The sequence below is a fragment of the Primulina tabacum genome, chromosome 17 (genome assembly GCF_025594145.1).
Source record: "Primulina tabacum isolate GXHZ01 chromosome 17, ASM2559414v2, whole genome shotgun sequence".
NCBI lineage: Eukaryota > Viridiplantae > Streptophyta > Magnoliopsida > Lamiales > Gesneriaceae > Primulina > Primulina tabacum.
The window spans coordinates 27379731-27451819 of NC_134566.1; the positions used below are offsets into that span (position 1 = coordinate 27379731).

The following is a 72089-nucleotide window of genomic DNA, read 5'->3' on the forward strand; positions in this document are numbered from 1 at the left end:
CACAAATGACTATGCATTAAGGGTCATATAATACCAAACATAACATCGTGTTCACAAACCCCAGAATCAATTCATATCATATCAGGGTATCCAAGGAATATAGCTCAACGTGCATGTCCTGTATGCCACATAAACTCAACAAATAAGGCATATAGACATGTATTCTAAATTCAATCATTCAAACATATATCATATAATACAGATACATGTCGTATGTTACTCGATCGCAACATACCTCAATTCTTCGTTTCCAATTGATGTAGCTTGAAGATTTCAGTATAGAAACTCTATTACATCAATAACATATTCACTTCAATCAATAACATCATTCAAAATCAACAATATAAGTTTCAAATATCTTTGAAACTTTGAAATTTCATATCAAATTGAAATCATAACATAATTCAATTACGACTTCAAAACATAGTTTCTTGTCGGTTATTCTACCGCATATATAATCAGAATTAATAAATCTTCAATCTCAATCCAACGATTAAAATTCTCTAATTATAATAAACTAAGAATAATTCAGAATAACATCACTATATCATCTCTTCTTTGTTAAAACCATACACTATTCAACCATCTTCAATTTCTGTATGATTTAACAATTTATCGAATTTATTACAAAAATCGATGAATTTCAAACGTCGCCAAAAATATAAAATTTATACCTCAAATCGAAGACATCGTGTCAACGATCCCAGAACTGAAGTCGGTTCATCGATTGGATAAACCGATAAGTCGCAAGACCGAAAAGAAAAATCGAAAACCCTCAAGTTAATTTTTTTAAATATTATATTATATTATATTAATAAAATAATATAATATATACTATTTAACACTTTAATACCGGTATATCCCTTTGGACCAGTGAAACGATCAAATTTTCCAAAATTCAAAACATGAAAGTTTTAGCACTACATATGAGCTTTCCAACGAAATTGGTATCATTTCATTTGGACTAATACTTATACAATTATGCTAAAAACCATAACATGTATCAATAATTACTATTTTGCCCTTAAAATTAATTCATTATTTTTCAACTTATTTACAAAATACTATCAAAATAAATTGAATATTTTTCAACTTATTTACAAAAATGTAATCAAAACTATTTTAAAAGTTATTGAACTATTGTTTATTCTCGGGGTCTCACAATCTCCCTCATATATATGATTTAAATTTGAAAGTCTAATTGTAGAAAAATAAAATATATTTACTATATCAAATAAACAATTGTGTAAAAAAAATTGTTCAAAATAAATTTTAAATTATGAAATTTATTATATAAATATATAAAAAATATTTTTTTAGATATACAATATATAAAATGTAGACAATATTTATCAATTATATTTTTTAAAAAAAATTAAAATTTTCAAGTCAACACGGGTTGACCCGAATCCAACCCAACCCGATCATTTTTTCGGGTCAGCTATCGGATCCAATCCAATCTGACCCGAACCGAAAACATCAAGCCCAAATCTAATTTTTTCGGGTTGAATTGTGTCGGGTTGGTGGGTCGTATCTGATTTTGACACTCTTACTAATGAGCTTCTAATTAAAAATAAAGAGACTAAAAGATTTTAGGCCCAATAAGCAATAAAATAATCACATTAAGCCCAATAACGCTGCCGAAAAATATTTTGTTTAGGTATATTTTTGAAAATATTGTCTGAACTCTGAAAAAGTCCTCTGACTTGCTAAATTTTGCATACCGGTTTAAATATGACACGATGAGTAAATAACCTACAAAAACTTATTTTCGAAAATCACGCTTATTTACATCATATATTAAATAATTAAAAATAATTATTTAATAAAAATATTTTTCCTTAATTATTCACGGTCTCTGTTCTTCGTTCGAGCGTGAAAATACTACTAAAAACCTTTATGCATGAAACTTTAATAAACCAATAATTAAAACCACATATTCATGTCTCAATCATGCATTTAATTCATTAAAAATAAATTAATTAAAATAGATAAGAAATTTGATAATTTGCATGCATGTGATTCACGTGAACCTTCAAATATTTGAGACATTACATTTTCCTTCCCCCTTTTTATTTCCTTATTGTGATATGCGAACAACTAACTTCACCACCTAAAACATTTATAGTATATGTATATAAAGATTTTAAAAAAATTACGATAATATTAAATTGTAGCAAAATTGACAAAATCATTCCATAAATAGATCTGTTTTGGGTAGACTTGTCAAATTGGGTCAGGTCCGTCAGGCTGGATCGCCCCGCTTTAAAAATTGAGCGAGTTGGGTTGATAAAATAGCAGTCCGTTTGGAGGCAGGCCAAATAGGCTGAGCCCATTTGGGTTGCGGACCAAGACGGGTCGGGCCTAAATGGGGGTGGCTGGCCCGCTAAATTAGGATAAAATTTTATATTTTTAAGTTTTAATATTAAAATTCTGCTATTTATATGCTAGTTTTTTTATCAATTTAAACCAGGTTTAGAAATTATTTATATGCTAGTTAAGTACCAGTCATGTTCCCTTTATATACACATGCATCCGTACTCTATTCCAGATTTTTTTTAAGAATTAAGTTATTTAAATATGTTTATAATCAATCATATTGCTTAATTTATTAGTTTCATGTGTATCTATGCATCTTTTCACACGATTTATTTTCTATAATAAAAATAAAATAATAACTAAATCAATATGATATATTTTTCAAGTAATTTTTTGCAAATTGCGATTGCACATTAATTTTTTAAAACATAAATAAGTTGTTTCATGAAATATAATTTAATTGTCATAATAATAATTATTATTATTAATTTAGATTTAAAAAATAATTTATTAAGATGTTTTGGATATTTCAACAAAACTTACGTGTTTCTTCTCATAAAAGATACTTCTTTTATATATTTTAAATGTAATGATATACTAAATAAGCGGGTTGGTCCGTCTAACCCGCGGCCCAAGGTGGGTTGGGCTGGGTTGGCCATTTAGAGGCGCCTCGCCAGCCCGTTTTGACATGTCTAGTTTTGGGATCTTGGTTATCGGATGTAACAAATTATTTCTTTACCATTAGTCATTTAGAGATTTTCTTAAATAGGCTTAACACAATTACTATAATCAATTTTAGTCTTCAGTTAAATTAATTTACCAAAACAATCTTTTTATCATATCAAATCACAAAGATATCCTCTATCTTTTAATTCCTATGTACCATCAATTTATTCATCTCAAACTCTTTATTTAATTATCTCATCAATTCCGTGTGTATAGAGGCGTCCGTGAAACACATCAATCCTATTTCTTTAAACAAGTATGAATTTCTTTTATCCACTTAATTTTTACTCAAAAAAATTGATTTTTTGTTGATATTATTGTGTGTAGGTATATGGGTTATGGAAAACTCATTCTGTTACCAATTCTGTTTATGTCAAATCATTAGAATATATTGTCTAGAATTGATTGCTCTAATTTTGATTTTTTAAATATTTGACTTGATTATTTTCATGATTTTTTTGATAATTTGTAGGTTTAATTTTTTTTAATCATGAATATTATGAAAGAATCGAGTTAGAAAAATTGGAATTCTTCAGTTTCTTTTTATGGGAAGAGTTTTTCCGAGGAGTGGTTATGAGTCGGTGGGATGGTGGCGGAGTGAGTGGCGACGGAAGAGGGGTGTGGCTGGATTTGTGTTTAGGGGTACCCGGCTGAGACTCCCACATAAATGGCACATCATTAAGTAACCAGGTAAATTTGATATGAGATATAAAAAAATCAAAATAAAAAAATTTGATTCATAATCTGTGGTCAAATGTGTGGTGAGTCATTACTATTGGCTCGGTATGACATTGACTTGTTACTCCAGATATATAAAATATGTATAGATTAAACATTGATAGAATGAAGTGATATTTATCAACAAAAAATAACATTGGAGTACGTGACGGGGGTGGATTTATTTTTTTTTCTTTTTTTTGAGGAGTATAAAAATGTGATTTATGTATAAAAATGTGATTTATTTATTTTTTTGAGGAGTATAAAGATGTGATTTATGTGTTATTGTATAATGTTTTCACAAAATTGTGCAGGTATGGATTCAGTCAAAAGACTCGTTATTTCTTATTTTGGAAAATTTACAAAAAATGCGACTGATAGTTGGGTTTGGAATGGAAAAGATACAAAGTCTTTGCTGCTAACAACTACAATTTCATCCACAGAGTTGTACTATAAGGTTCAAGATTTTCTGAATGTTAATTGTTTGACTCATATTATCATGATGCAATTTGTTGTCTCGGGTATGATACATGTTCCAATTTCTCCTGTTGAAATCTTATCTGATGATGATCTACAATGGTTTATTTCTATTCATGAACAAGTTTCTCTTGTATATCTCTTGAAGAAAGAACATCAATTGATTTAACTCCAGATGTTGAAACAATTATTGTTGGTAATCATTCTTCTCCTTGTGTTAATGATACATTACAAAATTCTGGAATTGAAAATGTTGTGCAATGTTTGGATGTTTAAGGAAGAGGGGCGTCAAATCGGATATTGATCAATTTGTTGTATTACAACAGAATTATGATGAATTAGAAGATGGAGATATTAACAGTGGCAGTGCAGACAATTATTTTACTGGTTATGTAATTGTTTCAGATGCCCACCAAAATGTCATTTCTGCTTCTGTACCGAATTCAAGAAAAGAAAAAGACATTGATGATTTATTTCATAATAGCAGTGAGAATGAAGCACACGTGTTTGTACCAATGGCAATGAATGAGAACATTGTTGGAACTTCATCAAGTCGCTCAAAAAAGTATAGAAGATCAGAGAAAGTGGGGTCATCTGAATCATTTGATGATGAATCTGATGTTCAAGTTGATTAGTTGTTTCGAAACAAAAGAGTTACAATCAAAGTTACACATGCTTGTCTTGAGGAAGAAATTTGAATTCAAAGTTAAAAATCTAACAAGTCTATCATTTCAGTTGTATGTGTTGATAGTAACTGCAAATGGAGTATGTGGGCAACAAAACTAGAAGATTCAGACTACTTTCAGGTTTGTAAATATACATTTAAGCATACATGTTCATTGGATTTCCGGCATAATGGACATAGGCAAGCAAGTAGTTGGGCAATCGGTCAGCACATCAAGTCGAGATTGCAAGATCTTAACCAATCGTATAAGCCATCTACCATAATTGGTGATATACGTAGAGAATTTGGTATAAACTTGAGTTATCGAAATGCATGGAAGGCCAAAGAGCGTGCACTTGAGCTTATTAGGGGGTCACCTGAAGACGGTTATGGCAATTTGGCATCATATTGTTACATCTTGGAGAAGAATAATCCTGGAACAACTACTTATATTCAAACAGATAAAGGTAACCATTTTTTGTACTTTTTCTTGTCTTTAGGACCAAGTATACGTGGATTCCATTCTTCCATGAGACCGGGTTATATGTGTGGATGGTACTTTTCTGAAATGTAAATACAAAGGGACATTGATAGTTGCAACATGTCAAGATGCCAATGGACAAATTTATCCAATTGCTTGGGGAATTGTGGATTCTGAGAATGATTCATCATGGTCGTGGTTTATGTCAAAATTGAAATAACAAATTGGTGACTCCAACCGATTGGTATTTTTATCCAATCGACACAAGAGTATTACTAAAGCAATCAGAGTGATATTTCCACCATCTCATCATGGCTATTGAATTTGGCACATGGAGCAGAATATTAAGGTAAAATTTCATACAAAGGTCTCATACTTTTGTTCAAATCTACAACAGAAGTTTACCGAATGTCTGAGTTTGAAAATTACATGACAGAAATATACACAAAGAATGAGAAACTTGGAAAATATTTGGAGGATGCAGATTATGATTCTTAGTCACGAGTTCATTTTAAAGGAACCGCTATAATATTATGACATCAAATAATGAAGTCTATGAATTCTTTGTTAAAATCTCAAAGGGATTATCCGATCACTGCGTTGATTGAACACATACGATCAGTTATGCAAAAATGGTTTTATGAGCGTAGTGTAGAAGCAGAAGCATGCACGGCACAATTGACTCCAAAGCTTCAAGAAATCTTATGCAAGACACTTGATGCTTCTTCAATTCTCATAGTGAATTTTATAGCAGCACACGAGTTTCAGGTTGGTTTGGATAAGACTAACATGGATGTTGTGAATATTGCACAACTTACACTGTTTGTTAGACTTAACTTAATTGTGGCGATAAGAATCAAAACCAGCAGGCTGTTAGTTAAAATCAATAGGCAATATAAAAGCAGGACTAACCAGAAGCAGAACCAAGTCTGAAATTAGAGTAACTTAACTTCTTCTGTGCTATTAAATGTTGCCGTTACTTTATCAAGTACGAGTATTTATTGCACCATTAATGCTATACGAAGTTATTTATTACGCTTTACCAGTTTTAGTATGAAACCAGACTGATTGCTCTGAAGCCCTTTTGCAGGACCCTTTTCAGGCAATAAAGCTGATTTCATCAGAAGTCAAAGAAGCCGTTTTGATTATAGACGTTGGATTTAAGTTATCTATATATATGGATCAAAACCATTTTGAAGAACAACGATGATCACTTTATCTATCCAATGCTACATTGAGCAACCGCGAATCAATCATCATCTTCTAAGCTCAAAATTGCAGAAAAGCAGTACATGCTTCATATTATATCTGATCTTTGGAGATCATTTTGTACTGTTATTTCTTCATCTCTTCAAGCAAAACACTTTACTATATTTCGTAGAAGAGTCTGTAAACTGAAAAAGAGTATTTTTCAGAACCTTGTTATATTGAATCATATTGTGTTGAGTTATTAAGAGTTTCAGTAGGCAAAATATAAGCCCTGCTGAAGTGGGTGTGTACAAGTGTTGTACTGTAAAATCCAAAGTCTTTTAGTAATACCTTCTGGAAACAGAAGAAGGGGAGACGTAGAAGATTTTATCTTCGAACTTCCAGAAACAACTACTATTCTATTACCTATTGCTGTTACTGTTTTTTTCACCCTACTCCATTGGATTGTTTCCGCACTTATTATTGTGATCTGCTGGACGTAATCTTGAACAAGAACAGCTACAATCTTTAACAGGATTCTAGCACCCTTTGCAAAAATCTATCAGTAAAGGAAAGAGTTTATTCACCCCTCTCTAAACTCTACATCGATCCCCAACAAGTGGTATCAGAGCAGATTTCTCTTGTTCCGAAAAGTTGCAATAGTTATGGCACATTTTAGCAAGGTTCCCATGTTCTCGAAGGAAGATTTTGATGACTGAAAGATCCGGATGCAAGCTCATCTTGCAGCCCAAGATGATGACATGTGGTATGTCATCATAGACGGCCCATTAAAAATCTTAAAGTCAAATACAGCTATTGCTGTTACTGAAGGTGCACCACAAATGGTTGAAAAACCAAGAAACGAATGGACTGGCGAAGATAAAAAGAAAGCTAATCTCGACAACGTCGCGAAGGATATTCTTTATAAAACTCTTGATAAGAACACCTTCAGTAAAATCAAGATGTGTTCTACCGCGAAAGAAATCTGGGAAAAACTCATTCAAATATGTGAAGAAAATGAGCAGACAAAAGAAAACAAACTGTCTGTAGCAATGCAGAAGTTTGAAAATCTGAAAATGAAGGCTGGTGAAACTTTAAATGAGTTTGATGAACGTTTTAGCAGCCTGGTTAATGAACTAGCAGCTCTTGATAAAGAGCATAGCAAAATTCACAAATCTGCCAACCAAGGCTCTTGCTGCTACTGCTGCTACTACTTCTACTACTACTGCTGCTGTAGTCATCCCACAAGTAGTCCCTGCTACCTTCATTGAGAGTACTTCTGAAAAGACTGCTGAAAAGAAAAGCAATGATGATATGTCTCTCTTTGTGAAAAAGTTCTCCGGGTTCATGAAGAATAATCACCGAGCTTACAAAAATCCTAATCGGAACTTCAAGAAGGATTCACCACCTGGTGATATGGCGTGCTTCAACTGTGCAAAGATTGGTCACTTTATTGCTGACTGTCCAAAGCCCAAGAAAGATGATCAGAAGAAGAAAGAATACAAAAGGAATGACAAGAAGTTCAGAAGAGACCGCAAAGCGATGATTGCTGAAAAAAGCAAGTCTAAATGGGCGGATTCCAGTTCTGAGTCATCTGACTCAGAAAGTCATTCCAGTGAAAGTGATGCATAATAGATAAAATGTCTTATGGCGGATGTTGAACCAAAATCGACATCTGAAGAGGTATTTGACTTTGACTCTGATTAATTTACACGAACTGATTTGATTAAAGCACTGCATGACATGTTGGAAGAGTACTCGAGACTTTCTATATCATTTGAGGAAGTTAAGACTGAAAATCAAAACTTAAAAGATCAAGTCAGTAAGTTCACTTGTTTACAAGAGAATAGCTGCAATGATTTAAAAGTTGAGATAAGTAAGTTGAGAACTGAGAATGAAAGAGTAAATGCAGATTACCAGACAATGAGATCTGAAAAATCAGAAGATGTCTGTTCTGGTAAATGCATGGAATAAGTCGTCTGTTTCATTATAAAAGATGCAAAAATTGCAGAAGCAATCCGGAGATAGGAGTGGTCTCAGATTCAGCAATAATGAAAGCACTTCTGAAACCAGTACTCAGCCAGAACTGGATACAAGCAAAGCAAAATACATTCGTTTTGTTAAATCCAGTGTGGTATATGAACCAAAAGCACAAAGCTGTTCAGGTTGAAAGAAATGTAAATCAGACGAACAAAAGAAAGCATTATGGTCTAGGGCTATGTTGAACCTAAGGAGAAAGTTCACCAGAATGATGGATCCAGTAGAGGATTCAACTCAGGAGGACAACCTCCTATGAAGATTAAAAACTACTAGTACTATAATTCTAGACATGTTCAGAAGAGATACATGCCAGACAACACAAACAGAAGGGAAAAACAACATCCCAATATGCATACTGTTAGAAATAACAGATCCTCTGCTGCACACACCTCTATGGATACCCAAAGTACAAAATCACCGAAAATTGTAAAGTGTGGGTTCCTAAGGGACTAATAAGGCTTGGACCCAAGTAGATTGGATACCAGATACTAAAATTTGTGTTTGCAAGGAACAGGTGAAGAAAGCTAGAGTAAGCAGCTCCACATGGTATCTGGACAGTGGATGTTCCAGACACATGACTGGACAGAAAAACCTGCTATCAGAAGTAATGAGTTGTACTGGACCAAAGATAATTTTTGGGGACAACTCAAAAGATAAAACCGTGGGTAAGGGTAAGATTATCCATGGTAACATAACTATCAATGATGTACTACTGGTTGAGAATCTCTGTTATAATTTGATTAGCATTAGTCAACTGTGTGATAATGGTTATTCTGTAGCTTTTCATAAGCACATATGCACAGTTAAAGATTCTGCTGAGTCTACTGTATTAACTGGAAAGAGGGAGGGCAACACCTACAAAGTCTCATGGAACTTAGATCATGCTACTATTCCTACATGTTTAGTTGCTTCTCTTACTGATAAGCATTGGCTCTGGCACAAGAGATTGAATCACCTGAATTTCAAATCAATCAATAATCTCAAGAAGCAGAACATAGTTGATGGTTTGCTTGATATTAATTTCGTTAAGAATCATGTCTGTTCTGCATGTCAGCTTGGGAAATAGATCAGATCCAGCTTCAAGAACAAAGGTAGTAAATCTACTTCTAGGTGTTTGGAATTACTACATATGGACTTATTTGGTCCAATCCCTATCATGAGCTTAGGGGGAATAAAATACACCCTTGTTGTTATTGATGATTTTTCTAGATTCACTTGGGTAATATTTCAAAATTCTTGATCAAGCTTCTGAAAAAATTCTTGGTCCAGTAACATCCTGATCAAGCTTCTGAAAAAGATTCAAAATGAAAAATAGTCTTCTATTATTAAAATCAGAAGTGATCGGGGTATTGAGTTCACTAACAAAATTCTTGAGTTGTACTTAGATGAACAGAGCATTCATCATGAATATTCAGCTGCCAGAACGCCTCAACAGAACGAAGTAGCTGAGAGGAGAAACATAACTCTTAAAGAAGCTGCTAGAACAATGATAGCAGGTGCATATATCTCTCAGCGCTTCTGGGCAGAAGCAATCAACAATGCATGTTACACACAAAACAGAACAATGATGAAAGGATCGGCTAGAAGGTGGAAAGTGTTTAGAAGAAGAGGTTGAATAAACACTTGCGTATTTTGTATTCTTTTCGAATATTGAGTTCAGTTTCATGACAAACTGATTCTCGGTATCTCGTCAGTCGATAGCAATCAGTTTAACTGAGAAAAATAGTTGCGGAAGTAAACTGACTGATAAATAGAATAGCTAACTGAAATAACTGAAATGAAAGTGAACACGGTTTGTTTCTGGAAGTTCGGAGAATGGAATAACTCCTACGTCACCCCTTCTATCATGAAGATATGATTTCCACTAAAAGACTTTGATCGAATACAAGAGTTGTATTGACCCACTTCAGTTTGGACTTAACACTGCCAAAACTGAAACTCTTAGTACACAAAAACTCTTACAGTGCGTGACTGAAATTTAAACACGACTGAATGAATCTAACAAAGATTTCAAAGTGCTAACAAGCTTGTAAATATAGCCTTGATTGCTACTGATATATCTGATAAGAGTGAGCTTTCGATATCTGAATACAAGTTGAGATTTTAGCAGAGTAACAGCAAGGTTGAATAGAATAGTAGTTCGTATATTATGTTCTCAGCTTCCCTCTTCAGCTATTTATAGGCTTCCCTCTCAACGGTAATATTAAATAGCGTTTGAATCCATATATTCGTTGATTGCCACGTCATTATTCTCTGACATTCGTACACTGCACTCTGAAATGCGGCGTTCCACTACTAGTTGCAGTATGTTGTACTATTTGTCGGTTGTCGTTCTCAACTGGTGACGTGTACAACTGAGAGATCAGCTGAAGGATAATAGCTTGAATGTTCTCGGCTGAATATGTATAGGTTTACGACTGATCAGTCAGTTGAGTGCTAATTCAGTTGCCTAAATCAGTTGCGATGGTATCAGTTGCCTTTAATATTAAGCACATTAATCATCAGTTAGGCAAATGATAGTCGATTTGCGAAGCCTGATAACTTGATCAGTTAGTCCAATAAATTCGATGATTAGTTTGTCAAATCACTTGAAATTTAGTTTCCAACAATTTCTCCCTTTTTGGTGACTGAAAAAACTTGGAATTTAATAAACTGATCAGCTGAAGTAAAATCCTTGTAGATAAAATAATTTTTCTAGTGTACAGATTCGTACAAAGAAAACAAATAAGCTTCAACTAATAATAGTTGTCTCTTCAGTTAAATCCTCTCTTTGAATCCTCTCTTATTCTTTCATCAATCTAGCTGCTTCCCCCCTTTTTGTCAATCACGTCGACTTTGAGAGATAAAATTTTAACATCAGCTGCAATGTCTTTGACGGCAGTCAACACAGTGGTTTGCAGCAAATCGATTTTCTTTGAAACAGATGTCTCCATAGATTCTACTCGCTTCGCTGATTAAGTCTTGAGTAAGTGAGAAACTTTCAGCTAAGCCTCTGTTCTTTTTAAGCTCGTCGATCACAAAAGAGATGGAGGTCACTGCTGTTTGAATAGATTTCAGTTTTTCTGAGGTAAATTCACTGGAGGAGTTCAGCTTTAGAGAGTGAGCAAGCTGAGTACTTTGAATCTCCTTTATTTCTTGCATTATTTTTGACATATTGAGCTGAATGTCCTGAATCACTTCAAGGACTAAGTCCATGTCAGAAGATGGACGAGGAGATTCAGACGGCCCTGGTTCTTGTTCCTTGGTAGATTGATCAAATATTACCAAAGTCCGGTCAGAAATCTCTGTTTCAGCATGCAACAATTCTTGCAGATTCTGTGGAGGAGAAGAGATAGTAGGAGAATCCACCAAAGAAGATGGTTCTTCAGTTTGCATGTGTTCAGTCAAAGCTGAAGTCAGTTGAGCCTCTTTTGGAGGACTAGGAACTGCTTGTTCAGTTGCAACCTCCAACTGAACTGGTTCAGAAAGTACTTCAAAATTAGCCATCTCGGCTTGTTCTTCAGTGGCAGCAGTGTGAACATCTGCTGGTTCTTCAGTTATAGCTACATCTTCATCTGTTCTGACTGATGCAAGCAGAATGTCATTCGAAACTGACTCGATGACTTCATCTAAATTTGCCGATGTCAGTTCAGCTTCAGAGTGAAGCTGAGGATTATCAGTAGGAGGTACAGACACTTGTGATTGTGGAGCATCAGAGGTTGAAGGAACAGTTGCTTGTTGAGATGAAGGAATATCGTCCTTAGGAGACTCTTGAACTGAATCTTCAGTTGAGAAATCTTGAGTGGTTGCTGGGATGATAAACTCTTGATCCATCTCCCAGTATTTGATATCAGTTTTCAGGCTGATGAGATCAGTTTCCATTTGAGCATACACTGTTTTATCATTGAATGCGAGAGGACTGGTTGGATCAAAGTTTGTCCGTAGCTTAGCAACCAACTGCTGTAGTTTCTGTACTTTCATAAGATCGAAGAAATACTTCTTCCTTTCAAGAACTTGAGTAACTGTAGATTCCTTCACTGTCTTCATCACCACTTTTTCCAGATGAATAAACCTCCTCAGGTTTAGATTGCTTCTGAAGTTCTTTGGCAAAAACATGAGTCCTGAATTTGACCCATTCATCATAGATTTTAAGCTTGTCTGCTGCAAATTCATTAATCTCCTGCCAAATGAGATCAATGTGTGTCTGAATAGCATTCGTGGGTCTGGGCTCTTCCTGTATCTTGCCTTTGACCTTTGGTTCAGTCAGGATATGTGGAATGCTTAATCCTAAGGTGGTTGCATCGATACCTTCTCTGATCACGACGCCTTTCGGTCGGGCAAAAGGTAAATGATTATATGCAGAGATTTTGATCAGTGGAGCCGTAACTCCAATAAGCTTTTCCTTGTCACTAGATTCAGTGACTTTCTGCTGAGGTAGAATCTTGGAAAGGGGTAACTGGTCCTCAGTTGAGGATTCAGTTGGGATAGCTTTCAATGGAATAGCCTCGATTGGCTGTTGAGCGTCGGTTTGCTTCAATCTATCAGTTGGGACAGATGCCAATATTGCTACTGGCTTTGTTTTCTAACTCCTTTGTTTCTTGGTAACCATTTGAAAGGGTGTTTTCTCAGAATCTGATTTACTGACAATCAGTTTTCACTTGATTGTTTTCACTTGAGCCATAGTTCTTCCCTTCTTGACTGACTTGGGAGCATCCTGCTGTATCCCAATCTCCTTTTTGATCTTAACAAACTGGTCAGGAGAGATGTCCAGTTTAGTTTTGAGTTGTTGAACATTCTTGGCGTGAAATACTTTGAATTTCGATGATCTCTCTGAATCATCAGCCACTAATCATTTGACTTTTATCAAATAGCTCAGTTGCACGGCGAATCCTTTGGACTGCTTGGAGGATTGAAACATGTTCGTCAAGATGTGGAAGATAAGGTGCTTCCAGTTCATCCTTTGACCAGCCATAATAACAGTGATGGCTTGAAATTTCTCCAACGTTAGTGCAGCAAATGATCCTGCTTTAGCTAATAGCCCCTAGACTACAATATCAGCTAACAACTGAACTTCATGCTTCAGTTCCTTCTTTGAATCGGAAACTTTGATTTTCCGTCCATCAGTAGAGAGAAGAGTTTGTATCTCTTCAATATCAGATGCCTTAACTTCAGCAAGGTTGTCCAGCCCATCAGAAGGCAATAAGAACATTTCTCCAAATGATTCTTCAGAAATGATCAATGACTGGCCGTTGACAGTGGTGATGATGCATCCATCAGAATTGATATTTCCATTAGAGTAGAAATCCTGAAGTTCCTTTTGGTAGATCTCCTGTGAAGGTTGCCCCAAAAATGTCCTCAGTCCAGCTGATTCTAGCTTCAGAAAAACGTTCTTGACATCGGCTTCTCCGATGGATAGAATTGATTCAAAATTGACAGCCATAGCATTCAACATGTGAGCGGGAATTTGATTGGCCATTGAAACTGAATGATTTCCTGTGAAAAAGAAAGCTTGAATTTGCTTTTGCTCTGAAAATTTTAGGTGCTTAAGGAAGAATAACTGAAACTGAGCGGGCAAAGTACTTATGTACGTGACTGTTCAAATTATTGGACACGTGTTAGTCTAGTAAATTTGAATAAAAAACATGTGTACGTGTGGTAAAAACGAGTGTTGAAAAAACATGGATTAAAAGGGTCAACATTACAATCTGTCACTTGATGAGAGATAGCATTTAATGCTTGGATAATCAGTCATGTCACTTAATGTGGAATAAAAAATGGTTAATTTGTTAACTTATGTGAGAAGATTAGTGAAATAATCAGCTGAACGATCAGTTGTAAAACTGTGTCTTTTCAGTTGAAGATTTACTAACTGCTGGCTTCTCAGTTAACCTCTTAAACCAATATTCCCCCTAAATAAATACATATAAAGATTACGAGAATATAAGCAAGACGAATTGAATGAAATCTTATGCTTAGAAGGTTAAGCGTCTGTTGTAATGCCGTTGTGCCTTACAGTTTCCTTGACCCTGGGCTATAAATAAGAGTAACTTGGTTAGTTTTACTCATATCAGCAAATAACATTTAAAAGCTAAAATGCCAGATGCAGGTAGCTCAAAGACTCCAGATATGGCCAAGGCGTTTATGAACTCAGCTCTGGAGGGAAGGAAAACTGCTATGGAAGATGAAGTCTTCCACCAAATCCTTCGATACTGGGAGGAGCTTCAAGGGCTCCAGTTCCTCTACTGAGTGTGCAGAGGCTACCACCCCCGATCTGTTGGCAAAAATAAGGAAATATCGAGAATACTTGCACGTTGCTGATACGGCGGACATCTTTGAAGATGCATATGTCTACCAGCTAATGCTCCGGAAGGAACGGAGGATCCTAGAGCATATAGCTGACTCAGATAGCTTCCTGAAGACTTCCACAGGAGAGTTAACCCGTTGGTTGACCAAGTGGAGGTCTTTTGTTGAGGAAGAGTACTTTGATGTAATCCGTAATAATTTCTTTAGATGAATGAAATGTTTGTCAGTTTATCTTTGTCTTTTATTTTCCTGCAAAGATTAATCTCAGTAGTTGATGAATAACTCACGAACTGAACATAATAAATGACAAATAACAAACTGTCATCAGTTAGAAAGTAAGAACTGATATATAACACAAGTTAATTGACAACTGACATATTAGCAATAAAACTGGTTAAGATAAATCAATTAATCCAAGTATATTGCGAAAGTGAGAAAACTTAGTCTCAGGCAACGATTTGGTGAAGATGTCAGCTACTTGTTGTTCGGTTGAGACATATTCCAGTCTTATGTCCTTCTTCAAGGCATGATCTCTGATGAAGTGATGCATGACATCTATGTGCTTGGTCCTAGAGTGAAGAACTGGATTGTAGGTGATAGCAATCATGCTTGTGTTGTCACAAAATATGGGCGATTCTCTTGCGATGACTCCATAGTCTCTCGGTTGTTGCTGAATCCAGAGCAATTGAGCACAGCAACTTCCAGCAGCAAGATATTCTGCTTCAGTTGTGAAAGTAGCAATGGATGTCTGCTTCTTGCTGAACCAAGAGATCAGTATGTCTCCTAGAAACTGACATGATCCACTTGTGCTTTTCCGATCAAGCTTACACGCTGCATAATCTACATCTGAATAGCCAACTAGATTGACAGAGAAGTCTTTAGAATACCATAACCCAACATTCTGAATGCCTTTTAAATATTTTAAAATATGTTTGGCAACTGAAAAATGTGATTGCTTAGGGTTTGCTTGAAATCTGGCACACATACAGACAACAAATACAATATCAGGGCGACTAGCAGTTAGGTATAATAATGAACCTATTAAACCTCTGTGAACTGTCGCCTCGACTGATATTCCCCCTTGATCAGTGTCTAGTTAACTGATGAGCTCATGGAGAGTACTTGCAGCTGAACACGATTCCATGCCAAATTTCTTCAGCAACTCCTTTGTGTATTTAGTTTGACTGATAAACGTTCCTGTCTCCAGTTGCTTCACTTGCAGTCCAAGGAAAAATGTCAGGTCACCCATCATGCTCATTTCAAATTTATCTTGCATCAACTTAGCAAACTTCTCGCATAATTTGGGGTTAGTTGACCCAAATATAATGTCATCAATATAAATTTGAACGAGTAAAATATGATCATTCTTTGAAAATTTGAACAATGTCTTATCAACTGACCCAACAGAAAAATCGTGATCAGTTAGAAATTTTGAAAGAGTTTCATACCAAGCTCTTGGAGCTTGTTTAAGACCATATAAGGCTTTGTTCAAATGGTAGACATGATCAGGAAAAAGGTGATTGATGAAACCTGGAGGTTGTTCAACGTAGACTTCCTCTTGCAATTGACCATTTAGGAAAGCACTCTTTACATCCATCTGGTAGACTTTGAAATCCTTGAATGAAGCATATGCAAGGAATATTCTTATAGCTTCCAGTCTTGCAACTGGTGCATATGTTTCATCATAGTCAATTCCTTCTTCTTGCCTATATCCTTGTGCTACTAGTCTCGCCTTGTTGCGCACAACTGAACCATCTTCGTTCAGTTTATTCCTGTACACCCATTTTGTACCTATAACAGTTTTTGAAATTGGTCTTGGAACTAGGTTCCAGACATTGTTATGTGGAAACTGATTCAGCTCCTCTTGCATTGCGTTTGTCCAGTTTGGATCAGCAAGAGCTTCATCAGTTTTCTTCGGTTCCAATTGCGATACGAAAGCTGAATGAATAAATAAGTTGAGCATCTGATTTCTAGTTCTCACCGGATCAGATGGGTTACCTATTACCAGTTCTGGAGGATGTGATTTCTTTCATCTGTATTCAGCATTTGTTGTATCCAAGTCAGCAACTGCTTCAGTTTGCAACTGGGTGTTTTCTTCAGTTTCAGTTGCCGTTGCATCAGTTGGTAGTTGAATATCCTCAATAGGCTCTGCCAACTGGTTATCAGGAACAGCTTCCTATTCAACTGATTGATCCACAATTTCAGGTTCTATTGTTTGAAAGATGTTTCGATTGATGTGTTTTTCTTCTTCATGATCATCGTCCAACTGATATCTGTAAATCTATCCACTAGCTCAACTGGATCAGTTGGCTTGTTAGTTAGTACAGTTTCATCAAAAACAATATATATAGACTCTTCAACATTTAGTGTGCTCTTGTTAAATACTCTATATGCTTTACAGACAGATGAATATCCCAAGAATATTCCCTCTGCAGATTTAGCTTCAAAGGCTTTTAAATGATTTTTTCCATTGTCAAGAATAAAACATCTACAGCCGAATATTTTGAAGTAGGAAACCACACTTTTTCGTCCATGCCAAATCTCATAAGGTGTTTTCAAATGATTTTTATTAATCATTGATCTGTTCTGAGTGTAACACGCAGTGTTTACTTCCTCTTCCCAAAACCTTTGAGAAATGCCAGAATCAGCAAGCATTGTTCTAGCAGCTTCTTTGAGGGTTCGATTTCTCCTTTCAGCTACACCATTTTGCTGAGGAGTTCTAGTTGCTGAGAGCTCGTGCTTAATTCCAACATTTTCTAAAAAATTTGAAAGAATTTGATTATTGAATTCAGTTCCTCGATCGGATTTGATTCTATCAATTCCAACTGATTTCTCATTTAATAGTCTTTTGAAAAGCTTAATCAGTTGTGCAGCAGTTTGGTCTTTGGATTTTAAAAAAATGACCCAAATAAATCTTGAAAAATCATCCACAAACACCAAGGTGTATTTCATTCCCCTTAAGCTCATGACTGGTATTGGACCAAATAAATCCATATGTAACAGCTCTAAGCATCGGGAAGAAGATTTACTGCCCTTGTTTTTAAAAGAAGATTTTAACTTGTTTACCAAACTGACATGCTGAACAAATTTTATCTTTGGTAAAATCCATTTTGAGCAAACCAGTGACAAGATCGTGATTACTACTCAGATATGCAATGGATTTAAAGTTCAGGTGGTTTAATCTCTTATGCCACAACCAGTTTTTAGAAGATTTTGAAGTAATAAAACATACTGGTGCATAAGGTTGATCATTCCAACTGACTTTGTAAGTGTTTCCACACCGTTTGCCAGTTAGGATGACCTCATCAGTTGAGTCTTTGACTGAACACGAATGTTTGTCAAACTGAACTGAGAATCCATTATAGCATAACTGACTAATGCTAATCAGATTATACTTGAGATTCTCAACTAATAAAACATCATTAATGATAAAATTACCATGGATAAGCTTACCCTTACCCACAGTTTTACCTTCGGAATTATCTCTGAAACTGATGTTTGGTCCAATGTACTTGATCAGTTGAGATAACAAGTTTGCATCTCCTGTCATGTGTCGTGAGCATCCACTATCCAAGTACCATATTGATTTCTTGCTTGTACCAATTACCTGCAATCACACACAAGATATAATTTTGGTACCCTTAGTTATTTGGGTCCTACATTGATTAGTACTTTAGGAATCCAGACTTGGATCAGTCTAACTGACTGTCCAGTTGTTGTATTCCAGATGGTCTTTCTCGATTTGTGTGTGGTAGGTGTGTAGTGTGCAGATGAGACAACATGTGATTTAGCTTTGTTCAACTGATTGTTCAGCCGATATCTTTTCTGAACTGGCTTGTTTTATAGTAATTGAAGTAGCCATTTGAATAATTCCTGCTGAATCTTTTTGATGACTGACTGCGTGAGTCAGTTAAAACCTTTGGGCTATAACCAATACCATATCTTCTAGCCTTGTTCGTACTTTCAGTAGGCTGTTCAACCAGTTTACTTGGCTCAGGTTGTTCTTGTACCATGACTGATTTGACAAAATGAATGTATTTCCCTTTGACCATATTCAGTTTTGGTTGAGTATCATTGGAAGACATTTCATCTTGGTTACTGAACCCTAAACCAGTTTTATCAGTAACTGATTTCCGAGAGTTCTGTATATCAGTTAATGCAGCAGATGATTTGTTCCAAGCCTGAATAAGCTCCGTTTGCTTTGAATTTTCAAGCATCAACTTCTGAATTATTGATTGATTCCTGCTTCTTTCAGCATTGAGCTCAGCAATCTCCCTTTTTAGACTCAACTCATCAACTGATTCATCAGTTTTAGTTTTATTGTCTATGGGATCAGTTTGATTTGCTCTGGCCTTTTCAAAAAATAAGGCAAGCTTTTGGTACTCATTAACCATGTCATGAAGAGTTAAAATAAGTTCTTCTCTAGTAAAATCAGTTGAGATGAAGTCAAATACATGTTGAATGCTTGACTCCACTTCCGTATCATCAGCCATTAGACACTTCACTTCCTCTTCACCATCACTGGAACTGCATGAGGTTTCTGGCTCTGACTCTTCGCTTGTCAGTTTCTGCCCATTTAGATTTACTCTCTTCAGCTAAGAGTACCTCATGCTTCTTCCTGTAGGACTTCTTATCATCCTTGGGTCTCCTCTTGTGCTCATATGACTTCTTCTTTCTTTCAGTCGAGCCTTGACTGTCCTTCTTGGGTTTGGTACAGTCAGCAATGAAGTGACCGGGTTTGCCACAGTTGTAGCAAGCATTTGATTCCTATTTAGAATTGTTTCTCTGATAACGCTTCTGGTAGTTCCCTTGATTCTTCCTCGTGAACCTTCCAAATTTCTTGATGAACAATGACATAGCGTCATTGCTTAGTTGATCAGCAACCTTCTCGACTGAACCAGTTGGTTCTGTTCTTACAGCAGCTAGGCAGTTGTGGCTGCTGGAGTGGATGGTTCTCCTTCTCGAGTTTGCAGCTCAAACTCATAGGCCTTCAGATCAGCAAATAGGTCATGAAGCTCAACCTTGTTTAGATCCTTGGATTCCCTCATTGCCATGGTCTTTACGTCCCACTCCTTGGGAAGACCTCTGATCACTTTTAAGGCAACTTCTTTGTTGGTATACACTTTTTCAAGTGCATTAAGTTCATTGATGATACAGCTGACTCTTTCATCATACTCATGCATCGATTCTCCAGCTCTCATCTTTATGTTGTCAAACTTCTGAACAGCAACAGAAAGTTTATTCTCTTTGGTTTGTTCGTTTCCTTCACAAAGCTGGATCAGCTTTCCCCAAATCTCTTTAGCTGTCTTGCACATTTTGATCTTGCTGAAAATTATTTTATCCAGCATTTTGTACAGTATATCATTGCCACATTATCCAAATTTGCTTTTCTTTTGTCCTCGGCAGTCCATTCATCTCTGGGCTTTTCAATTCTGTGAGGTGCCCCATCGGTGATTGCAACTGATGTGTTGGCTTTCAGAATCTTCATTGGTCCGTCAGTGATGACGTACCACATATCATCGTCTTGTGCAGCTAAGTGATTCTGCATCCTGATTTTCCAATCATCGAAGTCTTCTCTGGAAAACATTGGGATCTTGTTGAAGGATGCCATGATAATTAGTTTGAGTAGAAATATTCTGAGACGAGATACAACCGCTCTGATACCACTAGAAAAGATCGGCTAGAAGGTGGAAAGTGTTTAGAAGGGGGGTTGAATAAACACTTGCGTATTTTGTATTCTTTTCGAATATTGAGTTCAATTTCGTGACAAACTGATTCTCGGTATCTCGTCAATCGATAGCAATAAGTTTAACTGAGAAAAACAGTTGCGGAAGTAAACTGACTGATAGATAGAATAACTAACTGAAAGTAATAACTGAAATGAAAGTGAACACGGTTTGTTTCTGGATGTTCGGAGGATGGAATAACTCCTACGTCACCCTTCTATCACGAAGATAGAATTTCCACTAAAAGACTTTGATCGAATACAAGAGTTGTATTGACCCACTTCAGTTTGGACTTAACACTGCCAAAACTGAAACTCTTAGTACATAAAAACTTTTACAGTGCGTGACTGAAATTTAAACACGACTGAATGAATCTAACAAAGATTTCAAAGTGCTAACAAGCTCGTAAATATAGCCTTGATTGCTACTGATATATCTGATAAGAGTGAGCTTTCGATATCTGAATACGAGTTGAGATTTTAGCAGCGTAACAGCAAGGTTGAATAGAATAGTAGTTCGTATATTATGTTCTCAGCTGCCCTCTTCAGCTATTTATAGGCTTCCCTCTCAACGGTAATATTAAATAGTGTTTGAATCCATATATCCGTTGATTCCCACGTCATTATTCTCTGAAATTCGTACACTGCACTCTGAAATACGGCGTTCCACTACTAGTTGCAGTCTGTTGTACTATTTGTCGGTTGTCGTTCTCAACTGGTGATGTGTACAACTGAGAGATCAGCTGAAGGATAATAGCTTGAATGTTCTCGGCTGAATATGTATAGGTTTACGACTGATCAGTCAGTTGACTGCTCATTCAGTTGTGTAAATCAGTTGCGATAAATCAGTTGCGATGGTATCAGCTGCCTTTAATATTAAGCACATTAATCATCAGTTAGGCAAATGATAGTCGATTTGCGAAGCCTAGTAACTTGATCAGTTAGTCCAATAAATTCGATGCTTAGTTTATCAAATGACTGAAATTTAGTTTCCAACAAATGATCAACAAAAGGCATAATCAGACTCCATATGAGATATGGAAAAGAAGTAAGCCTAATGTATCTTATTTCCATGTGTTTGGTTGCAAATGCTTTGTGCTCAACAACGGTAAAAACTATTTATCTGCATTTGATTCAAAATCAGATGCTGGACTTTTTCTCGGTTATTCAGCAGTAAGCAAAGCTTTCATTATCTTCGACAATAGAACTCTCAATGTTGAAGAATCTGTTCATATTGTCTTCGACGAAGACAGCAGTGCTCCTGAAATTTTTAATATGTCAAATTTGAGTAACAGGTTAGATAGGATTCATTTGGAACCAGATAGTGAAGAAGATATAGAACCAAGTATGAAAGACGTTCAAAATCCAGAACCAGACATTCCAATAGTGGAACCAGATGTACAGACATTAGATTTACCAGTACCAACAGCAGACACTCCAGAATCTGCTACTGGTTCAGCTTAGATCAATCCAAATATATCAAACAAAAAAAATTCCCTTTAAACCCTTTTATTTGGAGAAAATCACATCCTCCATCTTTGGTTATTGGAAATCCAGCAGCACCTCTGAGAACCAGAAGGCAAATGATTAATGAATATATGCATGCTGCTTTTATTTCTCAGGATGAACCAAAAAAAATTGAAGAAACTCTTCTGGATCCAAGTTGGATTGAAGCTATGCAAGAAGAAATGAATCAATTCAAAAGGAACGAAGTTTGGTTTTTAGTATCTAGACCATCTCACCAAGATGTTATTGGAACCCGGTGGGTATTTAGAAAAAAACTAAATGAAGAAGGAACTGTGATTAGAAATAAAGCAAGATTGGTGGCTCAAGGTTTCAAACAAGAGGAAGGAATCGACTATGATGAAACTTTTGCACCAGTAGCAAGGCTCGAAGCTATCAGAATATTTTTGGCCTTTGCTGCTTTTAAGAATTTCAAAGTCTATCAAATAGATGTGAAGAGTGCCTTCCTAAATGGTCTACTACAAGAAGAGATCTACGTCGAACAACCTCCAGGTTTTATTGATCATTTTTCACTTCATCATGTATTCAAATTACACAAAGCTCTGTACGGTTTAAAACAGGCACCTAGAGCGTGGTATGACACTATGTCACAATTTCTTATCAATCATGATTTTACAATTGGCACAGTAGACAAGACTTTGTTCACTTTAGTCAAGAATAAGCATATTCTATTGGTACAAATTTATGTTGATGACATTATTTTTGGGTCAACTAACCACAAACTGTGTGCAAAGTTTGCTAAATTGATGCAGAATCAGTTTGAAATGAGCATGATGGGAGAATTAACATTCTTCCTAGGACTCCAGATCAAGCAACTTGATACTGGAATTTTTATAAATCAAGCTAAGTGTACCAAGGAGCTACTGAAAAAGTTTGGCAAAGCATGCTTCCATTCCAATGAGCTCATCTACCAAACTTGATAAAGATGAAAGTGGAATTTCAGTAGAGGTAACTCAGTATCGTGGTCTTATTGGCTCACTATTGTATCTTAGTGCCAGTAGACCTGATATCTTATTTGTTGTTTGCATTTGTGCAAGATTTCAATCTAACCCCAAGCAATCTCATTATATTGTTGCTAAACGTATTCTGAAGTACTTAAAGGGAACTCAAAATGTCGGCTTATGGTATCCCAATGATTCATCTTTCAATCTTATTGGATATTCAGATGCTGATTATGCAGATTGCAAACTAGACAGGAAAAGCACAAGTGGTTTTTGTCAATTCCTTGGTGATAGGCTGATCTCCTGGTTTAGTAAAAAGCAGACTTCGGTAGCTACATCTACTGCAGAAGCAGAATACCTCGCTGCCGGAAGTTGCTGCTCTCAAATATTATGGATGCAGCAACAACTTAAAGACTATGGAGTTCATGTCTCTGAATCACCTATCTTCTGTGACAATACCAGTGCCATTGCAATTACGCAAAATCCAGTACTTCATTCCAGAACAAATCACATCGACATCAGACATCATTTTATAAGAGATCATGTGCAGAAGAAGGACATTTGTCTGGAATACGTTTCTACTGATTTACAAGCAGCAGACATCTTTACAAAACCTCAGCCTGAAAATAAGTTTTGTTATTTTCGTAATATACTCGGTTTAATTGATTTAACTTGATTTTATTGATGTTATCATTTGATTGAATGTTATCAATTTATTACACTAACATTGTTTTATTTGCAGAAAAGTAAAGGAACAACATGTCACAACCATTGTTATTTTATTTAGAATGTAATCGAAACCAGGTTACACTGTCTAATTCATTTCCTACGGAGTCTTGCCACTCGGAAATCCAGTTACTCAACTCATGACTCCTAATCCTTTTAAAGAATTCTGCACTGGAAATCTTTCAAGCAGATGTCATTCCTTCCAAATCATCATCTGGAGCAAAACTCTATCAGTAGCAAGCTCAGAAATCTGATCAACCTCAAACTCCCGTTTGTACTTCCTGACTCTTGCTCTTTGAGCAGTAGTAGAAGCCAAATCATTCTGATACACATTCTGCAGCTCCTGCACTTTGAACCATACAGACATGACCTTTATCCAAACATACTCCTCAATGGTCCTCTTTAAAGTTTCCAGATGAGGAAGTGTCTCTGGTGTTACCAGGACATGAGTGCTGCTTCAGGCATCCGAATTGCTTGAATCCGACATATCGATTTATTGTTTCCTTAACAATTGGTGTTATCTTATTTATAGACAGGTTGCATTTAATGGTGAAGAAGTTGAAGAGTCTCAGGTCAACCGAACTGTTCTACTGATTTACAGAGACTGAGTGTTTCTTATCCATTATCTATTTATTCAGTCAATAAAAACAGTAGATAAACAAGATATGACAAAATAAGATTTTTCATTCATAAAACCAGAAGCATTACAGTGAGTTTATCTATTATATTTGTTGATATCAGCAGCTTGAAGTACTTCATGCAAAGTACTTCAGCAGAAACCTATCTAAGGACTGCTGGGAACCCCTCTCCTTGAATGATTGTGATTGTGGGAGAAGTAATTCCACAGCCTCGTCCTAATAATTTTGAACAATCTTACTGATTGTTCATGTTATAAACTGAGGATTTTCTTCTCAGCCCTCATATCTTGAAAAAGGATGTCTTCAAACATCTTCTTACGAGACGCTGGAAGTTGCTTCTGGAAATCCTCTGCTGATTCAAACTCTGGAGAAGACTCCGAGAGATCACTTGAACTGCTCATTTGTTTTGATTTGATGAAAAGTTTAAATGACTTAGTTTGTGAACTTGCAGGCATTTTTATAGATTCTCGGGAAGCTAAAGAGACGGCTGTCTGACTACTCGTATACCAAGAATCATTTGTCACTTCCCTCAGATTGTGTATCTTCGCATTTATTAGTTGCATGAATTTAGGGGGGACATGATCGTTTTTCAGACTGTCACTTTTATACCTTGTCAAAAGCAGAAAGGATGTTTGTCTTTTCAATTAAACAAGTGTCTACTGGTTTTTGTATTAATCCGCTGGAAATATTTCAGCATCTTATGACTTCCAGTAGATATTATCATAAAACGACAAACCCTCTTCTGGTCTTTTTCAATAACCAACTGGACAGCCCGCTCTTTTTATTACCTTTCAAATTTTGAAATCATTAGTATCTCTCTGACACGCTCTGCATAACTTTTCAAATACTCAACCGTAAACATATTGACACGTGTCCTTGTGTTTACATTGATGGCTGTACATTCTCTTTTGAATATTAACCGCTCTTTTCAGTTCTTTTCATTTTTTACGTTTCCAGAATCTTACTCTCTAGCTACTGCTTTTTTCTCGAAATCTTGATTACATAATCTACTTCGAAGTTCTCTCATTTACAGGCGAAGAAATGGCTGGAGCTTACATTCTCAATGCTTATCAAGTCAACTTTGCATCAGTACTTACCATCAAGGATGAAGAACTTGTTCAGATGTTCAAAGCTGTTGAGAAATCAGGACTCAGAAAGTTTCTGGAAGCACCTGCTATTATCTATAAGACCTCACTTTTGGAATTCTTCGCCAAAGCAATTGTTCAAGATGGAAATATTGTTTATTCCCAGGGGGACGCATCTATTTCCATTGATGCTACACTACTTGGTTCAACTTTCTTTCTTCCAATCTCAGGCACCTCTGATTTGTCAGGACTTACGAAGGAAGAAATGTCCATTGCCCTCTCTACCTTCTCAGCTTTTGGAGAGGAACTCTCTCCCTCTTGTTTCAAGAAGCTTCTGAAAATGGAGTACCAAGTACTCACTGATATTGTGGCGAAGGCACTTCTTGTGAAAGCCGGTACTTTTGATCTTTTAACCAAGTAACAGGTTCATGTGATGGTAGCAATCATGAGAGAAATGATCTCACCGAAGAATACTGGTTTTGCTGTTCAAATTAGCCAGATGTTGAAGGATGCTGGTTTTCCGTTCACCACTGAACAAGATGCTTCTTTTGTGACTATGGCCGATGCTGATAACGTGCTTGCTCTACGGCCTAAGCCAACTGTGGCTGAATTTGGTTCATTGAAAAATGAGATTGGGGATGCTCAAGCCGAAGGCCAAGCTACTCAGAAGAAAATCAAAAGAAAAAGAGTAATTGTTTTGACTGATTCAGAGAAGACTGTATCTGAAGAATCGGCTGCACCTGATAAAGATTCTATTCCAGTAGAACTCTGAGCAAGAAGAAGCCCAGAACTACCATCCGCATCAAGAAACCAGCAGTCATTGCTGATTTGGATATTGTCCCGTTGAGACAAGTATTTCCAGCTGTCATCCCATCCAAACCCAAGTCTATTTCGGAACCAGTAGTCACTCTTGTTGTTTCACAACCAACTGCTGCCCCCTCTGTCATCGCACCAGTAGATGCTATTGTTCCATCAACATCAACTTCAGTGTCTACTCTCAGACCTGCTACTGGAGTTTTTTTTTGAGATTCATTAGCCGGATCCTCCACTACTCGGTCCGTGCTGCCTACTCCTACTGGAAAAGGAAAAGGGAAGTTGTTTGAAGAACCCCAATTTCAACACACCAAAAACACAGTGCAAACTGGCATTGAGCTCCACCTTCAGGAAATTGAAAAATCTTCCAAGGAAAATATGTTATTCTTTGATGAATGGCTGAAGATGAGAGTTTTTCACCCTCTCACTTACTTACGAACTGAAAACGTATTGACACATATGATGAAGCATGAGAAGAAAGTTTTTGCTACTGCAAAAACCAAAAATGTCATGAGGCAATGAATCGCAGAAACTACATCCTTGATCAATTGAAGCAGAAGGAGATGGACTCTGTGTTGAAAACCCTAAAGTCTAATTTTGATCCAATGAGTCCTACTGCTCCTCATGATCAGGATGTTATCAAGCTTATCGCTGATCAATTGAATTTGTTGATTGAACAGATTCACACTCAAGAGCAGGCTTTTGCTAAGCCTCTTTCATACAGGTTAGGCATGGTTCCTGAACTTTTGCAGATACAGCCAGTTGAGGAGAGGACCACAGCTCCCATAAAAGCAAAGGTCTCAAGTACTCCTGCATTACCAGAACTGTCTACTCGATCATCGTCTTTGATCTCTGTTCAAGAGCTGGCCTCGGTGGATGAGGTCATTCAGTCCATTGTTCCTACTGTTGCTCCACCAAAATCAAATCGGGATGTGGTACTCTCAGAAACTTCACCCGAATCCCAACCCATGGAAGCATCAGATTATAACCCATTACCAAATCTTGAAAAATTTTCTGCTGAACATCAAGCAGAAATGACAGCTCTACTGCATAGGTCATCTGAACTCATCCCTTCGGAGCAACCACTGGAAACCACTGAAAATGTTGACCACGACGAGAATGTTGCTTCTAAAAAAATCAATGTTCTTGAAGAAACTTATACTGCTCCATCTGCTGCTGAGGAAAATATTGCAGTACATCCTCTCTCTACTGCTCCAGAAGAAAGCTCTGCTGAACCTGGTCCTTCAACTGCTCTGCTGGACGCGATCCCTTCTACTGCTCCACCATAGCTTACAACCTCTACTGCATTGGTTGTGTCTATCTCTGACTCTGCTGCTCATATTGCCCATGTTGCCGAAATCAAGCAGTGTATGCTCACCAGAACTCCATCTCCGGAACCAGAAATCTTTAATATGAAATTTGAGATAGAAGCTTTGCAAAGAAATCTCAACAATCTATCAGAGATAGTAAAGCGAATATCTCGTGAACTTTCCGCAGAAGTGAGTGGCTCAACGTTTTTCCGAGATCGTATCTCTAAAGAGATATTTCGCACGGCGGAATCTGTAAACAAAATGCATGCTGAGACCACTGTTTTTAGACATGCTGTTTCCAAAAGCCAAAGTGCTATCATGCTCAGACAAACTGACATTCTCCAACGACTCTCTGACCATGATGATGTTATTCGTTCAGTCTCTACTATAATGGAGTTAATGGATGCCAAGATTGAGTCTCAATCTCAATCTCTTAATACTCTAAATGAACGAGTATCTCAACGTGCACCATATCTGGAGATGCTCAACAATGGAATTATGACTCTCTCTGGGCGTATGGACTACTTAATTGCTCGAGTCATGGTCGTTGATGCTAAAAAGGAGGAAGGAACAGAACCAGAAGGAAGACAAGAAGAAGATAGAAGAACTGGAGACATGGCCGAATCCTCTGCCAGAAGAGATCTAAATGCTGATGCTCATAATGATGAAATTATTTTCAGGGACATTGGCACTGATAACTAAATTTGCTGTTGTTTAAATTTCTTAATTTATTTTGTTGTTTTATATTGCCATTATCTATCTCTGCTAACGTCCATGTTTTCGGCATCACCACAAAGGGGAAAATTATTAGACTTAACTTAATTGTGGCGATAAGAATCAAAACGAGCAGGCTGTTAGTTAAAATCAGTAGGCAATATAAAAGCAGGACTAACCAGAAGCAGAACCAAGTCTGGAATTAGAGTAACTTACGTCTTCTGTGCTATTAAATGTTACCATTACTTTATCGAGTACGAGTATTTATTGCACCATTAATGCTATACGAAGTTATTTATTACACTTTACCAGTTTTAGTATGAAACCAGACTGATTGCTCTGAAGCCCTTTTACAGGACCCTTTTCAGGCAATTAAGTTGATTTCATCAGAAGTCAAAGAAGCCGTTTTGATTATAGACGTTGGATTTAAGTTATCTATATATATGGATCAAAACCATTTTGAAGAACAACGCAGATCACTTTATCTATCCAATGCTATATTGAGCAACAGCGAATCAATCATCTTCTTCTAAGCTCAAAATTGCAGAAAAGCAGTACACGCTTCATATTATATCTGATCTTTGGAGATCATTTTGTACTGCTATTTCTTCATATCTTCAAGCAAAACACTTACTATATTTCGTATAAGAGTCTGTAAACTGGAAGAGAGTCTTTTCCAGAATCTTGTTATATTGAATCATATTGTGTTGAGTTACTAAGAGTTTCATTAGGCAAAAGATAAGCCCTGCTGAAGTGGGTGTGTACAAGTGTTGTACTGTAAAATCCAAAGTCTTTTAGTGATACCTTCTGGAAACAGAAGAAGGGGAGACGTAGAAGATTTTATCTTCGAACTTCCAGAAACAACTATTGTTCTATTACCTACTGGTGTTACTGTTTTTCACCCTACTCTATCGGATTGTTTCCGCACTTATTATTGTGATCTGTTGGACGTAATCTTGAATAAGAACAGCTACAATCTTTAACAGGATTCTAGCACCCTTTGCAAAAATCTATCAGTAAAGGAAAGAGTTTATTCACCCCCCCTCTAAACTCTACATCGATCCCTCAACAATGTTCATGTAAGAAATTTGACATATTAGAAATTCCATGTAGACACGCCCTTGTTGCTTCAATTTCAAGAGGGATTTCAATTTATAGTTTGTGCTTTGAATATTATAGAACTACATGTTGGAGAATCTCCTATGATGAGCCAATTCATCAATGTAGATAACCAAATAGATTGGTTGATTCCAGAAGAAGTTCAAAGAAGGGTTATTCTACCTCCATGTGTGAGGAGATCATGTGGAAGACCACGAACAAGAAGGATACGATCCATAGGTGAAATATCTCGTATGCGTCATTGCTCTACATGTGGTTCCATTGGACATATTAAGAAAAATTGCAAAAAATCTGCTCCGATTTTGACTTGACTTGATTATGTTTAGAATTTTTTTCAAATGGGATTATTGCTTCTCTAGGATTTGGTTTGTTTTTATTTGATTTTCACAATTTCTCGAATAATCTTATGAATTCCATGCATATGAACATAAAGTGGTGATAATTTGAGATAAATCTTTTTCCGGGTTGCATTTTTTATGCATTTTATTTTTTGAATGTTTGTTGTGCACAATCATAAACTGTTAGCATGGAATAAGGTAGAGACTTAATTGAGACTATCGAATTTTTTATTTATATTTGTGTAAACTCACATTGATGTAATTATTATGTTTCATAACTATGGTGATTGATGATTTTGTTTATATTATTTAGTCATAATTAAAATATTATAATCTTGGTGGTTTCGTATGCACTAATTCAAACTAACAATTCATAATTTTATTAAAATATGTTTATTGATATAAGTAATTAATATTAAAAAATTAATATATTATAAATTAAATAAAACAGAACAAATATTAAATCAACTTTTTTAAAAAATAATAGATAATTAAATAAATGAATCATGAAAATGAAACATGTGTGGTCATAGAAAAAGAGTATTTTATGAATTTTAAATTACACAAGACATAATGCAAATTATGTAATAAAGAATGCCATTTTTAAAATCGAGAATAGCTTTTTCGGGTTTTCCCACTAAATCAGCAACGACAATTCTTCGAGTGACCTATATATAGTGTTATTAAACAGATTCCATCGACGTAGCCCAATCTAATAAAAAGGGGCTGAAGCATTAAATCAATTCCAGCACACAACCATTGATCCTTGTCCAGAAACTTTGATAATATAGACCTCCAATTATGCTAATAATAATTAGTTTGCGACTTTAATTATGCATGTAGAATCAATGTGTTTAATTAATAGAGGTTTTAAAGTTGGATTAGTGTTCAACGCTCACTTTACAGTGCATTAAATCCCTCCAAAAAACAAAAAAACACAATAATGAGACCGTACAAATACGTAACGCGTGCTGCATGGAGTCGGGAACTAATTACTATTATTCTATGTAAAGTCGTTTTAGTTTTAATATGCATTAAAAATCACGTCGTTAAATCGCAATGACCAAGGGTGAGCGAAACTTTGGTCATACTAACATAATTTCTCGAATTAAATTAATGTAAGAATTTTGATTCGGTTTACCCATTTTAAAAAAAAAACAAACAAAATTACACTGCAATAATTATTATGACAAAAATTTGTGTGAGACGGTCTCACGGGTCGTATTTTGCGAGACAGATATCTTATTTGGGTCATCCATGAAAAAGTATTACTTTTTATGCTAAGAATATTACTTTTTATTGTGAATATCAGTAGGGTTGACTCTTCTCACAAATAATGATTCGTGACATCATCTCACAAGATACTTACTCAATTATTATTTGTTCTAAACGGATTTCAACTTTTTATGCGAGTTTTATTATATTCATTTGGTTTTGAACTAGGTTTTTACCTTTGGTAATTAATAATTGATATCAAAATACCTTATAAAAAAATACCTCATTATTTTATTTAATAAAATTACCTTACAGTTTGGCTTTTCTAATGTTTTCTATTTTTTTAAAATGTCGATTAGTTCAGCTACGGACTAAAATAACATATCTTTAATTCAACCGGTTTAATTTTTTTGGTTTTGATAAAAAAAAATTCGAAAAAAATTCGATTAATCAAATTTTAGATAATTCGGTTCGATTAATATAATAAGGTTGTGTGTTCCCTTCGCCTCCAATCTTATGGCCACAAGTCGCCAATATGGACTCCCCTATTATTTAGCATCTTTTTTCCTTTTTATAAAATAGTTAATTTATATAGAACAATTTCAGTCTCAAATTTAATTATTAATAAAACAAACTATATAATTATTTTATTGAGAAAAACTTATGTAAGACAGTCTTATGGATCGTATTTTGTGAGACGGATTTCTTATTTGGATCATCCATGAAAAATTATTATTTTTTATACTAATAATATAACTTTTTATTCTGAACATCGATATGCTTGACACGTCTCACAGATAAAGATTCGTGAGACCATCTCACAAGAGACCTATCCTATTTTATTTCAATCCTAACAAATAACTTTCAATTCAAATCGGTTCAGTTAGTTCTAAAACCGAAATTGTCAATTTTAAAACAAAAATAATAAGAATGAAAATTCCACGTTGGATGAAAAGAGAGATTGAAAATTAAATTAATTTAATTAATTAATGTGAAATAGAATAGATCGCCAAGTTCAATATCGCCTTGCATTGATTCTAACGATACGTGTGCTTTACTGTCTTCTCTGCCCACCGAATGCCATTTAATTCTTCACCTCTCCACTTTTCCCTCTTCTTCATTCCCCTCCGCTGCGGCATTTCTTCGCATTCCCATTTCTCTCTTCGATCCTATTCCATCTCCCCTTCTTCTAGATTTGTGTATATGGCTCCGTTTCTCGAAACCCAGAAGCCACTTCTCGACGGGGAGAGTGATCACTATGCCGCCGGAGCTGGGAGTCAAACGCCGCCGGTGCTTTCCATGGTCACGGTTGTTGGAAGTGGAAATTGGGGGAGTGTCGCCGCCAAGCTCATTGCGTCCAACACCCTCAAGCTTAATTCATTTCACGGTTTCCCTTTCTTTTCTTCTTTTTTTTTTCCATCTATAAATGGAATAAAATTAGTCGTCGATTTGTTTTCAAGTTTTTGTGAATTGATTCTGGGGGGGTGTATGCAGAGGAAGTGAGGATGTGGGTGTTTGAGGAAGTACTGCCAACAGGTGAAAAGCTCTCTGAAGTTATTAATCGAACCAATGTAATGTATTGCTTGTTCTTTGACCTTTACTACATTTGATTTTATGAGAAATTTAGTCATATTGTTCCTTCTTTTACAGGAGAATGTTAAATATCTTCCAGGCATAAAGCTTGGCAAAAATGTTGTTGCAGATCCTGATATTGAAAATGCCGGTACGCAAATCTTGATTGGTTAGTGTCATAAGTTCTAAAAAGAAAACGTGAATGAATCCCTGTGTTTATTTTGAAATTGGTCAGTGAGGAATGCCAACATGTTAGTATTTGTGACACCCCACCAATTCATGGAGGGGATATGTAAAAAGCTAATAGGAAAGATAAGGGACGACGCTGAAGCAATCTCTCTGATCAAAGGAATGGAGGTGAAGAAGGAAGGTCCATGCATGATTTCTGCACTCATCTCCGAACAACTTGGAATTAATTGCTGTGTTCTTATGGGAGCAAATATTGCCAATGAGGTCATTTGGCCAGCCAGTCTCTTATGCTTAGCACAGCTATTTTTTTTTCTTTTTTGACAACAGAGATCGTTGTGTGTGCAGATTGCGGTGGAGAAATTTAGTGAGGCGACAGTGGGATATAGAAAGGATAAAGAGAGTGCAGAGAAATGGGTGCAACTGTTCAACACCTCGTACTTCATGGTCTCAGCGGTTAGTGATATTACTCCAGAATTGTTTGATTCGATTGTATATTGAGTTATCATGTAGCCATACGCGATCTTATATCGAAATAAAAGTAGGTCCAAGACGTGGAAGGAGTTGAACTATGTGGAACACTGAAAAATGTTGTGGCTATTGCTGCAGGTATATTCTGCTACTTCAAACTTTCTTGATTTTTAGTTGTTTTATGGCGTTGTAACTGATGGAGGGTCGATTGTTATTGAATTCGTGAAATAGGTTTCGTGGATGGGTTGGAGATGGGAAATAATACGAAGGTGGAAAGAACCGTTAATTTTCTGTGCTTAATTTCTTGGTTAGTTCCTATGATATTATACATCACTTTAAAAAATTTCTACTATGATGATTTACTAGGCTGCAATAATGAGAATTGGTTTGAGAGAAATGAAGGCATTTTCGAAGTTGCTTTTCCCTTCTGTTAAAGATAGTACATTCTTCGAAAGCTGCGGCGTTGCAGATTTAATCACAACATGCTGTAAGTTTGCTCTTGTGGACTTCTTTTTGATGAAGTTCTAGTTTCACCTTTTGGAGTTGTGCGAAGACAAAGAATTCAATAGTCTTGCGTGTTTTAATTGGCAGTGGGAGGAAGAAACAGGAAATGTGCAGAGGCTTTTGCTAGGAATGATGGGAAGAGATCCTTCGATGAGCTTGAAGCAGAGATGTTACAGGGCCAGAAATTACAGGTAACACCCGGCTAACAAATAAAATGTGTTAAAATACATTAAGGTGGTGTTTGGATACGATGAATGATATAATTTTTCCCGAGGGATCGTTATATCAAAGCTAAAACTTCTTATAATGGTTCTTTTCTGCTTGCCTATCTTATGTTATCCTATTCAATTTATGCAGGGTGTATCAACTGCAAAAGAGGTTTATGAAGTTTTGAATCATCGGGGATGGTTAGAGCTTTTCCCTCTGTTCTCGACTGTGCACAAGATTTGCATTGGCCAACTCCCACCATCAGCCATAGTCGAGTTCTGTGAGCACAAACCCAATTTTTCCATTGTTGGAGCCTCTGCTCAATTTTTCTGATCTTTTTGCATTAACAAATTTTACACCACATACTCGAATTTATAGTACTAAATTTTGCTCTTTAACTAGTATCACACTTGCAAACTTTAGCTTCGTTGTAGCACATGGCAGAGAACAATATTGAAATATACTCCAAGTTATGGATCCAAATCTATAGTCGATTTTACAGAGTAAATCTTTTAGATAACGTAGATTTCATTCTTTCCATTGCACCATCTCGACTACTTTCCAATTGCAACATCTCGAGTCTGCAGCTAGATTTTCTAATACGTTCCAACAAAATCCTAGGACACAGTTTAGCAGATACTTTCTATCCATTTTTAGGCCTTGATATTCGAACTATAGGGGGTATATATCCAAGAGTTCACTACGCAAAATTCCAGTGGGTTAAAAAGAAAACTATTATAATAGGATATTTGTAATGAAGTCCAGTTATTACACGATATACCCACAAATAACAGATCATAAACCAGGGAATCAACAAGACAAGATAGATCACCCCAAAACACATTTTTCTATACCCCTTCATTACCATATTCAATGCATAAATTTTAAAAAAGTCGAGAAAAATTTACCCAGCACGTATTCTATCCAACGTGTCTACACTCTTCCGAGCTCTTTCCACTTGATGTTCAAGACTTTTCCGTCCCTTCTCAATGCAGTCAACGCTTCTCCGCGACCTTTCCAACTTTTCAAATGCCCTTAATTTATCGAGCTTGTCACCATTGTTTGAATGAGTTTTCAATCTCTCGGGTTTTTCTGTACTGTGTCTGGGCTTTTCTCTCCTGTCAGTGCTCTTTCTTGGAACATCAAATAAATCTGTACTCTTTCTAGATGGCTCAAACTGGTCTGTGCTTTTTCTAGTACTGATTCTGTGTGAAGTTGACCTCTCCACCGTTGCCACAAACTTCTTCAAATGTCTGATGTACTCTGGGTAGAGTTCTAAATCACAGTGATTTCCTCCTTTAATCCATAAGGGTTCGTATTTCTCCTTACACAGTTCCCAGAGCTGCTTACCATGTGAAAAATCAACTACTTCATCCGCGGTTCCCTGCACACGCAATATTGGTTAAATCATGTGAACTAGCAAGCTAATAATGCCTCTGGTGTTAAATTAAAAGTTGCGATTGATGAAAATGTAGCACTTACATGAATAACAAGAACAGGACAATTAACGAGAGGGATTTTATCAATGTTCTGCAATATGACAAAGCAACAAATATTGAGTAGAGATATTAACACACAAATTTTTCATCCAAGAGATTATTAAAGACTGAATACAAAGAGAGAGACTGTACCTTGTAGATGTCAAACCAGTAAGTGCGCTTAACAGGATACATGACTCTCACTCCTGAGAGTATAGGACTATGCAGCACAACAGCTCTTAACCTAGGCAACCGAGCTGCAAGTTCCAAAGTTGGTCCGCTTCCAACAGATTGACCATATAGAATAACATCTTCCTGTTTAGTTCCATAGCTCTCCTCAAGACACTTAAACACCGCGTCAATATCTCCATAAGTATTCTGCTCACTGGGCTACAAACATGATAACCACACTGTAGATTTTATTCTAGAGGTTCGGCAAGTAAACTACATCGTATGATCCCAAAACTGAAAAAAAGTTGAATGACGTAAAACACACCTTCCCAGATGACTGGCCATATCCAGAGTAATCATACCTGAACAAATTAAAGAAGCATCACAAATATAATCTGTTTTCAGCTTAAAAAACAGCTTTTTCATGAAATCTTATTTATGAAAACATAAAGGATGGGGACGGTTCAGGAGTATGTCTCTCAAATGTAACGAATGTTAACAAGCAGCCACAATATTTCACACTCGCAACATGATGAAGAAAATACTTGAAGCATGTGATAAATGATAATGTTTCAAGGATTTGCTTTCGAGCAGGCTCGTCATGGCAATCCAATAAAAATGCAAACTGAGGTCGATTTGGTTGCCAGAATCTTTAATATCATCAAAGACGACAACTAACTATGAAAATGGAACTATAGTCAAATCTATGGATGAAATGTCATCAAATAGTGGACCACTTGAGCTTTCAAGCAATTGCACCGTAATAATTAAACGCACAACCAATTATGGTCTTTCCATCAGCTAGACATACAGATCATTTTCCAGAAACACAATATTTAGATTTCCCAATCAAACTAGGCCCGCCTAACTGAAAATTGACTCATTTTAATACCAATTCAGTTTCATACAACTTCGCTAAAAACCAATGAAGCTGAGTAGTTAATCAACAAAATTCAAAGATCAATTAACTATCAAGCCAATTAATGTCTCCAACCCTCTTCCAGCTTTCAAATAGATGCAGCAATTGTATATTAAATAACACCAATAAGGTCGCCAACCTCCATCAACTAAAATTGAACAGGGAAACTGTGTTGCACATGTTTAGAGGTTACTTTCACCAATCACCAACTAATAAAAATTGACACAACACCTTCTTCCTCCGTCTCTCTCTTCATTTAACAGATATTCAAAATTGCAAGCAAATAGCTCTTCAACAAATTGCATGTGCTGCAGACAATCATTTGATTTTTATCATATCTATGTTAATTAGTGCATTTCTCGATTAAGTGCATCATATCTATATTTTACCATCCAATCTTTAATCAGCCTGCCTCATCACAGTTGATATCGGCAGTAAAATTCAACCTTCGATCAAAAACGTCATTCAGCTCCGAGAAATTTTGGAGAGCTTATTCTATAGTTCGCAATCGCAAATCAAATGCAGTCGATTCTAACATGACATAATCAGAAACCCCACGAAAAAATGATCTACCGTCACAGATACTTTTCTTACTACCACAGTGACCAAACTACGATAAATCCAAATGCCAATTCGAAATATAGCTGATACCACTTCATAAACATAGAAAAATAACATGAACGAACAAAATCCAAAGCTTCACAACCATGATAGCAATCGCAAGCCCAAAGGAAAAGCATAGCAGCAACAAAATTAGAGAATCTCAAAATTACCCGATCAAATTGACACGCAAGTGAATACTGAGCTCAATAAAAAGTTCATACATCTGCCCCAGATCAGCGGCATTGCCATGGGAGTAGAGAAGCGTAGAACTAGCCATCGGATACCTCACGTAAACGGCCACAATCTCCGTACCGCGCCGCGTAGGCAGCCTCATTATCTCCACGTTTTCCCGGTGTGGAAACGGGCTCAACAGCAGCAGACCCGTCCCTTCATCGTTCACCACCTTGTAAGACGGCGGATTGGGAGGAAAGAAAGCGAATTTTGCTGCCATTGAAGACGTCATCCCACCCATGATCGATTATCCCACTTCACAGAAACCCTCCGTCCCAGACTTGGGTTTCTTTCTGTTTGATGAGCTCCAGCTGACACGTAACAGCTACCGCAGACAGCGAGATGAAGAGGGTGTCTCAGAATACCGTTGCAATAGAAGTAAAGTGAAAGGGAGTGAAGGTAGGAAAAGTGTAGATGGAGAAATCAAACAATAATGGAAGTGGGGAAGCCGAAAGGGGAAAGTATGCCCATGTGGAGAGAGGGAAAAACTTTCCTGGCGTTGACGCCTGGAACATGTTTGTATTATTGTCCATACGAGAATCGAAAAGGACGCGAGTGGGCGCGCGCAAAACTTCCCCGGTTTCCTTCTTTCTCCCTGTTCTTATTTTCTTTGTGGGTTTGGTTGCCGCTGTGCCCCACTTTTCAAATATTTATTCCATAATATTTTCATTTGACCAAAATTACATAATTCCAGGGTTATTTCCGGAATAAAAGCAATCAACTTTTGAATTAGGTAATATTTTCATGGTATTTAATTTAAATAAAATAAAAAGACTGGTTTGAAATTGAAATTTGGGTGAATCCATTTACGAGATATTCCCCTAAGTTAGAGTGGAGGAATTGCGCTGTGCCGGTTTCCTAGGTTTGAGAATGAATATCTTTAGAAGTGGATTTATTTACATGAGATGTTATTGAGTTGAATTCGATTTCGTTCAGTCTCCAAGTCAATCTTATATCGTGCATCATTCTCGGTAAAACGTAATCCTCTTGTAAGCTTAGATTTTGTGGTCAAATTCAAATCGCTTGGGCGAATAAAGAAAGGGAGGAGGGGGAATCGTGTGTCCCACCATTAGATTTTCCTTTCTCATCATCTTTAGCATGTATGATTGAGAAAAGGCATGTTCAGATGCTAAGCTTCAACAACATTATTCCATACAAAGTAAAAGTAAACCAAAGCAGGCAAGAGGCATGTGCAAAGGAAAGGACCCAATTTTCCGGTGTCCGTGTCCGTTATGATGATGGCTCGTGCTAATTGGATCGATTAGGAATAATTTGGTGAAAGAGTAGGTATCAAGGGATCTAGCCAGCTCTCACTAAAAGTCATACCTCCATTATATAACAAACAAATGTCAACAAAGTTTCTTACTTTATTTGTTATTTTAAATGGTTGGTTCCCTTTGTTTTATTGTTCTGAGAAGTTATCTGTATCAAATAAGTGGGTCAAAATGAAAATAAATCCTTTTCTCTGTTTCTTATTCACAACGGTGTCATGATCCTCTGATGGATCAGCATCATGTCTAAGCGAAAGATCGAATGGTTCTTCTCAACGCAATTATAGAGCATATCACCTCTTGAATAGACATTTCAGTTTCCAAAATTTGCCAACCAAAGCTTCATAATTTATCAAACCAGGCATGTTCAAGCTGGTCTGGCAAAATAGGTAAGGTTCATACTTTCATACAAAAAAGAGAGCTAAAAAAGAAAATAAAATTAAATAAAACCAAAGGAAACAATTGAGACGTGATAAAGCTTTACCATCAGCTCCATATTTTGCTTTCATCATTAAGTTTATTTAGGCAAATGATACATTCCAGGAATATGATACAACAGGCTGGAAAACAATTGTAAAAGACAGTAATAATGCGCAGTTAAAGCAAAGCACATACCATTTAAAAGAAGCCATTAAAAAATTGTGATACAGCCCATTTATCTTACTTGTCCACACATATTTTCAACTGGGCATATTTCTTTGGAGCCCCCATCAGCCAACTAGGTTGTATCAGGCATAAGTTTTAAGGAAAATACCAGAAAGAATTGCACAATCATCACATCATCCTGTTCTTGAATTATTTCACCCTCCATAAAACAAATGGAACTGGGATACGCTCGAGACATCTATATTTGAAAATTTGGATTAAATAAACCATAAAGACTATATGAAGCACACATTATTCTGATAATGAATTCTTCCACAGATAGTTAAAGAAGAATGAATTCTTGGTAACCCCGCCAGCTTTAACCGATGGATGAACCAAAAAGTGCATCTAAACAATTGAATATGACCAAATTGATCATCCACGACCAAATACAAACCAGCTGGTTAGATTTGAAACTCAGGAACATATGCTAAAACGCCGTCTGAAACGATTCAATCATCACTTGACCAATAAGTATTTTGTGAAAAATTCAAAGAACGAAGAATACTCAAATCAAATATTATTAAACAGCCACCCGCACATTCAACCAGCAGCCCAGCACCAGTAATTACCTTCTTCGTGACAAAATGTAAATGATTGTTGATGTTCTTCGCCAATCATGTAATAATTTGAAGAAAAAAATAGGAGAAATACAATTCATTTTCCCAGGAAATAGAATCCACAAAAGCTGCAGTAACTCACCAGTTGAGTAAACCTAATGCATTATAATAACCAAAACTACGTTTTCCTCCTCAAACGCTTTCTCAGCTTCCTCAACTTGTGCTTGTTCATCTTCTTCTTCCTCTTCTTCTTCACGCTATCAGCCCTAATGGTACGAGAATCTTCATCATCAGCAGCGACATTATCGAGCTCCGATCGAAATGGGATGGTTGTAGAACCAGGATTGAGAAGAAATTCAAAAGCAAAGCCAGGGTAGAAACTTGAATTACTAAACCGAGTTCCTTCTATATCTTCCGCCCGATTACGGTCGAAGAAGGGGAATTGATTGATGGGTTTGGTGATTTGGGGGACTTGAGTCAACAGCAACGGCGTTGGTAATGGAATTTGCGCTTTGTGAAAATAATTGATAATTCTACCGCTTGGATTCGATTGATTTCTGGATAATCTTTGCAAACCTGACGCAGCCATGTTTGAAGTGAAAACTTTTACCGGATCGATCCGTCGTTCGGTGAAATGGAGGGGGGCTAGATTTCGCCAATTAGGGCTTCGGATGATTCAGGATTGGATCCACAGGTGACGTCACTGTCTTCCAGAGTCGCGAGCGCGATTTCGCTTTCATTGCAATCTAAAACAAAAATCGTATAAATAACTATCATAGGACCAAATTCATTTAGCAAACATATTGAGTTATATCATCGTTTGATAAACGTATATAAAGAAATAATACGAACTATTATTCTTCTATAACAATATATTAAACTATATAATTTAATTTTTTTACAAAATTCTTTTGTTTTTTAAGTTAATTATTCAGACATTGACTCGTCCAATATTTGCCAAGATTTACTTGCTAGTTCATTTGATTGTTGTGTTTATTTTGTTATTTGAAATTTAACTTGAACAACTTTATCTGATTTAAACTAAAAGATGTAAGATATATTATGAACATAATTGTGATCGAGAACGAGTCAAACTTCGTGCATGGGTCGAGATAAGTTAGCTTTTAGGTTTTGACATATCGGGGTCGTTAACGGATGGGTCTCGGTCGAACGCATGCATACACCAATGTAGAGATGTGGATTCTGGATAGTGCATGTGGTTCTGTTACCCTTGATAAATATGCACAGTGCAGGTAACATTTATATTCAGCCACTTCAGGCAAACGTGCCTCCTGTGTTATATGTGAAAAAATTGAATGCTCTTTTTGGCTACTCAGCCCGGAAAATGTATTACATTATCATCCAGTTAAAAATACCATTTCATTATAAGACCAGATGGATTGCAAGCATAGCCCATCGCTAATTTGCAATAAAAAGTGACTGCAGATGTCACGCCTCGGGATGGGGGTTGGTTGACACCGGCGTTGCTCTCAAATTTACATTCGAAAACAACAAGCCTCAGAAGTACAGAATTCAGAAACCAGTCTTTTTATTCATAAATACTGAATATTTCAATGTCTGATACAAACTCAATGCCAAATGTTTTACAGCGAAAATGTAAAACCAAATATAACAGTATCTTAACAGATGCAGCAGAATAAACATAAACTAGAACTGATAAACAACGATCTTCTTCACCAGCCTCATAATTGAATCTGCTCTTCTTCTTCTAACTTTTCCTCCTCGTTCTTATCTGAGATGGGTTTGGTGGGTGAGTGATATGGTTGTCACTCAGTAAGTAGGGGCGGGAATAACTCCCAGTTTTCGAAATCGTTTTCAACAGAAACAGTAATACAATAATATATAGAAAACTCTTATTTTCAGAAGAGAAATCAGAATTCAGAATAGAAATCAGAATTAGTAAGCATTGAGCACGTTAGTGAATTTCATGGCTAAACTGATATCAGTCCGCTATATGTTCTCTCCTCTAAGGGGATGAGGTCAGAATCAGAATCAGAATTCAGAAATGTTCAGAATATATATTCCTACCATTAGTTCACTAGGGAGTTTCAGTGCTTCAAAATCATATATAAAAAATTAAACATTCAGAAATTGTGCTTTAAAACGGAAACAAACTGATTTCAAGATATTTATACATAAGTCCACTTACTGTAATTTGCTAAAAAGTGTTTTGGTTGAAGTCTGGAAATCTGCTTGCCTCGCTACTAGATTTTACAGCTCGAAAATAGTTCAGAGATCTAAGGGTGATATTTATAAGCCAAATTCTGACTGTTAGACTCCCTATTAATGACCATAATCTGCCATGATGTGCCATTAACAGCCTTTAATCCATGTTAAATGTTTCAGTTACAAGTCATAAGTAGAATCAGTAGCTATCTATTGAAATCTCGCTACTGAATTCTTCTGCTGCTGGATTCTGTCTGTTGTAAAATATCATCTTCTGAAATATTAGCTGTTGCTGGAATTGTTAGCTTCTGCTGAAATTTTCCTTTGCAACTGAATATTGCTAGCTGCTAAAAAATGCTAGCTGCTGCTGGAAATCCATGTTCTCACATCCCTCCATTCTTATGAAAAGTTTCGTCCTCGAAACTTGGCTATGCATGATCCTCAAAGAGATAAGGGTATTGTGCTCGCATCTTTTCTTCAAATTCCCAAGTAGCTTCTCTTTCGGTGTGGTTTGACCATTGTACTTTGACATATGGAATAGTTCGTCACCTCAGTACTTGGTCCTTGTTATCCACGATCCGAATCGGAATTTATTCGTTATTCAGTTCTTCATTTAAATTGTTCTCAACCAACAGTGGTCCAGTTTCAAGAATATGACTAGGACCGGAAATATATTTTCTTAGCTGCGAAACGTGGAATACATTGTGAATTCTTGACATGTCGGGTGGTAGTGCTAATCTATAAGCAAGTGTTCCCACTTTCTCAAGAATTTCAAATGGTCCAACGTATCTGAGATTCAGTTTTCCAGTCTTATTGAATCGGATTACACCCTTCATGGGTGACACTTTCACATATGCCTTCTCTCCAACTTCAAATTCCACGGGGCTTCTTTTCATGTCAGCCCAGCTTTTCTATCGATCTTGTGCAGCTTTTAGTCGCTCTTTGATCATAGCAACTTTATCCACTGTTTCTTGGATCAGTTCGGGTCTAACGATGGCTTTTTCCCATACTTCATCTCAATATATTGGTGATCGACATTTTCGTCCATACAGAGCTTCGTATGGTGCCATTCCAATACTACTGTGGTAACTATTATTGTATGCGAACTCGATTAAGGGTAGATGTTCATTCCAATTATCACTGAAGTCTACAGCACATGCTCTCAGTATATCTTCTAGAGTTTGAATTGTCCTCTCAGTTTGGCCATCAGTTTGAGGGTGATATGCTGTACTAAGAGTAACTTTTGTCCCCATAGCTTGTTGAAAGCTCTTCAAAAATCGAGAGATAAACCTAGGATCTCTGTCTGATAGTATGCTAGCTGGAACTCCATACAATCGTACGATCTCATTCATGTATAATGTGGCTAGCTTGTCCAAATTATAGTTCATGCGGACAGGTAAGAAATGCACAGATTTTGTGAGTCTATCTACGATTACCCAGATGCCGTCATGACTTTGTCTAGACTTTGGTAACCCGACAACAAAGTCCATGGAGATATGTTCCAATTTCCATTCTGGAATTTCTTGAGGTTGCAGAAGTCCTTCAGGTCTTTGGTGCTCTGCCTTGACTTGCTGGCACACATGACACTTGGAAACAAACATTGCCACGTCTTTCTTCATTCCACTCCACCAAAAATTTTTCTTCAAATCTTTGTACATCTTTCTACTGCCAGGATGGACTGAGAATCTTAATTTATGTGCCAGAGACATTACTTCTTGTCGAAGGTTATCGATGTCTGGGATGCACAATCATCCTTTCATCCACAAGATTTCTTTGTTATCCGTTTCGAAATCTGGTGATTTTCCTTCTTTGGCTTGCTCTTTCAGTTTCACCAAAGTAGAATCTCTATCTTGACTTATCTTGATTATCTCTCGAAGATAAGGTTGTGCTGAAAGTGATGCCATGATTACCTTACTTGTATTCTTTCGACTTAAAGCATATGCTACCTTGTTGGCTTTGCCTGGATGGTAGCTTATCGTCAAGTCGTAATCCTTCATGAGTTCAATCCACCGCCTTTATCTCATATTTAATTCTTTTTGAGTGAACAAATATTTGAGACTTTGGTGATCAGGTGAAAATCTCACACTTGACTCCATAAAGATAATGTCTCCAAATTTTTAGTGCGAACACCATTGCAGTTAGTTCGAGATCATGCGTTGGGTAATTATGTTCATACGGCTTCGACTGTCTTGACGCGTATGCTATCACCCTCCCCTCTTGCATGAGTACACATCCTAAACCTTCTTTAGATGCATCACTATAGATGGTATAGTCCTTACCTTCCATAGGTAATACCAGCACTGGTGTGGATGTAAGCTTCTTCTTCAAAGTGTCAAAGCTTTGCTCACATTCTTCACTCCATTGAAACTTAGAGTTTTTCTCTGTGAGCTTGGTGAGGGGTATGGCTATTGAAGAGAATCCTTCAACAAATTTTCGATAATAGCCTGCTAGTCCCAAGAAGTTTCGAATTTCTGTCACATTCTTTGGTCTAGGCCAATATGAGATTGCCTCTACTTTCTTAGGATCCACAGATACTCCTGCTACTGATATTATGTGTCCCAAGAATGTGACGCTCTCTAGCCAGAATTCGCATTTCTTGAACTTGGCGTACAGTTCCTTTTCTCTCAGCTTCTGGAGGGTGAGGCGATGATGTTCTTTGTGGTCTTCCTCACTTGACGAGTATACGAGAATATCTTCGATGAATACCACAACAAACTTGTCAAGAAATGGTTTGAACACCCTGTTCATGAGATCCATGAATACTGCCGGAGCGTTTGTTAACCCGAACGGCATCACCATGAACTCATATTGTCCATACCTTGTTCAGAAGGCTGTCTTCGGAATATCGTCTGTCTTGACCTTGAGTTGGTGGTAGCCTGACCTTAAGTCGAGCTTGGAAAATACTGTAGCTCCCTTGAGTTGGTCAAACAAGTCATTTATCCTTGGAAGTGGGTATTTATTCTTGATTGTGATCTTATTCAGTTCTCTGTAGTCAATACACAATCTCATGCTTCCATCCTTGTTTTTAACAAATAGGACAGGAGCTCTCCACGGAGATGCGCTTGGTCGGATCTGCTTCTTATCCAACAACTCTTGAAGCTGCTCTTTGAGTTCTTTCAACTCTGCTGGAGCCATTCGGTGCGGTGCTTTTGAGATTGGTGTAGCATTGGGCACTAAATTAATCTCAAATTTCACTTCGCGGTCGGGAAGTTCGCCCGGGAGTTCTTCAGGAAAGACATCCGGAAATTCTTGTACTACCGAAATATCTTCTAGTGTAAGTGTGGTTTCTTTCTTTACCTCACTTAACATAGCTAGGTAAACTTCTTCTCCACTTTTCATGGCTTTCCAAGTTCGAGAAGCAGAAAGAAGAGTCTTTCGTTCTTTTGTCTTACCATGAAATAAAAGTTCCTCTTGGTGTGGAGCTTGGATGGTTACCGTCTTTCCATGACAGTCTACCAAAGCATGATTCTTGGCTAACCAATACATTCCAAGAATTACATCGAATTCCACCATGTTTAGTTGAATCAGGTTTGCCTTGAAATTATGATCTTCTATGAGAACACTAATATCCAGATATAGAGTGCGAGTTTCTAAAATTCGATTTACAGGAGTTGCTACTCTATATGGTTCTTCTAAGTTATCAGGCTTAGTTCCTAACTTCTTGGCAAATCTCTTAGACATGAATGAATGCATAGCACCACAATCAAATAACATATAAGCAGGTATATTATTGATTAGAATGGTACCAGCTACGACATCATTTGAGTTGTCTGCCTCTTCTTGAGTGATAGCATAAACTCGAACATTTGGCTTGTTCTCCTAAGGCTTGTTTGGAGTTCTTCCTCCTGCTGGTCCATTCCTTGGATCTGGAAGAGGACATTGAGCAATGCGATGGTCCATTTTTCCACAACGGAAACAAGCTCCAGAATTCCTACGACATTCACCAGTGTGTGTGAATCCACAAGTTTGGCACTTGACTCCCTCTTTGCTTGATTGAGAAGAAGTGGTTCCTTTGGATGGAGCACTGGTAAATTGGTTGCTTGAAAACCTAGGCTTCTTGAATTGTTGGCCCGATTGGTACTGGCTTGACTGAGGACGTTTGAGTTTGTTCTCACCTTCACGCCTCTTGATGTCATTCTCAACTCTGATGGCGGCTCCCATCAATTCATCAAAACTATCAGGTTCGATAACAGTAAGGGCAGGTTGAATGCGACTGTTCAACCCTTTCTTGAAGCGATGTATCTTCAAGGCCTCGTCTCCCATAATGGTGGGGAGTAAGTTCCCAATTAGTGGAACTTGGATGAATACTCCACTACTGTCATGTTTGGTTCTTGAACCAAGCTTTCAAATTCTGACAGCTTCTGCACTCGAACTGCTGTTGGGAAGTACTGCTTCAGAAATGCCTCTCGGAACCTTTCCCAAGTGATAGGTCCCGCCCTTACCATAGCTGGTGAGACTCCTTCCAACCATTTGGCTGCTTTATCCACAAGAAAAGGTGTAATCACATCTATCTTGATCCCTTGTGGAACCTCAAGTAGTCGAAGATGATTCTCCACCTCTTTCATCCAATTTTGTCCGACCTCAGGATCGGAGCTTCCATCGAATTTTGGGACTCTTGCTCTTCGTAGAGACTCAAAGTGTTGCTTAGTCCCATTTTGAGCTGGAGGTGGTGGCGGTGGCTGATTAGCATTAGGGTTGACAAACTCTTGTAGCGTGATTGCCACAATCGTGGCTATAGCCATCAAGTCCACCTCGCTGAGGCCAACTGCTGGTGGTGGTTGTGGTGGTTGTTGTGCATCTTCATCATTGCGGTTATTGTAACGAATGTTACGGTTGTTTCTCACAGGTCTCCCGTCCATTTCCTAAAAATATGAAATTTCTAATGTTGATGGCAGAATAGAGACTAAACAAAGGAAGTACAATGATCGAGTAATTGCTCCAAAAATTAAATATGAAACCTCCGTATAGAAATAAATTTTTATTGATTTCCTAAGAAAGTGCAATTACAAATAACCTTTGAAAATGCTAACAAAATGCAAATAGAACAAGTGCTATTACAAAAAGCTACTACTGAATGTCTAATCTATCACTTCTCATAATCCCAAATCCATAGGATCCTCCTCGACTTCTTCATCTTCTTCGGGATCCTCCTCAGGTTCGTCTTGATGGTTGGCTATCACTGTTTCAAGATGTTCAATATGACCATGCAGAACTGCATTCTGGTCGCTAAGAACTTCGACAGTGTCTTGCAGCTCTTGAATCTGAGCATCAGTATGTTCGCTATACTGATTATGATGGTGTACGAGTTGGTGATTTTGATCCTTAAGTATTTGGATCTTCTCAACTAATGTATCACGTAACTCGATGAACTCTGCCACAGTCTCTTGGGAAGTTTCAAACTCTTCTTGAGCATTCCTACTCCTCTCTTCTACTTCATGCAGATAGTGAGCATAACGTTGAACATCACTTCTCAAGTGTTCTGCTCTACGCTGTAACTCATCTTTGTCTAACTCCAAGCAGTAGTTATGTTCCTTGAGTTTCTCTAGCTTCTTTTCTAAGCTCTTAATGTAATTACTCTGGTCGGTCATATCCTACATCCAAAACATGAGAGTGAATGTTCAGAATTGATCTCAAGAATACAGGTCGAGTTATAGACGAATGCTAGAATGAACAAAATCAGTATTGCCTATACCTTTAATAGCAGAAATAGCTCAAAAATTTTCGGTCTCAGAATTTCGTGAAAAATTTACTAAAAATCTTCACACCATGAACATGAAGCGTACCAAATTTTGTGCAAAATATTGAGCCGTTTGGAAATGAAAATTCCTCAAAGTTTCAAAAATTTGGAAAATTTTACGGAAATGATGATATCACAATCTAAACGAAGGATTTTGGGGTTCGTCGGCGGTGCTAGAACAAAAGTTTGGTTCTAGGTTAGGTTCTCCTGGTCGAGAGCTTTCCAACGCATACTTTTAATAGTAAAAATTCCTCATGGATCAAAAGTTATGGCCGTTTGAAGTTTGTGCGAAAAACACCTCAACTTCCATGCCATTTGCAAGGTCTACTGTATGTGCTTGCTGGAATTCGCGGTCTATTGCAATTCTGATGCTTCTGCAATCAGTCTGCTGCTTTTCCAGCACTGTCTGCTGCTTTCCAGCACTGTCTGCTGCATTTCGAGTCTACTGACCCAGTCTTCCTGCATTCAGATCTACTGGTTTCCATCTTCTGGTTCTGGTTTCAGACTACTGGTTATGGTCTACTGATTTTTTTTTCTACTCATTTCAGTAGTCTATTACAGTAGCTTATTTTCAGTAGTCTATTACAATAGTTTATTTTCAGTAGTCTATTTCAGTAACTTTCAGAACTTATTTTCAGAAGTCTATTAGAACTTATTATTTCTAGTTCCTCCTCCCCAGATTATGAAACCTGGTTTGCTCTGATACCACTTCAATGTCACGCCCCGGGACGGGGTTTGGTTGACACTGGCGTTGCTCTCAAATTTATATTCGAAAACAACAAGTCTTAGAAGTACAAAATTCAGAAACCAGTGTTTTTATTCATAAATACTAAATATTTCAATGTCTGATACAAACTCAATGCCAAAGGTTTTACAGCGGAAATGTAAAACCAATTATAACCATGTCTTAACAAATGCAATGGAATAAACATAAACTAGAACTGATAAACAACGGTCTTCTTCACCAGCCCCAGAATTGAATCTGCTCTTCTACTTTTAACTTTTCTTCCTCGTTCTTATCAAAGATGGGTTTGGTGGGTGAGTGATATGGTTGTCACTCAGTAAGCAGGGGCGGGAATAACTCCCAGTTTTCGAAATCGTTTTCAACAGAAATAGTAATACAATAATATATATAGAAAACTCTTATTTTCAGAACAGAAATCAGAATTCAGAAATCACAGGTTTCAGAACAAAAATCAGAATTAGTAAGCACTGAGCACGTTAGTGAATTTCATGGCTAAACTGATATCAATCCCCTATATGTTCTCTCCTCTAAGGGGTGAGGCCAGAATCAGAATTCAGAATTCAGAATTCAGAAATGTTCAGAATATATATTCCTACCATTAGTTCACTAGAGAGTTTCAGTGCTTCAAAATCATATATCAAAAATTAAACATTCAGAAACTGTGCTTTAAAACGGAAATAAACTGATTTCAAGATATTTATACATAAGCCCACTTACTGTAATTTGCTAAAAAGTGTTTCGGTTGAAGTCTGGAAATCTGCTTGCCTCGCTACTGGATTTTACAGCTCGAAAATAGGCACTCTCTTAGCTCTAATTTCAAGTGATAACTCAAGACTTGTGTAACCACAATTTCAGATATCTGAGGGTGATATTTATAAGCCAAATTCTGACTGTTAGACTCCCTATTAATGGTCATAATCTGCCATGATGTGCCATTAACAGCCTTTACTCCATGTTAAATGTTTCAGTTACAAGTCATAAGCAGAATCAGTAGCTATCTGTTGAAATCTCGCTACTGAATTCTTCTGCTGCTGGATTCTGTCTGCTGGAAAAGATCATCTTCTGAAATATTAGCTGTTGCTGGAATTGTTAGCTTCTGCTGAAATTTTCCTTTGCTACTGAATATTGCTAGCTGCCGAAAAATGCTAGCTGTTGCTGGAAATCCATGTTCTCACAGCTGAGCCAAAATTTGGATCGAGAGTGATCCAGAAGCAACAAGAAACTGCAAGGTCAATATGATAGTTGAGAACCATCAAAAACCTTGATATACTTACTCCTGCTAGGATATCCCTAGACAATTCCTTGGTCTCTTCGGTTTTCATCAACTAATGGTTTTTTTCTGAGGGATTTACGTGTCACTTTAGGTACCATTTCGACTTTTCGTTTCTGCATCAGCAAACAATGATGTAAACAGTAGTTAATTTGAATGAGAAAACTAGATTTTTGTTCCGTTAAGATAATGGAATGTTGCAAATGATACATCATGTCCATCAACATATATAAATTTAGAACATGTGTTGGAGGCGAAACACAAATTTTCAACTTAATTCACCTTTTTTAGCAGCTCTTCAATTTTACTTAAGGTATTAGTCTGGTCGATTTTTGATAGGTAAAAGTCCCGCTCTCTCTTAACATCAGAGAGTTCCCATGCCAGTTTCAGCTCTCGAGTCGCATTCTAGATTGCTGCAAACATTCGAGTGTCTTAGCTCACTTCAAGAAAAGTTTACAGATTGTAACACATCAGAAAATATGGAACAACCATATTAGAGTGCCCATCTCTTGAGTAAGATCATCCCACTTGAATTTGCTCAAGTATTTGATATTCCAAATATCATAATAGAAGGATGACCTTTTCCTGCCACCTGAACCAGAATGTGTTAAAAGTGTCACACACTAAAGTGATACTCCTAATACAAGAAATTTAACAAAATCCATCAAATTGAATTGAATGCTAAAGAAACACAATATCTGTTGGGAAAAAACAAGGGAAAAATAAACCATCACCATGCGACCCCCTAAATCACTGGAGCCCGAAACAGCTGCTTTGACTAGCAATGCATTACTGCAATTTTCATGTAGAAACCATTTCAAGCGAGAAAAAATCAGGAAATGATTTCATGTGAAAATCAAGTATAGCTACAACTTTGACTGGTGCAGGATACCATTCTCAACGAGATATAGTATTAGAACAGAGAAAAGTCAACAGCTTAAAAGAGATAGAGACAAGCCATTCTGTTCAACATACCAATTTGTTCACCAGTAAACATATTTGCTACCCTCGTCTCCACCCCCTTCTCAGTGAACTCGACATTGAGAAAAAAGCATATCAATTTTACTGGTCTTGGAAGCTATCCAAACAAAAAAAAAAGTGAAAAAGCATCCAATTTAAGACCAAACTTTGAATTAGTCATGCTTATCGGTTTGTTGGTTCTGGTTCCCGTTCCGGACTAACCTCGGAACCAATTCGAATCTTGGTCCAGTTCGGTAATTTTTAGAACGGTTCTGTTCCTGATCGAACCGGTTCGGTGTTCGACTATTATTATTTTTAACATAATATTATTTTTATTAATAAATATTTTTTATTTAATATTTTGAGTTGAAACAATACTAACTAACGTAAGACTAAAATAATTTAAGCATTGATTTTACAATTGAACATCTAAAATTCATCACGATTTATTAAAATATATTTTAAATATTCATGATCTTATTCGGAACTTGAGCTTTGAAATTCATTGAGTGCTCCAACGGTTTTATTCTTTTTTTCGGCTGCAAACCAATCTTATAGGCATGTTAACATGCAAAGTGTCTATGGCTTTAAATTTGTTCTTTGTTTATCAATGATTCTTCCACATACTGAAAATGCTGATTCGGAAGCAACACTTGAACTTTGAACGTGTAGGACATCTCTTGCAAACCGCTAACACTGGATAAAGTTGAGAATTTACTTTCCACCTTAGGCGCCTCAACCTCGCCGCGTAATCATACAATATGTGACGTCATATGCATAAAAAATTTCTTTTCAATGACGTAATAATATAATGCATATACGACAAAATAGTGCAATCATCACACTATCTACATCAATGTAGCAGAAACAATATAATAAATACACACATAACTCAAATAAGACAATAAGCTATATTGTCTATATACACTATCAGCTACAGAACTGTTTGACTAGACACAACTAGTCCTTCACCTCTATCCTGTCTCACGGCATAATCCTGTAACATACATGTCTAACAGAAACAACCCCCAAAGAGTGAGCATACACAAAAATCGTTATCGTAATACATAACAGATATATTAACAACATAAAATATAACTGAAATCATAACAGAAATACTTCATTTGCTGTTTATGGACAATCAAACTACCAACGCTATCAACGACATCATTCTCATACTACTGCAACAGTAACATCGATTATACGTCACACCCCTACTCTGACGACAACAATATTGTCGATCGAACAACATCAATGATACGTCGCACCCCTACTCCGGCAACAGCAGTATCGTCGATCGAACAACAACAACGATACGTCTCCCAACAACGATAGCACACAACATCAACAATAATAAATAACAACAAATATATTTCCAAATCACTCAATTCCAGTGATTTACCATCGTTCAACACAATAGTATTTACCAAAACTAAACAATGACAACATATTATCGTACGTCAACACGTAACTAATTATCGATATATATAAAATCTGGCTATTTCTTTGATCTCGAGGCTTGTGAAGTATCAAAATAATTTAATAACAATTATCATATCATTGTCACTGTATCAACATAGTCATAACAGCCTCAATATATAATATCAAATAGCCCGACAACAATTATTTAAACAAAATATAAAACTCGATTATACATCTTCATCGTTCAACAATTAATGTTTTTGTGTATTTAGTTATCAATATTAACATCAAATACACCCAAATAAATTAACTTCAAATAAAAGGCTATTTTACAACATCCGTTAAACTACGAAAACTTTATATCAACATGTAATCTATACTCCGTAGACGTTGAATATATAATCAGAATTAATAAAAACTGATAAACAACTCCTCAATTCCAATTCAACGATTAAAATCCCTAATTATAATAAATTGAAGAATTCAAAATAACACCACTATAATTATGTCTTCTTTGTTAAAATCATACACTATCCAACAAGCTTCAATTTCTATATGATTTAACAATTTATCGGATTTATTCCAGAAATCGACGAATTTCAAACGTCACCAAAAATATAAAATTTATACCTCAAATCGAAGACCTCGTTTCAACGACCCCAGAACTGAAGTATGTTCGTCGATTGGATAAACCGATAAGTCGCAAGATCGAAAAAAATATCAAAACCCTGTTTCTATCTCTCTGGCTCCTCTACTGTAACCTTCTGTCCGTATACATGAATTTAATTCATAATGAATTCAACCGACTTAACTTTTTCTTTTTATTATTTTTTTAATATTACATTATATTAATAATATAATATAATATAATATAATATTTAACATTTTAACACCGGTATATCTTTTTGAATCAGTCAAACGATCAAATTTTCCAAAATTCAAAACATGGTACTTCTATATCTTTCAGTTTTCTACGTTATATCAAAATTTCATATCATTTGGACTTTATATGACTAAAATATGTTATATTTCATTTTTTAAAAATCATTAATTATTTAGTAATCTCACGTTACTAATCAACACATTGTGATATTTACTTCAGGCATTACACCACCAATCAAGAACATTGAAATTCTCTGTAGTCTCAATATATTGGCTTAAATAAATTTGAATCTAATTGTAATTTGTTGTTGTCATCGATTTTTCTTTGAACTTTTGTCGTTTCAAACTTTTAGAGAAGTTGAGTGCGCAACTTTTTCTTTTATATGTCGGCCTCTCCTCCAGCTGCACACTCGGTTCACATTGTTCACTAGCATACAAATCAAACAATTCTTTGAGAGAATGCATGATTGACTTCTTTTGATTGTCAACATTCTTTCGAAGAAATTTAACATAATATTAAAAAAAAAACATGTCTACTCCTCCTTGATTTTGACTAGGATCAAGTAAAGTTATTAAACCATGCAGAATTGGATATTTTCCCAATGTTTTAAAATTTTATTTTTCATATTTGAAACAAAATCACGCATAACAGATTCATCACAATATTCAATAAATTTATAAAACATATTGAAAAGCAAAGGTAGAAACATGGTTGAAGCAATGTAGTTAATGCCAGAAAATTTTTTATGTTGCTTTTTTTTAAAAAAAAATTAACAAACAAACACATTTACTCAAAATATTTCAATTATCGTCTGTCAGCATTAAAGAGTCTACTATAATATTATTGTAATATTGAGTAACTATATCTTGAAAATGTAATAAGGATATAGAAAATTTCATATAGTTTCAACATAAAGATGAAATTCGTTAAATTTAATTCCGTTTGATTCGTCTAATGATTTCAAATCACGTCCATGTCTTCTTTCACGTAATAAATATTACAGTGGACATATGCTCATCATAACCATATTTAACACATAAGTTTATAATATGACATGCACATCTAACATGAAGCAAATTACTATCTAAAATCGATTTTAGTGAATGTTTAAGATATTTTATCGCAAGAGTATCGGCACTCGCATTATCTAATATGATCGACATTATTTTATTTTGTATGCTATAAATATTAACAACGTTTAAAATATATATAGCTATAGTATATGCGTTATGTGACGATTCTAAATGATCTAGCGCTAAAATTCTTTTTGGCATAATCTAAATTTCATCATTCCAATGACATATAACAAGCAGATAAGATTTATATTTCAAATTAGTCTGAATATCAGTTGTCAAACTAACTCTACAAGAAATATTTGAAAAAGATGTGATTTTAGTGTTTCTTTATATTATTTATAATTATCAAAGCAATATTTTTTAAGTGTGTGTCTAGAAATATTGTGAAATCAGGTTGAATAGTACTAGTAAAGTCAACAAGACCTTCTTGTTCAGCTATTATAAAAGGTTGACAATATTTGGTAACAAATTTTACAATGGCTTTTCAAGAAATTTCTTTTGTCATTGTGAAAGCTTTACCATTTGAAAAATTAATTGTTGTTGTGTTGGTTCCCGAAAGAATTGTTGTAGTATATCAGGGTGTCGTCGTGTCATTGACATTGTGATGTTTGCTCGGGTGGACGATAGCGTCCCTACATCTTTATTGGGGAGTTTCATGGCTTCTTCTTCATCATGGCCAAGTTCGACTTCATAAAATTCGAGAATGTAGCCAAAATTTTCACCAAACTCAGAAAAGTATTCAACTCCACAACCAAATTTTAGCATTTTTCATTTGAGTGCTGACATATGGCACTTGAAAATGATAATATGTCAATGGTAATTAATCATGTGTCACCAAACAATGTTGACCTGATGACGGATATTGCTTACGTATCTCGCGTCACGTAAGCACCAAGTGAAAAATGACTAAAATAGAAGAAAAAATCAAGTTTGTGGACTAAAACTGTGAATTGAAGACTAAGAATGTGAATTCAATGACAACAAGATAAAAAAGGAAAAAGCTGAAAGTTACATGACTAAATATATAATTTTCCCAAAAGTATCAATGATCATCAGTTGGTTGTAACCTAACCAAAATTATGAAAACTTAACAAACTAATTTTTTTTCCAATTGATCGAACCGACTGATTTTAGCCATTAAAATCGATTAAACAGTTTTTTTAAAGGGAAAAAAAAAAAAAAAAAAAAACTGGATTTTGCTATCATTCTCTCTCAGTTTAACACCATCAACATCCATCATTTTTCTCACCATTTTACCGCTGATTAAACTTTCTAATCACCAAGATAGCACTAAAAATGAGTAATGTCACAACCGTTTGGAATCAAACAAAAAACAAAACTTAATTAAATTAACCATCAAGTTGATACAACATATTTTTATATATGTTTAACAAGAGGAAACCATCTTTAAAAAGAGACAGATAACCGAAAAAGACGCCCCAGGAAAAATTAATTAAAAAACATTGAGAAAAAAAAAAAATCACGCAAAATACAAAGCACAAATCACGCCATATTACAAATAAACCTCCTAAAACCCTAACACACCCAGCCATAACTTCAATAATCAAGGATTAAGTTTTCGTCCGAGAAAAAAAAATAAATAAAAAGACTCCCAAACCCCCCAAAATAAACATGAGGAAAAAAAAATACGAGAATCAAAATAAATAAAGATTTAATCACAATTATCGGTTTCTCGTTCCGACTCCTGCATCGATTTAATCCGTTTAACCAATTTTTTATTTTCAAAACCGAAACGAAACCGAATAAAACGATTTCAACAGACTAAATCGAACCGAAATTTCACGATTTCGTTATGAGTTTTTTAGTATTGTTTTACATAAACAACTTATGGAAGAGCATCCATATGAGATACCCTGAATCAATATTTTACCCTAAACATAAAATATACATAATATTAGACGAATCAAAGGGAATTAAATTTAAATATGTTTGGAAACTCTCCATTGCAAGTCACCCCTCAATGGCCTTCATGGTGTAATAATTTTCTTCACCTTTAACTCACCAATTAGTGGTAATTCAAGCACCAGTTATTCACCTAATTTCCCTCGACCCACTAATCTAGCATTTCAATTCCATATTTCTCGAGCAACAAGAATAGAAACAGTGGAATTGCCATTCAAACTCCTCACTTGTAACTCCCATCTAAATGCCTTGCATGACTCACTCATCAACCCTTGTAACCTTCACCTTCATTACCTAGCATTTCCTCCACCCTTACCTTCGAAAATATCAGTGAAAACAGCAGCAAAAAATCGGGAGATAGCAGCAGGAAAATAAGAAAGAAAAAAATACAACTCCGACTCCGCCGCGCCGTGTTAGTCGTATTGTTTGTTTTCTTCTTCAACAGAGTTCCAGGCATGTATTCATCATTTATTTCCTCTTCAATCAAGTCCTATAGATATTTTTAAACCCTTATATTTCATGATTCAAGGAACATAACACAATTTGAGAGCAACTTGCGAAAGTCGGTGCAGGCCCCTCCTCGGCCGTTTGCTTTTAAACTCACGGGTGGTGTGTTATTGTGATTTCAGGATGTTGCTTCGGTTCCAGGCACTCAAGGCTGCATCTAGGCATGATCTCGAGTGTGTTATATATGCATCGGCTACCATTTCCATTCTCCAATTTTAGATTTTATGAACAACAAATCTCTAAATTCAGGGAATGAAATCAATCTCTAAACATAAAATATTATTTGTCAAACGTTCTCTCCTCTCTCTCATATGTTAAAATTTGATAATTTTAAATCACATCGTCAATCTTATTATTGAAATAAAAAATTAGTCATTTTTTATTTTTATATTAAAATTGAAAAAAAAAAATTGATTTTTTGACATAAAAAAATGAAAGTTTCAGGATTATTTTTATCAATTTCGGTTAAAATTTTTAGCTCAAATAAACATTATTACAACCTCAAAAAGTTTTTTATAAGTCGCAAAATATAACTTGTATAAACATTTTAATATAGCTTTTTTACTTATAATCATTCTAATCCATGATCAAATAAAATATTCACCCAATTTCTATAAATTATTAATTGCTAACTTTTTCAATCATGCACTAATTATTAAAATGATTAAATAATTTATCTAAAATGAAAGGTGAAACATTTGTCCACGACAATAATCAAACTTCAACGATTGAATTGAAGGCGTAATGAATGCAATGAAAAATCTGTTGCGTCGATATCACAAATTTCCTGAAGAAGAGACAAATTAATTAGTGTACATTTATATAAATTAGACATCGAATTTTGGCAGTCTTTTATCTGGAGTCGTTTTCGTATACCTTATATAAGTTATCAATATTGTTAGAATATTATTATACATAATAATTATGATAATAGCAGGAGAGATTGAAATAAATAAATATATAAATAAAATAAAATAAGATCACGTCTATTGGAAGAGGCTGCAATGAGCTTAGTCAGTACAACTAGATATTCATTGGCATCCAACTCTTCGCCGGAAGAGAAGCCTTGCTAACGGAACATCTACCGGAACATCGGTTCCGGTAAGGAAAGATAAATACTCAAATCAGAACTCGGTTTGAAACAAATCCGGTACATGGAGGGTGAATTATGATAGCCAGAACTCTTAAAAGAGAACGCATAGGCACATTGAGAGCGTAGATAATTGTAACCATATACATATAAAATGACAGCAATGGAATGCCAACAAGTTATAAATAGCATCAAAACACATAAAATTCACAGATTTCTAAAACAAATGTGGTCTCATATAGGATATTTTAACATGATAGAACTTGATTTGAGACGTTAACAATGTACAATGAAAATCACATATCTTTAAAATGATATGATATATCTAAACTCTAATGTATTTTTTGAGACTTTAAACAAAAGACTCCGTACCAATAAAAATATCATTCATCTTATAAAGTACTCATGATATTTCTTGTTAATTTTCATAACTTTTGTTGAATTTCCGACATACAACTTGACTCCTTGTTCATTCATGGAGACTTATCAATTGTTCACTTTGTTTACTGACACTAACATGTGGCCAGAAGAGGAAATGAGATGTTACCCTAGTGCTAGTGTGGTACCCTAATCATATATCCGAAGATTCACATCGGTCGAATGTTGATAGTGTTAACGTGACAAAACATGAGTTATTATATTATGATAATAACTTTAAGCTAGCTGCGCGTGAGTAAGAAGTGAAAAGAGTGTCGCACAATGAATTTATATTGCTACCCAATTATGAAATCGAATGGTTCACAAAAATTTCAACCACATCCATCTTTGCATTATTATGCAACTGATACTCCAACCACTTTCGTATCCGATATATCCATTAATATACAAAGCTATTTAAACTTGCAAGAACAAATTATATTTCTTAATATTTATTTTTTTTCAATTCCGCCCTATGCATTTGAACGAGAAAAAGAGAAACAAAACATAAATTTTTATACATATTTATCCATTTCATGATTTGAGGAGCAACAATCGTCCCGGTCGATCTTATTAAAATTTCGAAAAATCAGATCAAGAAAATCAATCTAGGCCGGGAGAGAATACCTAGTGGACGAAAACCCATTAACGCTGATCTGGTCCTTCTGATAAACAAAAGATCGATTACGATAATCAACAGAAGACTTCAACGGGGTTGGAGTGACCTGCATGAACATATAATTCCCAGCAAAAATATCGCCAAAATGGGCTTGGCTCTCCTTCAATCTCTTGCACATCTTGAGACATGCAGCCTTCAAAACCCTAGCTTTTCTGCTCAAGAATCTCCTCAATCTCGGTATCTTCACCCTCAATCTCCTCCTGACGTGCACCCTTCTGAAGAACTTGTGGTAGCCGGATACTCTCAAGTACCTCCCGAGAACCTTCTCTCTCAGGCCGATATCACGGTCAACGTCTTCGAAAGAGACCTCATGTTTCAGCCTTTCGTAGGAAAGCTTAACAGAACCAGAAGAAGCCATTATTGGTGGTGAAAAGAGAACTCGAAAGTGGGTTGATCTTGAATAAAGGATTGAATGAGGTGAGTGAGAGAGTCAGAATGGATGATGGGGTGGCATTTTCTTGAATAATTTAATGGCACATTCTTCGTCAATTTGTCTGCGAGTAAGGGAAGTGGTTATTAAGTTGTTGATTTCATTCAATGCTTGAAGAGGTTGCTATAAATGCCACCTAGTGGATCATACGGTGTGGAATAAAATAATAGAGATCAATAAATTCGTTGCATTTTGTGGAGCAAACCGAACATAGATTTTGAAAATTCTATATTATCTATATCCATGCCACGATATTTTTTTAGTCTATACAAAATCAAAATATTTTTATAATTGCTAATCCGACTTTGTTATACCAATTGAATTTCACAAAAAAAAATCCTAAAATATTTTTTTAATACCCTATGGATAGGCCATCAACAAGATCAGGTCCAAACAAGACTTTGGACCCCCGACCCATTCTTAAACTAGGTGAGTGGCCCATGATGGATCTCATGTACGCTCCTATAAATACCAGGTTTGAGCGTCCAATTCATTCATTCAATATATTGACTTTCAGCAGCACCATTAGCTGTTCTCTCATTATATTCTCAATATCTGACTTAAGCGTCAGAGGGGATACGCCGGGACACCATCCTGACCCCTTTATAATGGTTTTCTTCGTGATTTCAGGCCTAGGATAAATTTGAGGTCTGCATTCGGACTGCTATCATCTGCTAGAACCGAACACTAAATTTTTAGTAAGTATCACTTGACACCGTCTGTGGGAAGTCTTGAGTTGAGACATAGAGATGGTAGGCCGGAGAGGAAGCAGAAGAACTAATTCAGTGTCGTCACGTCCTCAGATGAGACCCTAACAGCCTCTTCTTGAGGAGTCGGGACGTGAACAAACTTGTCCTGAGACAAGAGACGAACAACCTCGTCCTGAGACGAGGGCCAAACAACATCGTCATGATGAGAATGTGGGGAACTTGATCGGCCTAGAACAATTGGACCAATTCATTAACAAGACAGTACACAAGGCCATGAACAGGAACCAAGAATCTATGTTTGCCGAAGAACAGGCCAATCGCCAGGAACGAGAGGAGAATGAGGAGGGCCATCAGAGCAGGGTCGAAAAGACGCGGTCCCTCCAAAGTGGGGAGAATCCGGAAATATAGGAGATGTGTAGGGAGATAAGAATATTGAGGCAAAAATTGGGAAACTAAAGCTCTAGCGCTCAAGAAAGAGAGTTCTTTTTCCCCCGCTATTTTGGAGGAAGAGCTTCCTCCAAGTTTTCGACAGTCAAGCGTGGGAGAGTATGATGGGCGTACAGACAAAGAAGAACACTTGGGAAGATTTGAGAATGCAACTTTGTTACATCAGTATTCAGATGGTGTTAAGTGCAGGGTATTTCTGGGCATGTTGGTGAGATCAGCCCAGCAGTAGTTTAATACGCTGCAGCCCAACTCCATACGATCTTTCGAGGATTTTTCCACTGTTTTCTTGCATCGATTTGCTAGCAGCAAGAGGTATTAGAAAAATTATTTAAGCTTGTTCGTGATGAAGGAACAAGAAACTGAAATTTTGCGAGAATTTATCCAACGTTTTAACAATGCAGCGCTGGAGATACCAGCGGCTACCCCCGACATCATGATAAGTGCCTTTACCCAAGGATTGAGAGGAGGCGAATTCTTCAAAATCGCTGGTCAAGAAACCTCCATTGAGCTATGATGATCTCTTAGCTCGGGCAAAAATGTACGTGAATCTAGAAAATACCCAACTACATGAGAATGGAGAAGCGACCCGGGGGGAGTAGGGTTTAGGGAGCGAAGAGGGGAGGTAGGAAGAGAGGCGCGGGTGAAAGAGAAGAGGATAAAGTCAGAGGTAGAGGCAATTCTCATCACATATTCCTCTGCATAGGAATCAAGACAAGGTGATGGAGCTGAGGGAATCAGAAGGGAGGTGGGAGAAATCACAGAGGGTTGAGAGTGATGCTAGATTGCCTCCGGTTGATAGACGGGAAGGGTCCTCATCCGGTAGCCCCCTGAGGTCTCGCCCATCACCTAAGCGAGGTCAGGGCCCTCCCTGGATAAACCATAGGGTAGGAGAGCTGAGAAGGGAGTGGCGGGGTCAAGATGTCCCTCGAGAGCATGCTGATCCGAGGAGGAAAATGAACGAGGACAACCCTTTTATGAGAAAAATAATTCATATGATCTCGGGAGGTGCTACGGATGGAGACTCCTGGTGAGTTCGGAAAGCACACGGATGAAGCTTGGAGAGTTTTGAGATATCCAAGGGTACATACTTATCACAAGACCTCGTCATCAGCTTTGGGTAACAAGATCTTCGAGGCGTTGTGGCTCAACATAATGATGTCTTGGTCGTGACGGTCACCATTACCAATTACGATATGGCGATGATCTTTATTGATGAAGGAAGCTCCGTGAATATTTTATTCAAGAGAACGTTGGATCAGATGAGAGCTGAAGGGTTTGAGTTTGAGCCGGTCTCTATCCCTTTGTATGGGTTCGTGGGACATGCCATTCAGCCATTGGGTCAAATTGTTCTTCTCTTATCTGTGTGGAGTGATCCTCGGCGGGTAACCAAGATGATAACCTTCATGGTGGTAGATATTTCATCATCGTATAATGGAATCTTGGGACGGCCAGGCCTAAAGAATTTTAGGGCTCTAGCTTCCACCTATCATTTGAAGCTTAAGTTTCCCGTGGGAAAAAGGAGTGGGAGTCTTGTGCGGGGACAAAAATTCGCACGTCGATGTTATGAAAGGGTAATGAAAGAGGAGGGAAAAAGAGTGTGTAGGAGGTTACCATGATTAGGAACGGAAGAAGTGGGTGACTTGGTCCTGAGGAAGGTACAAAAAGAGCAGAGAAGAAATTTGGACCTAAAGTGAGAGGGTCTTTTCAGAGCCATCGAGAAGCTTAATTGTAACGTTCTGAAAAATCAGTTCACGTAAACCGTATGCATGCAAAATTATTTTAATTACTTAATTGTTTCATTTAATTGCTTTTAAATGCTAGCATGAAATTTATTTTATGATTAAATGGTAATATGACATGATTTCATGAAATTAAGGATTTTACCCGAATATTCGATAATTGGCAAGGGAAAGGAGACCGGGGACGACCAAGACGAGAATATGTATTTTTATTTAATCAATAAAAAGGCTTCTTAATATGATTAAAAATGATATAATTTTCCTAAAAATGTTGGAGTTCAAATTATTTTACGAGTCGAGCTCGATTTTTCCCGAGAAGCCGGTTTTGGAAAAACAAGGAGTTTTAAAAGATCAAAAATATTATTTTATGAAAAATTATTTTATAAACTTTTATTATTTAATTAATTAAGTGTTATTGGGAACAATTTAATCAATTAAAGTAGGCCCAATTACCCTTAAGTTGCAAGTCCAAAACCAAAGCCTATTTAACTTGCAAATAAAACCAAAGCCTATTTAACTTGCAAATTAAATTATAAATATGCTACCTAGGTCCTTGAAACCTCATAATTCACCTACATCAACCAAAAAACACACATCACACACCTACAAAATTTTAAAATAAGGTTGGGAAAGAAAAGCTTGTGTTCTTCGTCGCCCGTTCGTCATAATAAGGTTGGGAAAGAAAAGCTTGTGTTCTTCGTCGCCCGTTCGTCATTCCTCGCCGACGATTGAAAATTCGAGCGTTATAAACACAAAGGCATGTTTCCTAAACTTCTTTGAAACATCATACGAATCATAATATGTGTGCTTTAATTGATGATGCATGAAAAATATGTGGGTTCGATTATTTTACGGTATGATACGTATTTTCGACGTTTTTACGATTTTACGCTTGTTTTGAAAATGATTTTTGAATCCAATGGACACACTGCCAATACATGATAAAATATGAATAAAAATTGACCAAAACATGATAAATAATTGAGAAAAAAAAAGTTGGAACCGTAGGAAAGAAGCAAGGTAAGAACTGTGAGTTGTTTGGGTTTGTGCAAGACGCAAGGGCTCGGCCATGTTGCATGGAGTCATGGGGCTCGACCAGGTCTGGGGTTTGGGTTCTAAGGGACGTGGGTTAGGGTCAGGAAGGATCCTAGAATGGCTAAGACCCCTCGCGCACAGCTTTGGAGGAGTCCCATGGAGCTGGGACTCCTCGCGCGACCTGTTGAGGGTGACAACAGCCAAGGGAGCTTTCTGCTGGGACTGGGCAGCTCAAGGTAGGTCTGTCAGGGTCCAAGGGTGATGGGAAGGGGTCGGGCTAGGTGCTGGAGTGGCTGGGTGCGCTATGGCTCGAACCAATAGTGGAAAACTGCGAGAGGCAAAGCTAGCGCGCAGGCTGCTGTCATGAGTCGAGGGGTTCGCTGCTTTGGTCCAGGGCTTGGGCTTGGTCTGGGCATGGTCCAGGGATGGTTTGGTTCAGGGGGGCTTGGTGATGGCTCGGCTGGAAGTGTCCTAGGTTGGCTAGGAGTCCATAGGCATGAGGTTCCTCCCATGCGCAGGTTTGGCTTTTGTCTGGGAGAGTTTGAGCGACTTAGGGGCTGGTTTCTTGGGCTGGGCTTGGTCAGGAGGGTGCCTAGGTGGGTTGGCTCGGGTTTGGCTCAAGGTGGCTCGACCGTGGCTCGTAGCTCAACTGGTACCAAGTCTCTTTGAACAATGTACTTATGCCAGGAGGTCATGGGTTCGAGACCTGGGGATGTATCACTCCACCAACCTGGTGTGGACAGTCCTATGAGTAATGGCGCATGGGAAAGTCCATGAGGGAAAAGGCCCCTGTGGGAACCCAAGAAGGGACAAAGCCCCCGAGGGAGCCCAAGATCGGGATAGCCCATGGTTGTTACATTAATTCTGGAGCTTATTACTTGGAGAATGCTCAAGGCAAGGCTTTAAAGAGTCCCTAGAATGCTTACCGTCTTAGGAAATATTACTCTTGACTTTATCGTTGATGTATTTCGTTTTTGAATTTGTCTCATGTAATCGCTTGAAATTTAATAAAACCAATTTCTTATATTAAATTCGTGGATGTTGTTGTATTAGGAGGATGATATGAGTTAAATTTTACCTAGTGGGACTGAGCCTAGTAGAGGAGAAGAGGTGAGGAGATTGAAAATTAAATTGTACCCACTGAGGCTGAGCCTAGTAGAGAAGAAGAGGTTGGGAGATTGAAAATTAAATTTTACCTACTGTGGTTGAGCCTAGTAGAGGAGAAGAGGTGGGGAGACTGAAAACTTTTATTTATATACTAAGGCATCGCCTAGCAAAGGAGTCAGAGGGTGAGGACGTCGAAGTTTTATTTTCCTGCTTAGTCATCGTCCAGAAGAGGAGTCAGGGGGTGAGGAAGAGGAGTCAGGGAGTGAGGAAGTTGAAGTTTTATTTTCCTGCTAAGACATCGTCCAGCAGAGGAGTCAGAGGGTGAGGAGGTGGAAGTTTTATTATCCTGCTAGGGCACGCCTAGCAGAGGAGTAAGAGGATGAGGAGGTGGAAGTTTTATTTTCCTGCTCAGGCATCATATAGCAGAGGAGTCAGATGGTGAAGAGGTGGAAGTTTTATTTTCATGCTGAGGCATAGCCGAGAAGATAATTCAGATGGTGAATAGGTGGAAGCTTTATTTTCCTGCTCAGGCATCGTCCAGCAGATGAGTCAGAGGGTGAGGAGTTGGAGGTTTTATTTTCCTACTAGGGCATCAACTAGCAGAGTAGTCAGAGGTCAGGAGGTGGAAGTTCTATTTTTCTGCCGAGGCATTGCCGATGAGAGGAATCGGAGGATTAGGAGGTGGAAGTTTTATTTTCCATTCTAACGCATCATCCAGCAGAGGAGTCAGAGGATGAGGATGTGAAAGTTTTATTTTCCTGCTAGGGCATTACATAGCAGAAGAGTCAGAGGGTTAGGAGATGAAAGTTTCATTTTTCTGCTAAGGCATCGCCTAGCAGAGGGTGAGGAGGTGGAAGTTTTATTTTCCTGCTGATGCATCGCCTAGCAGAGGAGTCAAAGAGTGAGGAGGTGGAAGTTTTATTTTTTTGTTGAGGCTTCGCTTAGCAGAGGAGTTAAAGGGTGAGGAGGTGGAAGTTTTATTTTCTTGCTGAGCCATCGCTTAGAAGAGGAGTCAGAGGGTGAGGAGGTAGAAGTTTTATTTTCTTACTAAGACATCGTATAACGGAGGAGTAATGGGGTGAGGGGTGGAACTTTTATTATCTGGGCTTCTCCTAGTAGTGGAGAAGTGGTGAGGATATTGAAAATCATATATTACCTACTTAGGTTGTGCCTAGAAGAGGAGAAGAAGAGGTGAAATAAAAGTTAGATTTTATTTTATAAGTTAAGTATTGCATAAGAAAAGACGTGACGGGAGGGAAAAAGCTTTGGTAAGCTCACACTCTAGCTAAGGAGCTTTGGTAAGCTCATACCCCAGTGGTTCCAAAGTGTCGAAGATAAACTCAGGAAAAAAAAATATATTAAAACTCAAGATACTCGATATAAGAGACTAGGGAGACGAGTGAGTGAACCGTTGAAATCGAACAAAAGATCGGCCTTGCAAGAAGTCGACATGTATCGTCGATGAGGTTGAGCGACACAGGTGAGTGGGAGCTATTCAAGGGGCGAGCATGCAAGAGGGTTAGGCGGTTGTGCAAGGGGAGAGGGCGAGATTGGGTAGCGGGCGAAGGGCGGACGAGGCTACAGCCGGTGAGGGCGAGGTTACAGCCGACGAGGGCGAGGCTGAAGGATGGCAAGGAACTGCAGGAAAGGGGCTTTAGCGAAAGGCAAGCCTAAGGAATGGTGAGTAGGCGAGGAGGCGAGAACGTCAGGTGCGGCGATGGCGCAGGCGTGGACATAGGCAAAGAGCGAACGTCTGCGAAGGTAGATGAGGCTATAAGGGAGGAGGCGAGGCGCGGGCATGGGGCGTGGCTGGGCGAGATTGTAGGGCTACGAGCGGGAGTGGAGAAGGGGAAGGCAGGCGAGGCTAGGAAAGAGGAAGCTGGGCGAGACTGCAGGGCTCAGGCGAGAGTGGAGAAGAGAAGGCAGGCGAGGCTGGGAGAGAGAAAGCTGGGCGAGACTTCAGGGCTATGAGCTAGAGTGGAGATGGGGTGGCAGGCAGTGGCTGCGAGCGGTGATGGACGAGGGCGAGTGGGGTGATGGACGACGGTGCACAAATGGCGGTGGGCGAGGGGGGATGCAAGGGGCGAGGCGTGGGCTAGGTGACGAGCAGTGATGCGTGGGATGGGTGATGGGTGATGGGTGAGGCGTGGGTTGGCGATGGGCGATGGGTAATGCGTGGTCTGGCGAGAGTGAGGTACTGATTGGAATAAAGAGATCTGACGAATAGACAGGGGAAGAATGCATAACTCACATATTGTAAATCAAGAGCAACGCAATTAATCGAACTTCGAACATGCGATTCAGTTCGACTTGGGAGGAAGAGACTGGTGATACTCTATGGATAGGCCCATCAACAAGATCAGGCCCAAACAAAACTTTGGACCCCTGGTCCATTCCTAACCTAGGTGAGTGGCCCGTGATGGATCTCATGTACGCTCCTATAAATACAAAGTTTGATCATCCAATTTATTCATTCAAGATATTGACTTTCAGCAGTACCCTTAGCTGCTCTCTCATTATATTCTCAATCTCTGACTTGAGCGTTGAATGGGCTATGCCGGGACACCCTCTCGGCCCCCTTCTAACGATACTTTTCGTGATTTCAGGCCTACACTAAATTTGAGGTTTGTATTCGGACTGCTATCACCTGCTGGAACCGAACCCTAAATTTTCAGTGAGTAACAATATTTTTAATAAACTTATAACTTACTCAAAACTATCATATATCACTCACTTTCCAAATATCTATATAAATTAAAACTATATTTAATACATTTGAATATTTATTTTTTTAAAAAATTATACATTATCTAAACAACAATTATAAACTATAACAAAATAATGGCAGTGTTCTCAATATATATTTTTTAGTTTTATATAAAAATTAACTAAATTCAAAAAAAAAAATTACCAACAAAAACACAATTGATAAGCATGTTATAATATATGTTGATGTTTGTATAGTATATACCCACATCCTTAGTATTATAAGTAAATTGCGATGGGTTCATTAGACTGTCATAGTCGTGCTTTCTAGGTATTTCTCAAATTTTTCTATATGAAATATATTTACAATAATTAACTTCTATTTCTAATATACACCAGAACTTTTACTTAATATATTATTTTATCGTGCTACTTTTATTGAAAGTGTATATCGAAATAAAAGCTCCAGCACACAAGTAAAATGAAAAATAATTACTCAGATATATAATAAAATTATACTTTACATAAATAATATGATAGATTGGGTAAAATGTATCTACCATCATATGCGTATCATGTTTGACTTTTTAATTTCTGATTATTTTACTCCCCATAATGATTTAAAGATGCCTTTATAACTCACTAAAATTGAATGTTTATTGTCTAAAAAAACTTGAATGTTTAATGTTAGGCTCTGTTTGAGAATTCTTCAAACTCTTTCATAGTTGATTTAGCAACCGATAAAGCTATTATTGATCCAAACTTATCAGTCTAGTAACTTTATTAACGAATATTCGGGTCAAAGTGCTGATAACATAACATGAACACAGAGGTTTATATGTCAGAACCGATCATGTCAAAGCAAATAAATGAACACACAAATTTATTTCTGGAAGTTCGGTGACCATATATTTCTATGTCAGAACTCATTCTTTCGTTTTCAGAAAGTTCTAGTAGAAGACTTTGATTTGTACAAGACAGTTATATAAACTCATTCAAACTGAAGTCATACTCTAAGTTAGAACCATCAGCGTACTCAATTAGTCAGGATGACAAGACCTAGCTGACTCATTACAAATCATTCAGACAAAAAGCATAATGATCTACTCTAACATCTACAACCGTTCTTCTCTATTAGAGTAGAACCAATGTGAAAGTTGAGTTTGGGTGCAGTTACAATGATCCTTCTCGATTTTATGTAAACTTTGAAGTCGTGCTCGAAGATGCTCCTTTGGTTAAGCAAAAATGGCGATGTTGTGTGAGCATATATGTTTATGTTTTTGTACTTGGCAGATTGTACATCCGTGGTGATTCGAGAACGACCATGCATTCTGATAATGTTGATTTGTCTTCTTCGTGTTCTCAATCACTCTTTTTTTGGGGATTTCTCACTTTTATATGAGTATCTTCCGATAGTCATATTTGATCTTCTCAAAACTTAGTACCGTTTTCCAGAAGCTATTGTTATGTGTTCTTGGACATTAGCTGCATTAAATGTTTTTGTCATTTGCATTTAACGATTATATTAACATTGTGAGTTGTCGATTATGGCTCATTAATTTGAACTTGTTGCTTAGAACCTATGACTTGTCCAGGATATACATATTTATGATAAAGCAGCTTAATTGTTTACATGAAAAATTAGTATCTATCATTTTTTCACACATTAATTAGTATTGATGAGAGATAAAAGTTTGAAAGATCGTTATTAATAGGGATTGGAAAAATATTTAATTTTCGGTTTATCGATATTACCGTACCAAAAAATATAGAATTTACCAAAATTTTCGGTACGATGTGGTATCCATGCCAAAACATTCGGTACGGTAACAATATGAAATTTGAAAATTTTCGGTATATACCGAAATAATATATATAAATTAAAAATATATAATATAATATTTTTAAATAATAAAGTTTAAAATTTTTAAAATATAATGTTTTTTTCGGTGTAAAAATGTATATACTAATATCGTACCGAAATCTTAGTATACCGCAGTATTTTGGTATAATCCTACAATATACGGTGTGCATTTTTCTGTACGGTATGATACAAAATATCAACCCTACTTATTAATGCAATATGTGATCTCCTTCTAAGTTTGTTCAGTTAAGCTAATAAATTTTTAAAACATCTTATATAAAGATTCGGAACTTATAAAATGTATGTAGGTTCTTATTAAATTAAACTTTAAAACGATAAATTAATATTTAAAAAATAGATAAGCTAAACCATCCCTAAATTTTCTACGATTACATACAATTTATTATAAATAATCAAAATAAATTCAACGGTAATCCTCATACCCAAATTTATCCTCCAATATTTCTTTCTTTCTTTCTTTTTTCTGTCTAGTTTTCCTCCTCCTCCTCCTTTTTTTTGGTTTTGGGTTACTTGATTTGTTTTTATTCTCTTTTGGTTTTTTTTATTTTGTGTAAAAAAATATTTGCATCCAAATGTTTTTTAAAAAGGGCAAATAGCCCCATCATCAAACTTAACTTTCTCATCACACCTCATTATTTTAAATCTTTGTTTGAGCTCAATCTTCATAATTATGGTACGTGATATTGTTTTATCTATTGCGCATGTTTTTAAAGGCATATAACCCAAATACATGCAGCTACACAAGGTTTCCAGCATATATATCATGTTCGGATTATCGATTTTTTTTAATAAATGGTTCATCATGCTTCCATATAATAAATTGAACAGTTTATCTCTTTGAACGGTCCGATCTGGATCGAAAGCCTTTACCAAACTCTGGCTCCTTTTGATTTGGGCATTCTGGGCAGATGCTTTCTGACTATCTTCCCATGTGAGCTATTGTGAGGCCCTTAGATCCTAATCGTTATTACAATGCACTTTGATTATGGTTAACTAATTACAGCGGAAAACGAGTTTAAAATTTCTTTACAATGAGCCCAAAATATTTCTTCTATAATTTAAATACTAAAAATAGTATTTAATCTAACATCATAAACATGCCCACACGTAATTAAAACCAATCATATACAAACAACTCATATCCTCGGGACATGCTCCGGTATATAAATACATATACATATATACTAGGAACAAAGTATAAACCTCACTCAAACTGTGACTCCATCCATAAGTACCCTCTCCGGTCTCCTGATATCCTGGAGTACCTGCCATTGTCCACACACAAAGACAACAACAGCCCCCTTGGGGGTGAGCAAAGCTCCGTATGGAATAACCATAATATATACCACAAGTATCTAAACAATGATGTATGGTATGCAATGCATGTATGTCGTGGAGGTATCAGGTCAAATGCCCATCCACTGAGCACATGTCAGAATCAAACGAATCGCTATCAAATCAATGCTCGAGCTGACACACCGGCCTCAATAAGGGATACTCGTATGATAGCGTCGACGAAGCGCCATCAACTCCCAAATCTCATATCAATCGTCGGGGCCACTAATGTCTATGCTTTTAGGGTCATGTAATATCAAACATAGCATTGTGTTCACATACCCCAGAATCCAATCAAATCATATCAGGGTATCCAAGGATCATAGCTCAACGTGCATGTCATGTATCGATGTATGCATCACACGATGTGTGTTAACAAAACATTTATTTTATACATCGATATTCCAATCACAATGTCATGTATGCCACATGAACCTTATCGTTCATTTCCTGTATCATTTCAGGTCTAGTCAATTGTCTTTCACCAATTTCATCCCAGAATAATGGTGATCTACATCGTCTCCCACACAAGGCTTCAAATGGTGCCATACCAATGCTCGTTTGGAAACTATTATTATAAGAAAATTCAACCAATGGTAAGGCATCTTGCCATCCCATTCTGAAGTCCATACAATCGCACGTAACATATCTTCCAACGTTTGAATTGTACGCTCAGTCTGGCCATCAGTTTGAGGATGATAAGCAGTACTCATAGCAAACGCGTACCCATCGCTTCTTGAAAACTACCCCAGAATTTAGAAGCAAACCTGAGATCACGATCAGATACAATTGAGACTGGTACACCGTGCAGTCTCACAATATTCTTGATGTATAAACGGGTCATTCTCTTATAAGGATAAGTCCGCTCATACGGAATAAAATGTGCAGATTTCGAAAGCCGGTCAATAATAACTCAAATAGCATCACAGCCCCTGGGCGAACGAGGTAAATGAGTCACGAAATCCATAGCAATATGTTCCCAATTCCATTTCGGGATTTCAAGACTATGGAGTAATCCTCCAGGTTTCATTCTCTCGGCTTTCACTTGCTGGCAGACAAGACATTTCGAAATAAACTCAGCAATGTCCTTCGTACGTTTCCACCAGAATTGAGGTCTCAATGTCAAATACATTTTCCGACCTCCCGGGTGAATACTGTATTTGCTACAATGTGCTTCTCGAAGAAGGGCAGATTTCAAATCAAAATCATCAGGAACTACCAGCCGACCATTAAGTCGTAAAGAACCATCAGAAGAAATTTGAAATCCAGACTGATGTCCTGCATGTACAAGTTCTTTCGACTTTTGGATCTGAGCATGGTTTCGTTGGGCCTTTCGTATTTTCGATATCAAGTTCGGTTCAATTTGCAATGCTGAGACAGTGACAGAATTCCAATTCGAGTGAAAAGTCCAACCAGAAGTACATAAATCCTCATGTACCTTGGCGACACAACCAGAGGCTAAAACAGAATCATAAACTTTCCGACTAAGGGCATCCGCAGTAACATTCACCGAATCCAGAGTGATATTGAATCTCACAATCAAAATCTTTCAGGAGATCCATCCATCTGCGTTGCCTCATATTCATAATAGATTGAGAAAAGAGATATTTCAGACTTTTATGGTCCGAATATATAACAAACTTTTCTCCATATAAGTAATGGCGCCAAATCTTCAAAGCAAGCACAATGGCAGCCAATTCAAGATCATGAACAGGATAACGAGTTTCATGAGATTTCAATTGACGAGACGCATAAGCAATCACTTTTCCATGTTGCATCAGAACACAGCCCAAACCTTTACCAGATGCATCTGTGCACACAACAAATCCTCCGGTACCTGAGGGAATAGTAAGCACAGGTGTTGTGGTCAATCTCGTCTTCAATTCAAGAAAACTAGCTTCACATTCATCTGACCAAATGAATCGCTGATTCTTCTGTG

At 36.9% G+C, this 72089-nt stretch overlaps 3 protein-coding genes and 1 long non-coding RNA gene across 5 annotated transcripts; 2 read left to right on the forward strand and 2 right to left on the reverse strand.

Moving 5' to 3' along the window:
* Positions 1-32082: 32082 nt before the first annotated feature.
* LOC142530966 (glycerol-3-phosphate dehydrogenase [NAD(+)]-like) lies at positions 32083-34483 on the forward strand. Its single transcript, XM_075636918.1, has 10 exons — positions 32083-32429; positions 32537-32613; positions 32693-32765; positions 32850-33067; positions 33149-33256; positions 33346-33409; positions 33503-33540; positions 33638-33758; positions 33863-33966; positions 34133-34483. The coding sequence occupies exons 1-10, from the start codon at positions 32120-32122 to the stop codon at positions 34313-34315; spliced, it is 1296 nt and encodes a 431-aa protein (XP_075493033.1). The 5' UTR covers positions 32083-32119; the 3' UTR covers positions 34316-34483.
* A 219-nt stretch (positions 34484-34702) lies between these two features.
* On the reverse strand, positions 34703-37951 carry LOC142530873 (uncharacterized). 2 transcript variants are annotated; one of them, XM_075636758.1, is made up of 5 exons: positions 37375-37951; positions 35957-35993; positions 35614-35850; positions 35465-35512; positions 34703-35366 (listed from the first exon to the last, which is right to left on the reverse strand). In XM_075636758.1, exons 1-5 carry the CDS (start codon positions 37623-37625, stop codon positions 34887-34889), a joined length of 1053 nt encoding a protein of 350 aa, XP_075492873.1. In that variant the 5' UTR covers positions 37626-37951; the 3' UTR covers positions 34703-34886. The 2 variants fall into 2 exon arrangements, with proteins under 2 accessions (XP_075492873.1, XP_075492872.1); XM_075636757.1 differs by having other exon boundaries at positions 37324-37946.
* Positions 37952-49838: 11887 nt separating this feature from the next.
* Positions 49839-50838, reverse strand: LOC142532002 (uncharacterized). The gene is made up of 3 exons (XR_012816441.1): positions 50775-50838; positions 50082-50591; positions 49839-49915 (listed from the first exon to the last, which is right to left on the reverse strand). It is a non-coding gene; the product is annotated as an uncharacterized LOC142532002 (long non-coding RNA).
* Positions 50839-61536: 10698 nt separating this feature from the next.
* LOC142530634 (uncharacterized) lies at positions 61537-61959 on the forward strand. The gene has a single exon (XM_075636458.1). It carries the CDS (start codon positions 61537-61539, stop codon positions 61957-61959), a length of 423 nt encoding a protein of 140 aa, XP_075492573.1.
* The last annotated feature ends 10130 nt before the right edge of the window (positions 61960-72089 follow it).

What these genes read in the sequence shown, in the direction of transcription:
- LOC142530966 (XM_075636918.1), top strand. Translation starts at nt 32,120, where the DNA reads ATGCCATTTAATTCTTCACCTCTCCACTTTTCCCTCTTCTTCATTCCC. An exon ending in TCCTGATATTGAAAATGCCG is followed by an intron (nt 32,766 to 32,849) that starts GTACGCAAATCT and finishes GAAATTGGTCAG; the next exon opens with TGAGGAATGCCAACATGTTA. An exon ending in TGTTGTGGCTATTGCTGCAG is followed by an intron (nt 33,410 to 33,502) that starts GTATATTCTGCT and finishes TTCGTGAAATAG; the next exon opens with GTTTCGTGGATGGGTTGGAG.
- LOC142530873 (XM_075636757.1), bottom strand. Translation starts at nt 37,625, where the DNA reads ATGGGTGGGATGACGTCTTCAATGGCAGCAAAATTCGCTTTCTTTCCT. An exon ending in ACTGGTTTGACATCTACAAG is followed by an intron (nt 35,513 to 35,613) that starts GTACAGTCTCTC and finishes GTCATATTGCAG; the next exon opens with AACATTGATAAAATCCCTCT. An exon ending in GTCCTGTTCTTGTTATTCAT is followed by an intron (nt 35,367 to 35,464) that starts GTAAGTGCTACA and finishes TTGCGTGTGCAG; the next exon opens with GGAACCGCGGATGAAGTAGT.
- LOC142530634 (XM_075636458.1), top strand. Translation starts at nt 61,537, where the DNA reads ATGGCGATGATCTTTATTGATGAAGGAAGCTCCGTGAATATTTTATTC.